General features: G+C 42.0%; 3 protein-coding genes and 1 long non-coding RNA gene across 12 annotated transcripts in view; 2 read left to right on the top strand and 2 right to left on the bottom strand.

Annotated features, from left to right (window-relative positions):
• Positions 1-18,422: 18,422 nt before the first annotated feature.
• On the bottom strand, positions 18,423-24,469 carry C2H7orf25 (chromosome 2 C7orf25 homolog). 9 transcript variants are annotated; one of them, XM_043508694.1, is made up of 3 exons: positions 24,318-24,469; positions 20,835-20,880; positions 18,423-20,069 (listed from the first exon to the last, which is right to left on the bottom strand). In XM_043508694.1, exons 2-3 carry the CDS (start codon positions 20,837-20,839, stop codon positions 18,785-18,787), a joined length of 1,290 nt encoding a protein of 429 aa, XP_043364629.1. In that variant the 5' UTR covers positions 20,840-20,880; positions 24,318-24,469; the 3' UTR covers positions 18,423-18,784. The 9 variants fall into 9 exon arrangements, with proteins under 9 accessions (XP_043364629.1, XP_038244972.1, XP_038244977.1 ...); XM_038389044.2 differs by having other exon boundaries at positions 20,835-20,877; positions 24,318-24,450; XM_038389049.1 differs by having other exon boundaries at positions 20,831-20,877; positions 24,318-24,449.
• Positions 24,470-33,444: 8,975 nt separating this feature from the next.
• PSMA2 (proteasome 20S subunit alpha 2) lies at positions 33,445-42,237 on the bottom strand. The gene is made up of 8 exons (XM_038388826.2): positions 42,082-42,237; positions 38,597-38,673; positions 37,808-37,940; positions 37,148-37,270; positions 36,353-36,434; positions 34,858-34,931; positions 33,934-33,991; positions 33,445-33,839 (listed from the first exon to the last, which is right to left on the bottom strand). Exons 1-8 carry the CDS (start codon positions 42,123-42,125, stop codon positions 33,723-33,725), a joined length of 708 nt encoding a protein of 235 aa, XP_038244754.1. The 5' UTR covers positions 42,126-42,237; the 3' UTR covers positions 33,445-33,722.
• A 1-nt stretch (position 42,238) lies between these two features.
• MRPL32 (mitochondrial ribosomal protein L32) lies at positions 42,239-45,972 on the top strand. The gene is made up of 3 exons (XM_038388825.2): positions 42,239-42,527; positions 44,082-44,266; positions 45,344-45,972. Exons 1-3 carry the CDS (start codon positions 42,254-42,256, stop codon positions 45,596-45,598), a joined length of 714 nt encoding a protein of 237 aa, XP_038244753.1. The 5' UTR covers positions 42,239-42,253; the 3' UTR covers positions 45,599-45,972.
• Positions 45,973-69,268: 23,296 nt separating this feature from the next.
• Positions 69,269-71,717, top strand: part of LOC119850581 — a 12,538-nt gene continuing 10,089 nt past the window's right edge. The window contains exon 1 of the long non-coding RNA XR_005290962.2: positions 69,269-69,542. This is a non-coding gene — a long non-coding RNA (uncharacterized LOC119850581). The remainder of the gene's footprint in view (positions 69,543-71,717) is intronic.

The following is a 71,717-nucleotide window of genomic DNA, read 5'->3' as shown; positions in this document are numbered from 1 at the left end:
AGCCATCAAACTAGCTCAAGCTCCTTAACTCCTAATCAAGAGGGAACAGTGTTTTTGTGAGGGAGATAAACATTCATCACAGATGGAGAGAAAACTTCCAAATTTGAACCCAAATGTCATGGGTTGATCCTTTCAGTTCATCATGTTGCCTAAACTATCTCTCTTGCTGATAGCTTCAGATTGTCTTTTATGTATATTTGACGGAGTGGAACACAGCTGTAGTGTATTAAATGCACATAGCATGTCTCTCGGTTAAAGCAATCATATACCCAGATGCAAAATCTAGAACTCAGAGACCTCATGTGAATCTGAGACATGCCTAGGGGGATTTTGGTTTTGAGGAATAAATATAAATATTATAATCAGTGACAGATATAATCTCACTCCAGTATTTTCTGCTTTATTTAAAAGGAAAGCTACCTATTTTACTCAGCCCTGCAGTCTGAAAATTCCAAAGATAATAGGTCCTCTCAGCATGAACAAACTGTGAAATGTAGTTGAAAATAAACTCTTAATATCAATTGGCATTAAAGAGTTTATTTTCAACTACATTTCACAGTCTGCTCATGCTGAGAAATGCTTTTATTTTTGGAACTTTCTGCTGCAGGGCTGAACAAAATTTGGGACACTTTCCTCTTAACTCTTTCAGTTTCCCTGGATGACAGAATCCAGCAGAATGGAAACTGCTTAGAAAATGTTGATATTCAGATCAGACAAGTATATTGTGCTACCTGAACTTTCTCCCTTGTCCTAAGAAAGGGGGGAAATATTATATGTTGTAAATCCTGTTCATGTATATGGAGCCTGCTGTTTAAACCAAAGATTATATATTCCTTCATACAGATCACAATTGATATACTAATAGTACATCACTATGCTATCCAAAAATCACAACTGTTATGCCAACATATAAATCACTAAGGGCCAAATTTTAATAGTCTCATTCATGTTGAATAGCACCTGGCAACATGAATAGTCTCATAAAGCACAAAGACAGCATTCAGTGACCTTCGCTTTCTCCATCCCCGAACCTGAGATCCTGTGCCAGGCACAGTTTGGCTAGACCAAAGGCTATCGGCCATGAAGTCAGTGGGAACTGTGGCTAATCAACATCTCTGAAAATCAGGCCTAGGGTCTCTCTTGGCAACCAAAAACTGAGACACCCTAAATTTAACTAGCATCTGGCCTGGAGTTCCATTCTCCACCCTACTGCTAACTGTGCAACCAAGGGCCAGTTACTAAACTTATCTAAGCCATTTATTCCATCTTCATATGATGCACAATGAGTTTGTGGAACTCATTGCCACTAAATATCACTGAGGCCAAGAGCTTAGCAGGATTCAAAAAAAGGTTGGACTTTTATATGGATAATGAGATCATACAGAGTAACAACAGTAAAGAACGAATAAGAACAAAGATCAGAAACAAAAAAAATGATATTTCAGGGCAGAAAGCAACATCTAGCTAATGAGCATTAGGAGGAAACTTTCCCTGTGGTCAGGCTATCTCATAACTGCCACACTGCAGGATTTCATATGAAACATCTGGAGCTGGCCACTGTTGGAGACAGGCTACTGGATAGGATGGTTTGATCCAGTATGGCAATTGCTAGATTATACTGAGCCCATTACCAAAGTGTGCAAGTGCCTTATAAAAAAAGATTACTGCTATAATGGATCTGCAAAGCATCAGTCTACAACTCCTATCAGTTCCCTTCCCACTGCGGGTCCCTTTCCCCTGGCCAGGTAAGGGAAAAGGTGCCGAAGCAGGAAGTGGATGGGTTCTGTCAGAAGGCAGTGGCCATATGGCAAAAGAGAAGCTGCAGGGAAGCAGGGAGCTGGAGAGAAACTGGAGTCAGAAATGGATGCAGAGCCCTTATGGAACAGGCTGTGACTGCCAGATATTATAGCTCTGTGTGAGAGCATTAGTGACTGGGCAGGGATCCAGTGCAGAGGAGCCCCAATGAGAGATACTAACTGAGCCTGGCTTGGAAACCTACAAGTTCCTATTTGCTTGAATAGAGACTGAACTGGAGCGGACATCCCAGGCACTGGGCCTGAAGAGCCCTGACTTTTGATTAGACTGCCCAGAGACCCAAACATTCACTGCTATTTCTCACTTGAACTGTACCTGTTTAAGCCACTGTACTTAGGGTATTTGCAAACTTTCCATTTCCTGCTAGCCCTGGTAAAATAACCTATCCCTTAGCCATGTGTCTGAGTGGTTACTGGGACCCAGGGCTGGTGCTTGCAAGATCCAGCTGACGAAGTGCCACTAGTGCATGCATCTGAGTGGTAGTACATTTGGCATGCCACTGGCATCCTAGGGGGTTAGGGTATGGAGTAGCCCCAATAATTACACAGCCAAAACAGACCAATTCCTCCTAACTTCCCCAGAGGCATTTGGTATCTGATCCCTGCACACACATCCTACTCTGTCAAGTCCTCCTCCTCGTTGTGGCTCTAGAAAAGCTGAAATGAAGAAGTTAGCTTTATATTTCTCTGAGGGGGCAGTGAGATGTGGTCATTCAAACCTGTCTGTGCCTCAGTATCCTTATCTGTTAAATGTGAATAATACTTACTCACCTTTGCAAAGTACTTTGAGATCCTTGGATGAATGTACCTGGTACTTGGCCACTGTTGGAGCCTCTGGCCTGAAACTGCACACAAAATATTCTTCAAAATGGACAATTACATATTATAACTCCCTAAATATAAACCAGCCTGCCCTTCATCCAAAAGCAATTAGCTCCTACTTCTAATTTACCTCAAATCTTCCAGAATGGACTAAACACAATGTCATTTATAAACCAAAAAAGAAATGAGCATAAGCTCCAGGGAGCTTACTTGCAACATGAAATATTAGGAACATTTACAACTATAATTTTATGTTCCTCATGGAGTTTAGATCTGGAGAAAACAAAAAACAAGCGTCCTTAAGATAGGCGGACAAAAGGTGAAGCGGTCATTTTGCTATAAAGTGCAAAGCTCTAAAGAGAATGGCATCACCTCCCTTGTCCATGGAGTCTTCTCTTTACTTCTTCTGTCCTCCTACTTCTCTAACATATACAAACCATCCAAGCTAGCCTTTTTGTGGAAACTAGCTAGTGCTGTTGATCTCTGAATTGCACCTCAAGAGCCAGAGTTAGGTCACAACTGGAGAATAATATTCATGTTCTAATAATCATGGATTTTGGAATAATCTAGTGTCCTACTCCCAGAATGCTTTAAATTTTACAGGGCCAGAAGCAGCGGGATTCATGTTACATGGAATGAACAGGGTCCTGGAACTCAGCATAAAATACATAGGTGCAAGGTGCTTAAAAAATTATAAATATCACAGGGTATTAATAGTCAAATAAAACAAATGTAATAAAGAAAAAATTAGCCACAAACCGTACACCAGAAGAACTTGTTTTCCCTAACTAAACCCTAGGTTCATTGAGTACTCTTCTCCAACAGAACTTTCACCTGAGTGAGTGCCTTCTAGTAATACTCTCTCTTATATGTTGGTTAGGGCCCCATCATACCATGCTGTTAAAGGGATACTCACACCTTCTTGACATTCCTGTCTTAAGGATGAGTGTAAAGGGAGCAAGTTAGATAAGAAGAAAAGAAAAGGTTAACAGCAAGGTCAGGAAAAATCTTCAAAAGGCTAGCACCCTACCACAGGCCAGTGGCACATTCTGGGAGCCTGCTGTTCTACATCTGGGGAGCAGCCAAGCCACGTACCATCCAGATGACATTAGCATAGGTAATTTGAGAGTGGACCAACCAGCTACCCTGAAAGATCCTAGAGAAGAGAAAGGCATCCCAGTCATTTATAAAGGATCCAGAAAGGGCAGAGCCTTCAAGCCACCACTCTGGAGATTCAGGAGGGCTCCATGTATCCTAACTAATGGAGAACAAGAGAAGAGAAATAGCTCTACAGACCTGAGTGGAGAAAGGCATGGGAAGTTGAAGAAAGTCATCAAGTAGGGGGTGTGGAGCCAAGGCTCTGCCCGTTTACTCTCTATTCCCTGCCCTTCCCCACAACTGCTCATAGGAGGGGATAAATGGGCAAGCAGCTTAATCCTAGGCAGCTAGACCTGAAGTCTAGTGAAGAGGGTATTAAATAAAAATGCAATCTTTCTGAGATTTTTTCAAGGCGACCTACAAGATCTGAATGTTCAATTCCCATTAATTTTCCCATAAGTATTTGATCACCCAAAGTTTTAAAATGCCAACCTTCACGCCTTGTAGTGGTGTGGATCACGGTAGACAGAAGTTGGAGAAAAAAAAAGTTTGCCATCCCATCCCCAAATGGTAAAAATGTACCTGCTTATTGTTTTCTATCACATTGGTCTGTAACAACCTGATTTAACTGAGGCTGGATAAAAAGCAAGTTGACATTTTCTTGCGTAAGTCAGACCACGTCAAAGTGCCTAGAGGCAGTATCATGAAATACTTCTCTCATTGGTCATGTGTATACGTTATATGTTATCAAACACATGTCGAAAGAAATATTTTTTAAAAGGACACAAACCCTAGGGAAAATGTTAAATCTATCAAAACCAGTGAGGGCCAGATTCTGCCACCCTTGCTCACATTAAGTAGTACCTTTCTCTGAAAACACTGGTGAACTCAATAGAGCTACTGTAAATATTGGGTTCTTTAGATTATTAATGCCTGGTCTCTGCTGAAGGCTAAGAACTCACTGGTTGTTATAGAAAAAAAAGAAAAGAAAACATTTTCTGACCAGCTGTAGGCACTACTCAACATGAGTAAGGGTGGCAAAATGTCTCTCTTTCTTGGTAAAATTTGGGACTGTGAAGTACTCATTCTAATGTTTGAAATCATAGAAAAGGTTATTTTAAAAGCTGCAAGATCTTTGGAGCAGGGACTGGCTTTTCACTCTATGTGTGTACAGTTCTTAGCATGCTGCGGTCTTAATTCCTGATGGGGGCCTCTAGGTATTATTTTAATAATAAATTATATGGAAAACAGTTGAGAGCTATCAGAAACTAATTATGAATAAAATTAAGGGAGAAAAGGTGGCTTCAGGTGTCTATATGTCAGGCAGATATTAAAAGTATCTTCAAGCTCCAATGTCAACATTACTCAAACAAAGGTACTGGGTCTGTCAATTGGGCTGCTTTCATGAGTAAGGACTACTTGAACGACACCAGTGGGTCCAAATTCAGTTTCCTTTGGATGTAACTAGATCACCTTCCTTTGCTGTGGCTAATCTTAAGGAAATGTAAGAATAAGAGGCCCACATTGTTCAACCTCTAATTTAAAAGGAAAGATGGTCTCATCTCCTTATTTATGGAGAAGACTGGGTTTTTTAAATACAGCATACATCTGGCCTGTATGTCCGAAGCTGGCATTGATAACGTAAGAAAATGATCACTTTCACATTTGTGTAGCACTTTGTATTTTCTCTGGATTAACAAATCCAAAAAGGATGAAATCTGACCTTAGCTAAAGCACCTGTGAGGCGATCAACACAAACCCCTTTCACAGTCTTAATAGTTACCTCTGCAGTAGATGCCTGGGGCAGACAAACTATCCTCATTTCACAAGAGAGGAATGAGATCTTCACATCCCATGTCTACCTTACCTTTCCAGAAAATCTGGTCCTTCCTACTGCGGTGGGTGGTTTAAAGACAGGTTTGCATTATATTTTGTGCAACCTAATGGATCTCAAACATGAATCTCCTGATTAACTAATTTCTCAAATGGCCTCCCAGGCAAGTTTCTAAACTAATACTGCCAGGACCAAAAGTCAGAACTGTTTCTCCTGGTCCTTAGAGAGTGACTTGCTGTCTGCTTCAGTAAACCATTTTTTGTAACTGTTCCTTGATACTGCTTGACTGAACTGCAATCAGCCTGAACATGTGGTGGCCATCAGCTCATTTCACTGGTCAACAACCATTATGGGATTCTCTGTTAGATATTTTGAAGTTTTCAGGAATAAAAGGCCATTTTGATATATTAAAGGCACAATGTCAGGTTAAAAATCATGTGTGTCCTATTAGAAACCTGGGAAACCAGGGCATAAAGCTACTTTTCTACCTCAGCAGAACCACAAGGTGGTAGACTGTAAAGCCAGCATCCTTTTATATATAAAAAAGGTGTCACTGGCCCAAGACTTAACCTTGCCTCCTGGACCTCAAGCAGAGATAATTAGGGTTTCCCGTTTCCAAAATGAAGTATTTTGGAATTGCAATTCGGCAAACATTTTCAAGTTTTTGGCTTTTTGTCCTAATCTAGGATGGAAAATTCTCTGAAAATTCTCAAATTATCACAGAACTGAAATGTGGTTTCCTGGCCAGCTCTAAGTCTGACCTCCTATATATCACATGCCATTAAATTTCACCCAGTTACCCCGTATTAAGCCCAATAACTTGTGTTCAACTAAAGGATATCCCCCAGAGAAGCAGCCAGTCTTTAATTCATAATTTATATCAATCAATGGAGAATCTACTACATCCTTTGGTAGTTTATTCCAATGGCTATTCACTCTCACTCTTAAAAAAATTGTGCTTTATTTCTAATTTGAATTTGTCTGGATTTAGCTTCCAGCCACTGGTTCTTATTATGCCTTTCTCCTCTAAGTTAACGAGCCCTTTAGAACCTGGTATCTTTTCCTCATGAAGGTACTTACACATTGTAATCAACTCACCCCTCAATCTTCTTGTTAATAAACTTCAACAGATCAAGCTCTTCAAGTCTCCCACTGTAAGTCTCCAGCTATTCACCTATTTCCGGGAAGACTGACCCAAGTCATGGTGAGAGCATTCTGGTTGACATAGCTGTTGGACAACAGCTAAATGAAATTCTGAGGTGCAGTCTGCACATGAAGGAACTCTATTCCATACTGCCACACTCACTCCTATATGCACTTACTGTAGATTATGACACTCAGAGACATCCTAGGACAGCAGGCAAGAGAACATCTCACTAGTACTGAATGTGTGATTCTGCTCAGTGTAGCCTGTGAATAACTGTCCCACATTCTGTTTCCTGAAGTGTTTCAATTAATAAATCCCATAAGAGAGAGACTCTACTCAGAATTGTAGAGAGATTGACCTTGGGATTCAAGAGGGAGTGGAATGACAGTGCCAGGCAGGGTGTACTAACATTTATAAGTCACTGTAGATGAATGGGTCTTTCTGTATCATATTCCATTTTAGGACTAAATACATTGTGTTCCCATCACCCCATTCTGAGAGAATATACTCATGTCCACTAGTATAATAATCTTTGTACAAAGTATGCCTTGTGAGCTACTATTTGAAAACTCAATTTGCTGGTCATTATTGTCCTGGTAAAATACGTGTGGCCACATTGTATGTGAAGTTATCAGATGCTACTGTATGGTGTTGTTAACACGTTCCAAACCACAGCCCAGCCCAAACAGAAGTTGGCAAACAGGTCTGTCTCAAACAAAACAATGTGTGTTCTGTTTAATTTGCATTTAAGCAATAAACAGAGTCATCAAGCAGGAAAGGAGACAAAGGGCAAGCTAATGCCTCAGCCAGGTATAAACAAGACCATTGCTTTCTAAGTGACCATTCTTTGACAGGAAAAGGGAGATGGGTAAAAAGAAGCTACATTTTAGCAAAGAAACTGCATGACATTCCCTTCCACACAGACCACTGTCGCCTTTACTCCCAGCTGGAAATGCTTCTCAAAGGGGAGACAGAGTATAAAAAGAAGGGGCAGACACCCCAAGACAGTCCTCCTCCTCCTCCTCCTCTCTCTCTCTCAATTCACTGCACAAGAAGGGACAAAGGAAGCAGCCATCATGCAGAGTAAGGGGTCCTGGACTAAGAAGTTTGGCCAGTAAGAGTATTGAGAGCATGTGGTGAAAAAAACTTTACTTTGAATTTAACATAGTTTGTTAAGTTAGGCATTAGTTCTGTTTTATCTTTATTTTTCTTGTAACCATTTCTGACTTTTATGCCTCAGTACTTGTATTCACTTAAAATCTCTCTTTGTAGTTAATAAACTTGTTTTATTGTTTTACCTAATCCAGTCGGTTTAAATTGAAGTGTTTGGAAAACTATCTGGGATAACAAGATGTGTACATATTATTTCCATTGATGAAACAACAGACCTATATAAATTTGTATTGTCCAGGATAGGGCTGGGTAGTATAGGACATACATTTCTGGGGAGAAAAAATCTTCAGGCTGGTAAGGGCCTGTGTGTGACTGGCAGACTGCAGTGTGCACACACACACACACACACACACACAAGTGACTTGCTGGAAGCTGTTTGTGAGCATCCAAGATGGAAGATACAGCAGCAAAGCATTGTAAAGAGTAGCCCAGGTTAGAAGGCAAGCAAGGGCGTGCACAAAAATTTAACTGATTGTGTCCCCTTCCCCCAGCAGGAGTTTGCTCTTCCTTCCCTCCACCTCACCCCGGCAAGAGTTTGCTCTCCTTCTGCCCCCAGCCCAATAGGGGCTCACTCGCTCTTCCTTCCCCTGTCCCACAGCCCCAAGGCTGGAGGAGTTCTGCGCCCCTGATGATTACGGGGGGGGGGGTCTGCCCCTTTCTTTATTGTGCATGCCCCTGCAACAGGGGGAGGGGGGGAAGGGGGCGTCACACAGCTACTCATTAGTCTGGATTGTAATTCTGGGTACATCACACCCGTAAAAACAGTTATGCATTGTGAATACATTTCTAAGGAAAAACAACAGCTAGGCTAAATTTTTTGAGGAGTCACATCCATGCTAATTAGAGTCAATTATCTATTTCTGACCTGTGTGTTATACTGATATTCCATACAGCCAGAATCTTCATCAGCCAATAAAATTCCTTCACAATTTTAAAGAGAGATATTAAACATCAAGGCTTAGGTTTCTAGGACTGTCAAGCGATAAAAAAAAAATCGCAATTAATCACACGATTAGTTGAACTGTAAAACAACAGAATACCATTTATTTAAATATTTTTGGATGTTTTCCACATTTTCAAATATATTCATTTCAATTTCAACCCAGAAAATAAAGTGCACAGTGCTCACTTTATATTTATATTTTATTTTATAAATATTTGCACTGTAAAAATAGTATTTTTCAACTCACTTAATACAATCTCTATCATAAAAGTTGAACTTACAAATGTAGAATTATGCACAAAAAATAACTGCATTCAAAAATAAAACAGTCAAACTTCAGAGCCTACAAGTCCACTCAGTCTTACTTCTTGTTCAGCCAACTGCTCAGACAAAAAAGTTTGTTTACATGTGCAGGAGATAATGCACTCTGTTCCTGTTTACAATGTTACCTGAAAGAGAGAACAGGCGTTCCCATGGCACTGTTATAGCTGGCGTTGCAAGATATTTACATGCCACATGCACTAAAGATCCATATGCCCCTTCATGCTTCAATCACTATTCCAGAGGACATGCGTCCATGCTGATGATGGGTTCTGCTCAATAACGATCGAAAGCAGTGAGGACTGACTCATGTTCATTTTCATCATCCAAGTCAGATAACACCAGCAAAAGGTTGATTTTCTTTTTTTTTTTTTTTGGTGCTTCGGGTTCTGTAGTTTCCGCATCAAAGTGTTGCTCTTTTAAGACTTCTGAAAGCATGCTCCACACCTTGTCCCTCTCAGATTTTGGAAGGCACTTCAGATTCTTAAACCTTGGGTCGAGTACTGTAGCTATCTTTAGAAATCTCACAGTGGTACCTTCTTTGCATTTTGTCAAATCTGCAGTGAAAGTGTTCTTAAAATAAACATGCTGGGTCATCATCCGAGACTGCTATAACATGAAATATATGGCAGAATGCAGTTAAAACAGAGAGCAGGAAACATACAACTCGAACTCCTTGGGGTAGGTCACAAATTTAATTAATGCATTATTTTTTAAAGAGTGTCATCAGCATGAAAGCATGTCTTGCGGAATGATAGCCAAAACATGAAGGGGCATACGAATGTTCAGCATATCTGGCATGTAAATAACTTGCAATGCTGACTACAAAAGTGCTATGGGAATGCCTGTTCTCACTTTTAGGTGATATTGTAAATAAGGGAATAGCATTATTTCCCCTAAATATAAATAAACTTGTTTGTCTTAGTGATTGGCTGAACAAAAAGGAGGACTGAGTGGACTTGTAGGCTCTAAAGTTTTACATTGTTTTATTTTTGATGGCAATTATGTAACAAAAAAAATCTACATTTATAAATTGCACTTTCACAATAAAGAGATTGCACTATAGTACATCGATGAGGTGAATAGCAAAATACTGTTTCTTTTGTTTATCATTTTTACAGAGCAAATATTTGTAATAAAAAATAATATAAAGTGAGCACCGTACACTTTATATTCTGTGCTGTAATTGAAATATTTGAAAAATGTAGAAAAACACCAAAAAGTATTTAATAAATTTCAATTGGTATTCTATTGTTTTAACAGTGTGATTAAAACTGATTAATTGAGATAAATTTTTTAATTGTAATTAGTTTTTGTTAGTTAATTGCATGAGTTAACTGCAATTATTGACAGCCCTAGTTTCTACATGTGGGATTTTAAAAATAGGTATGTGAATTCAATCAAACTGATGCTGACATTGAACCTAGTAAAGTCAGAGAAGCCTATAGCAGTAGCTTCATAGTTGTAGATGTTAATGGGCATCAGTTCTTTTTCATCTCAAGCTAAATACATATATCTGTGTTGCACCACAGAAACTCCCGATTAGAAGAACACTGCCTAAGGCAAACCCTAGAGGTGGCAGCAACTTGAAATAAAATCAGCGCAGAGAAACTAGGTTGATGCAATATTTAGGAATGGGATTCAGAAGTACAAAGATCAAAACATTCTTAAATGAAGAAGCATGATTCTGAACTGCCTTACACTGATTTTACAGATTAAGCTACCCATGATTTACACCACTGTACTGTCAGAATCAAGCCCACAGTAACATTATCTCAGAAACAGCTGACTATATAGGACCAGATTTTACACTATTCTAATTTACATTGGCAAAAGGGCCAATACTGAAGCTGAAGATTTGCCTCAGCACATAGGTAACGTAAACCTTTCCTCTGGTTATGTTCTCTATGTTGTAAGTAGGGATGGGGGAATGTCACAGAAGCCAAGCCAGCTCTGTGCCACCACAGGATTCCCCTTTGCATTAGGGATGGTCCTCTAAGAGTCAGTTACGCCAGCTTTATGGTCATATTCCACCAATGTGGAAGTGCAAAAGAGCAGCCTCACACCTGAGGATCTGGCTGATGTTTGTTCAAACTTTCCAAAAACATTTAGCTTTGGGCTGAGACAAAGTATAAGAAATTTCAGCCCAGAGGGATCCGTGTTTAAGTGATAAATAACTGACAAGAAGGATTTAGCATGAAATGCCCATCCCAGCCTTTACCAAAACATCACCACTCTTACACTATAATTGTCTTACAATACTGAAAAAAAAAAAAAAAAAAAAACGTACAACAGGTTTTAGTGACCCTTTGCACTTTTCACCTACCCCAAAGCAGTTTCTATTTGTCAAGAGTCATACCAGGATTTTAAAATGACCTCAACAGAAACCGCTTTATTTGTCTTGGGAAACTGACAATGCCAGAAGCAAAGTTTGCGAAATCATTATTGGTTTTGCTGCAGCTTGTTATGGCTTTTTCCATGACCATGCCACGCCCAACAGTCTGGAATTTTCTTCCACAGCTTGTGTTTAAGGTCATCTCTCTCCATGGCAGTGTCCGGGAACTGATTAATGAGAATGGTACAGCCCTTGACAACCCCAAATCCGAGCATGCTGTCTGGACATATTATTTTGCAATGTCCTGTTTCTGGGAAGATTTTAGAGTGGGCGGAGGCCAGGGGATTGTTTTAAATAGAACCTGAACTCCCTTTCCGCTGGCCACTGCAAGCTTCCTTCTTGCTTCCTGACACTTGCATTTCACATAAGGCACCAAGTCAACCATGCTGAGAAAGATGTTGATCCTTTCAGCTCTACTGGCTGTGTTTCTAGTTGATCTGATAAAACCACAAGGTAAATCAAACCCATTATAGACTCATAGCATAGGCTCCAAGGCCTGAAGGAAATACAATCTTAGGATTTTTGTTATGTTAGTGGCATAGAGCCAAATTAGTCTCTGGTAAAACTCTGTTAATTTCAATGCAAGGATTCAAATTCAAGGATGAATTTGGTCCATGATCTTTCCTCCTCCAACTGCCACAGTTGTCTTCTCTGAGCAAACTTGACCTGGAGCCTTTCAGCAAAGTTTTCAAATGTGGTTGCTTATAGGTTGGCATCTAAATCTATATTAGACAAGTAGCCTTATTTTCAAAGATGCTGAACACCCATGACACCCATTTATGTCAATTTTGTTTTTCCAGAGACATCAATTACCCCTGTGTCTGGAGACCCAAGCATGGAGCCGAGCATAAAGCCAAGCACGAAATCAAGCACGGAGACTACTGGAGAGCCCAAAGGGGAAGGAAGTGGAGAGCCCAGTGTGGAACCAAGCTCAGAACCCAACAGAGAGCCAAGCACAGAGTCCACCAAAGAGCCAAGCACGGAACCAACCAGAGAGCCATGCACAGAACCTCCCAGTAAGTTAATTCTGACTTTTACTCACCCTTTATCATCTCCTCTTCTTTTCCCCACAAAAGCCCCTCCATCTTTGCTGCACTGGTGGGGCCAGATGTCCACAGGGCCTTCAGTGGGGTCAGGAGGAAAGGAGGAGTATGCTGGGAAGCCACTGCTTCCCCTTCTGTGCCAATATATTTCTGCCAGATTTTGACCCCCTCCACATGTTGGCTCAGAAGATCGTGGATTTGCATTTCTCTATTCCTTTATTATTGGTCATGTTGCTCATTCTGTCTTACCCAATAAGAGCTACTGCCTTATTATTCCTACATCCTCTTCTCTAATTCACTGACAGATAGTCAGTGTCTTGTCTCAGCTAGGAAAGTAGAAACCACCACTAGTATAGTTCCAATAATGGGAGCAGAGCTGGAGGCTGTAGCAGAGACAGAAGTCAGCTGGTTTGACTAGTGAGCAATCTCATCTGGCTAGGTGACATTGGAGTAAAACCACCGGAGCTAAATTTACACTACTGCCTCCACCCCTGCTGCCACTGAGGAAGAATTATGGATCCCACATTCCATAGTAAATACATATCTTGCAGGCTGAAGACCCAAGGTGAAATACTACTGACAGCTTCCCCACACTTGCCCTTTTGGCACATGGAAGTTATTATCCATGATGTAATGCAAACTGCTGTGTCCTATATCCCCTTGCTCCCTGTGTCCATGGTGAACACCTCTTCTGTTTGCTCAGGGTGAGATTTATTGATATCAGAACTCCAGCTTCCTACTAGCAGCAGCAGCTCCAAGCCCTCTACCACCTGGCAGCTCTGGGTCGGTGAAAGAGAGCTGTTACCTCTTGCCCTAAGACAGGCCCCATAACACAGAGCAATAGTGAAACCACACATAGGAAGATGCTGAATCTTTCATTGGATACGATGATTTCTCTGACTTCTCTACCCTGAGAGGATGAAATACCTAGACTCACTGGACTCGTAGGTTCAAATCCCAGCAAGGTCAACTCAACCCTTCATCCTGCTGAGGCAGCTAAATTGATTACCAGTCATTTTACTGTGAAGAACAAGGCTATTAATTGTGAAATAGTGACTCCTACCAGGGAATGGCTAAGGGCTTGGTCTCTATACTCCATAATTCATCAGAACTTTTTCTCATTCATACCTTTGTTTTTGCCTTTAGAATAAATTGCAAAATTAATCCTGACAGAAGACATGACCAACCCCTGCTGCTGGCTTTGCCTTCAATGAAGAAAAGTTCCAGTTGATGTGATGACAAAATAAAACTTGCTATAGTTTTAGAAGGTACAATTTGTAGAAAATTAGCAACACTTGATTGGGTTTCAAGAATCCGCCAATCTATGCCTGTTTATAATTTATTTATCCGGGAAGGTTAGACGATCACAGCTGACATGCACCAGTTACACTGTAGCAACTTTCCCCCTTACCTTCTGCATTACTAGTGGCAGTCTCTCTGGAGTGTGCTATCCCCCTTGTTGTAATAATCTTAACTAAAAATATAGAATGGCATTACCATCATGTACAGTGTTATTGTTGCAAATGGCAGCCTGTTTTCTGCTAAAACTGCAGAAGGGGTGGGGGAGATTTTCTATCTACTATCACAATAGTATTTCATAACACGCCCCACTAACTGTTAATCTCTGCATAAACCTATGTGCACATCTTGGGATGCAGGTAGGGTGTGAATGTGAGTGAGAGACAAAGCCTTCATACAGGCTCCAGCAGTGACTCTGAATCCACTTTCCTGCACCACATTCTCACTCATGAAAAGTTTGGATTTTTTTTCTAATGTAACTGCATTTTTAGTGCAAGAACAGTGGCTTGGAGCCTTCTGTTTATCCACAGACTGGTTACTGTACAGCTGTAGCATAAACTTCCTCACACTGCTTTACCTTTCTGACCAATACAGGCTAAAGAAGATAGTTTACTCCTCTGGTCCCCTCATTCCTTAAGCACTCTATCTGCAAGAGTGCTTATTATTGCCAATTGCGATGGTAACGTGAAAAATTGTCTTTGGGGTTTTCATTGTTCTTGTATTGTCACACTTAAAGGTAAATAAACATCAGGAATTTTACCAGCCGATGTGCAAGTTAAGCAACAAAAAAAAATAGGAATAGAAATTAGGAGAAATTAGTCCTGGAAAGAAATTTCAGATGTTAAGTTATAAAAGGTTATTAGAAACAGGAAGAGTAAATATATAATCCAAATACCCTGCTGGTGTCCTCCTTAATACTTTGGGTATATTTTGTGAGCTGGAACTGATTCCCAAATTATTACTAGTTGATTACAGACAGCAGGTTTGGTGCTGTCTAGGACAAAGACACTAGCTCTCCCTTCAGGGACCTTACAGTCAAACAAAACAATATGCACCCATAGTGCTCCCAGAAAAAAGATCAAGGTTCCACAGGGCAGAATGGAATGTTTTAAGAATAACTAACACTTCTTAGCTGAGCAGATTAGGGGTTAATAGGCCTCATGAAAAATGGATTTGTAGTGAAGCAAATGAAAAGTTTTCATGCCGTTTTCTAGGTTCTGTTGAGTGCTCATAGTAGGTCAGACAGTTCAGACCTGTGGGGTAGGAGGTGGGAATCTATTCCCAGCTCTACCAATTCATTTGCTGAGTGACCTTCATTTAACCTCTCCATGCCTCCGAGACTCAGCTGTAAAATTGGATTATTACTTAGGTATCTCAGCCTGGATGTTGTGAGCCTTTATGCATACATGTAAATCACTTTGAGATGCTTGGATGGAAGATACAAAGGTAATACTTGGTGCTCTGTACTAACGTATTTCAGCTCCAAACACGGCTAATATCGGATTCCAGAGTCTGCCTTGGAATACCATGCTTTCACCCCATGACAAATGCATTTTTTGTTTTACCCGCAAACCAGAAAATTGCTCATGTTGAAATTGGGTGAGTCTCAAGTCACATTTTTTAAGGCACCACATCAACATGGATACATACTAAGTAATAAAAGGACTGGAAGGTGCAGGTAGCTCAATATCCTGGGGGCATTTCTAGAGCTCCTTTGGCACCTTCTTCATGTATCAGTCATAGGACTGATGGAAAATTGGTTGTTGGCAGGCAATGTGCAAGTAATTCAAACAAAATTATAATGTTTTAAAAAAAATTGGGAGAAGTGCTTTGGTTTGAAATGGATAAAACCACCCCATGATGGTACCATACACTAAGGCCTGGAAATAGAAGATTTACACATTACACAAGGTCGGCCAGACCAATCTACAACAAACTGCAAAGCACAGTCCAGACTGAACGATTATCCTATTGCATGGGGTGAATGGTCCCCCAAAATGAAGGAATTTGTGTTTCAGAGGTGACTAAATAGGTTGGGGAGAAAAAGTGGGGAAGTCCAGTTCTCAGGGAGAAAATAATGAAGGGCAGAAAGTTGTGCACTCAGGTTTACTAGGTCTCACAACATAAATCAATCAGGGGACAATCAAAGAAATTGAAAAGCAGCAAGTTTAAAACGAATAAAGGGATCTTATTTTTACACTCAGAATGAATAATTATGCTGCACAACTCACTGACATGACATACTTGAGGCCAAGAACTTAGTGAGACCGAATGAAGAATTACAGTTATATTAATATAGAACAACCATACCCATATCAGACAAGAAATTACAAAACAGAAAAGTGATAAACCTTCATACATCTGTACAAGCTAGCCTGTGTGTGATAGGCCAAGAAAAACTTCCCATATGGATTGCTTATTTCACACACTGCTCACTGTGAGGTGTCTTGCACATTCTGGTACTGGCTGGATAAAGGATGTTATGGTCCACTGGTCTGAACTGCTATGCTTATTCCTATGTTCTACTGAAAACTCAATGGGGTTTGAGCTGCCCTTTCTATAAACGGGGGGTGAAAGAAAAATTTCTCCTGTCTTCCAGAATGGGGACACCAACAATAGGAATGTAAAGGACCTCTTTCTAACTCCCTATTTATAGAACAGTAGCATTTCACAGAAGGCTGTAGGTTAGCTTTACCAAAACACAGCTACCATACTAAACCATCTTCTTCCCAAATCCATGTGTGAGGGAACCAGGATATTATACCAGAAAGGTATGCTGTCTTTATTCAGCATGTCCAAAATTCTGTACTCCTTTCTACTGAGTATATTTATCCTTATTTCTTCATTCCTTCTGAGCAAATGAACCTCAGTTGACAGATAACTACCTGTGCAACTGTTTTATCGTTTTGTGTTACATTGCTAAACCTCTGTGTGAATAATTTGGACATGTGTTCATAAACAGCTCAACGACACAGTCACATTAACTTACACAGTCAGTCATAAGCTTCTGCACATAGGGGAGAAGATATATAAGTAGCACAAACATAAGCAAATTTCACTGGCCTTGTCTGTACTACAAGAATTACCTCACTGATTAGAAGGAAAAGCAACAGGTATAGCTGAACACTGTTTAACTGCAAAGGTGCAGAAGGACCAGAAATCCATAGCTAATACCTATGTGTCACATGCTTTCCCATTTTTTTCACCCTCTATGTAGTCTGCATATATTTCTTTCTCTAAAGGTAAAGTGAGTGCTACAGATTCCCCCCCCCCCCAACAATGTATCAAACATTGCCCTTGGAGAGCCAAACATAAAGGAATGCCCTTCATACAAGTGGCATGGATAAAGATACCTTTTCAACAACTGTACAAAATATTCAGCAGATACTTTCTAGCCATCTTGATAACATGTATTGCTCAGTACTCCATTTTTCACTCTGGCATTCCTTCATTTTCCATGGTGAACAAAATACTGATCATAGACAGATAGTGATGTGCAGTGATGTGACAAACATCTAAACAATATTAACATGTGAAATGAGTTATATAAGTGTTCCCTTTTTGATATGACAGAAGAATAAATAAAATGGGTTTTTTAAATTCTCCACTTTACAGTGTCTGGACAGTGACAGCATCAGCCACCATTGAAATAGCCTCTGCTGTTATGGAATGAGTAATCAGCAGCAGCTACCTATTAACCCTATTTCTCCAAATCAGCATTATTCCCCTCCCACCCCCAACAGGGGACCCAAGGGTGATTTCTACTCCCTTTCGGCTGCTGAACAACAAAAGGGAATACAGCAGGATCCAAGAATCTGGCTCTGAACATTCAGCAATAGAGTGCTCCTTAGTACTCTGCTTGGTCATTGGTTCCAGGGTGGCTCAATACAAGAGAGCTCTGTCTGCTGGAACAGCAACATCACATTCCTTGGGACGTTGGAAGAGATTCTGCCCCCTGCTTCAGCAGCATATAGGAAATGTAAACAGTCCACAAGGAGAAGGGAGAGAATTTCCTCAGTGCAGCTAGTGTCAGGTTGCCAGAGGCACTCCCACGCAAGCCCTCGCACATTAATAAAAAGTGAAAATGCCAATGAAACTCCAATTTCAGTTTTTTCCTGGGAAGTTAAGCTATGGCCAAAACTCCTAAGTCAGTCTTCTGTACTACACTCCAGACAGATATACACTTTTTAAAACCAAAAGAAGTGAAAGACTTAGACCCAGGTGCTCAAAAGGTATTTAGGCACCTAACTCCTATTGAAATCAAATACCTTTGAGGATCTGGGCATTGGCATTTGTATACGTGATCAGTTGGTATATTACAATCATTCCTTGGTGTACTGCACGTTTAACATGGTGCATGTTTTTCTAGTAGTTCACTTCATCCAACAAAAGAAAGAAATCAAATTGCCCTTTTACTTACCCTATTTGTTTAAGTTTTGCAGAGGTGATTTAACAATCCTTTTTAAAAACTGTAGTCCCTCAAAAGGGGATGAGAACGTCACAGCACACAGATAGAATAGAAGCACGCTTGGCTTGAGTTTCTAATGGAACTTTTTAATAAGATAGAACACAGTTAACTACATTTCAGTGGAAAATGTTATCTCAATGAATAAATTACTGTATACTCTATTTGGTTGAGACCAAAAATTCCACATACAGAGGATGTACGTGTTTTCACTTATATTTCTTTATCCATTACAATTACTATTCTGAATGACGTACAGATTTTCTTCTTTTCTTGAATTTTTCATTTGAAGGTAAGTTACCACATGTATCTGGCTCTGGCACACAAAAAGAAAAAATGTATTGTTTTGAGAGTTCTCTTTCTTGAACCGTCTCCACTGCAGCACATTTAAACAGTTATTTTAATGACTGTAATTAATTAGATAGCTTAGTCAGAACCCACTATCGGCTGCGCAGTTCTTTGGTAAAGGTGTGGCAACAGACTCTTTGCTTTCGGTCAGTGCCCTTGGCTGATGGATAAGCACGCTAAACTTAACCCCTTGGTTAGCTGCTGCCCTAACAAAACCGCTGTTTGCGGTCATCGTGATGGCTTTTAAAGTGTCTCCTGTCCCAAAGATGGCTAGAGAGCGGCTATTGATTTTTGAACTAGCCACTAGTCTTAAGGCACGGTCAGAGGGCTGGTCTGGCACCACATTAATTCTCTTCATGAGAGAGATGGCTCGATCTTTCTCCCCAGCTCCTCCTAGAGTTTCTAAGATTGACTGAAAATCTTTGACTGCAGATTCACAAGCGAACAGCTCCTTGCCCTTCATGAAATCCTCCAACTGAGGCAGGACTCTCTCCTTCCTTTCCTGTGCTGCTTGCTCCGTTAACACTTTCTCCTTAAAGATGAAGTAGCAGCCACCATAGCTAAGGGAAGAGACGTATGTAATTAAAGTAGTGATGTCCAAGTTAACCCTATTGCACACATCTACTTTGATCTCTGTAGGAAAAGCAATGCTGGCTACTAAATTCTCCCGGTCTACTCTGGTCACCTGCAGGAGCTCAGGGCTTTCTTCATCAGATTCGCTAGCACTTAGGTGTCTCTCTTCAGTCAAGTACTCTGCCAAAGAGTTCACAGCAACTACATCTCCCCGCACGGATATGCCCATCTCTTTCAGCCTCTCTGCCATAGGACTGGACACACTATTATAAAAAGCAAAGATAATATGGGGGTTGCTGTATTGCACTGGTTGCTGACGGCTTGCTTGCAGGAAGTCCTCCGCCTGCTCAATGATGCTTTTGTCGCCATACTGGCCCCGGCCCAGCCAAATATTGTGAAGAGCTTCAGCTTTTCGACCAATTGCTTTCACCCAAGTGTGGCCACCATTTGCAACAACATCTACCACCAGCGTTTGCTTTTTTCCAAAGCAGTCTTCATAAGCAAAGACATGAAGGACACTGACGACCTCCTCCAGGTTCTCTGCTGACTCAATTATGGCTCGGAGGTGTGTGAGATTGGTACTCTGCAGATGGGACTCCTTAATAGCCACCTTCCCCGCCTCCACCCTGTGCAAGAATTTCAACTCGGCCTTCAATTTGCTGCATAGCTTTGCTCCACCTTCTATACCTCCTTTCTGTGATCTGGAAAGTGATTCTGCTCTCTTCATTAATTCCTTAGCCACAGCGATTCTCTCACAAAGCAATGACTGCACAGACATGTTGACAACATTATTTCTATCAGATGAAAGCAAGAGAGATGATCATTACTACAAGTTCAGTGAGAAAGACAATATAGAAAGAGGCTTTTCCAATACCATACATCAGAGCTTTGCACTGAATTTTGTGCAAGGACTACCATAGTTATGTAGCTTGGGCATTAGAAACACCTGGGCCAAGCTCTTCAGAAAAGTAACTAATGATTTGATGGAGCCTGATTTTCTGCAGATGAGAACTTAGCGTTTTTTCAGAAAAATCCAGGCCTTTAAAAAGGTATCTTCCACTATTTGGGGTTCTTCGACTGTCCAACATCCCCCACCAACCACTTCTGATAAACTCAGCCCTCACTTCTAAGCTTATTCACACAATCAGATTTATACAAGCTGCATTGTGCTCTTAAGGCTCCACCCTCTCCCTAAATTTACACACTGTAGTTCTAATGATTATTTTTAATTGCTTATACTGCACCCTGGGAGCTCATTGTGCTTTACCATTTTTAAAGACAGACAACCTCCTATCTCTAGTTGCATTGTAGAACTGCTGCCAATTAAGCGAGTAAACCTAGAAGACTGTTGCCTGGCTGACCTTTAATTACAGAGAGAGTTTCAGATTACAAGAAGGTGTGTAGTACAGTGGATTGACTATAAGCCTAGGATCCAGGAACTCCTGTATAGTAAACTGGCTCTATAACAGATAATTGGTGTGGCATTGGGCACGTCATTCCCCACCAACCCACGCTCTCCCCCCTCCCATCAGTATAATCGGTATAATATTATTACCTACTTCATCACGGTGTGGAAAGGATCAGTTACTTAATATGGGAAGACTTCTGGAAAAAAAAGCCAAACAAACAAACCAGAGCATCATATATTATTGCAAGTAGTTTTTGTATTTACCACAGGGTAATACACATACATACCCCTACCATTTTCAGACCAGGTTAGATGCACACTAGTTGAAGAGAACCAGGTGTTGATGACAGAGACAGCTGGAACCAGACGCAGGAACTAGGCACTCCCCCTGAATATGAATCTGCTAATGCAGGTTCTAAGCCCAGATTTGTGGAATCTTTAAGCCCATATGCAGTTGAAACCATACTTACAACTCTCTCTACCCAATATCACTAAAATCTTCCAAGCACAAAAATCCTTATTCAATCCATCATCATCATCTTCACAAGGAATCAATTTTGAAGCACTCTGAGGAGAGGAAAGTGATCAGGAATAGTCAGCATGGATTCACCAAGGGCCGGACTAACCTAACTGCCTTCTATGATGAGATAACTGGTTTTGTGGATGAGGGGAAAGCAGTGGACGTGTTATTCCTTGACTTTAGCAAAGCTTTTGATACGGTCTCCCGCAGTATTCTTGCCAGCAAGTTAAAAGAAGTATGGGCTGGATGAATGGACTAAAAGATGGATAGAAAGCTGGCTAGATCATCGGGCTCAACGGGTAGTGATCAATGGCTCCATGTCTAATTGGCAGCCGGTATCAAGCGGAGTGCCCCAAGGGTCGGTCCTGGGGCCGGTTTTGTTCAATATCTTCATTAACGATCTGGAGGATGGTGTGGATTGCACCTTCAGCAAGTTTGCAGATGACACTGAACTGGGAGGAGTGATAGTTTTACGCTGGAGGGTAGGGATAGGATACAGAGAGACCTAGGAAAATTAGAGGATTGGGCCAAAAGAAATCAGATGAGGTTCAACAAGGACAAGTGAAGAGTCCTGCATTTAGGATGGAAGAATCCCATGCACTGCCACAGGCTAGGGACCGAGTGGCTAGGCAGCAGTTCTGCAGAAAAGGACCTAGGGGTTACAGTGGATGAGAAGCTGGATATGAGTCAACAGCGTGCTCTTGTTGCCAAGAAGGCTAACAGCATTTTGGGCGGTATAAGTAGGAGCACTGCCACCAGATCGATGGACATGATCATTCCCCCTCTATTCAGCGTTGGTGAGGCCACATCTGGAGTATTGTGTCCAGTTTTGGGCCCCACAGTACAAGGAGGATGTGGAAAAATTGGAAAGAGTCCAACGGAGGGCAACAAAAAGGACTAGAGCACATGACTTATGAGGAGAGGCTGAGGGAACCAGGATTATTTAGTCTGCAGAAGAGAAGAATGAGGGGGGATTTGATAGCTGCTTTCAACTACCTGAAAGGGGGTTCCAAAGAGGATGGATCTAGGCTGTTCTCAATGGTAGCAGATGACAGAACAAGGAGTAATGGTCTCAAGTTGCAGTGGGGGAGGTTTAGGTTGGATATTAGGAAAACCTTTTTCACAAGGAGGATGGTGAAGCACTGGAATGGGTTACTTAGGGAGGTGGTGGAATCTCCTTCCTTAGAGGTTTTTGAAGTCAGGCTTGACAAAATCCTGGCTGGGATGATTTAGTTGGGGATTGGTTCTGCTTTGAGCAGGGGATTGGACTAGATGACCTCCTGAGGTCCCTTCCAACCTGATATTTTATGATACTATGATTCACATGACCAACTCAATCTCTTCAGGCAGTACGTCACAAAAAATAAAGAAAATAGCAAAACAATTTCTCTCTCTCACCACTAAGACGGCATTTAGAAAACTCCTGAAGTACCTTCATCGGCTCCCTATTGCCTATCAAATCAAATTTAATCTCACATCACTCTCAATGTTCTGTTTTATTTCTAAATGAGTCTTCTTTCCTGCTGCCTCTTTAGCCTGATGCTTCCTCCGGCCATATCTGAAAAAACAGTTCTTCAATGCTGCATATCACAAAACCCAGACACTTCAAAACAGCACTCCAGAGTTTACGTTAAAATAATCCTACTTTTTTATTGATTCCCAGTCTCTCAAGGCATCATTTGCATGAGTGAATACACTCAGTTTTGCAATAAATGTGTTGGCTATATGTTTTGATATCACCACACAATTCATAACAGGAAAAATTAAATGCACGCAAATAATCACATCGTCTTCAGTGGTAAGGTCGCACCAATGTGCAACATGGCAGAAATGAAGAACAACCAGAGCCGTATACTCCTGGGGGAATTCTGTGCCACCGCGTGTGTGCAGAATTTATGTCCTGCACAGATTTCTTTGTTTCCCCCACAGAAATATGACTTTCTGACTGGGAAACTGCAAGGGCAGTCACACGCCACTCCCTAGCTGCGCAGATACATTTTTTCAGACATCCAGAGCAGCCGGAGAGGTAAATCACCGCAGGGCTGGGGACACCCCAACCAGTGGCTCCTACCCTGAGCTGGGATCAGTTAGGCTGGAGGCTGGAACTTCCTCTTCCCCTGCAAGGAGTTGCTGGGGCTGGGGCAGACTCACCCCCACAAATCTTCCCCCAGCTGCAGAAAGCTCAGCATCCTCCCCCGTTTCCTGCCCTCATCGCTCCTCAGCTACAGGGGGAGGGGTCACTGTGTGGGGAGCTGCTCCCCCATTCGCCAAACCCCCGTGCATCGGACCTCCCATACCTAGATGCCCCCGCCAAGCCTCACCCCATACACTCAGAACCCCACTACCCGAACACCACCCCATTGAACCTCAACCCCCTGCCCCTGGAGCCCCAGGCAAAACGACCCCCTGCCCGCAGACCCTGCACCCAGACCATCCCCCACTGAGCTCCCTGCACTCAAGGCCCACCCCCTGCACCACCCTGAGCCCCCCATACCACTGACCCCCAATTAGCTGCCTCCAGCCCCCCCCCCCCCGCGGCTAGGGGGCCCTGCAAGAGCAGAAGCAGACACCACCGGGTTGGGGGAGGGGAGGGCTCGCCCCACCTATGGTCTGACCTCCGCCTCCTGGCTGCGGACACCGCCTGGGGAAGTCACGTGGGCGCCGGCCACCATCTGAAACCCGGGCAAAATGCGCCAACTACCCGGCTGCGGCCCGGCCCCCAGCGGCCGCTCCCCTTTCGCAGGCCCCTTGCTGCGGGTCACGAGCACCAGCCCCGGGCACTGGCGCTAAGCGGCGAGTCGCCGGGCTTCAAGTGATTCTTCCCTATCGTCTCCGCCACGGCGCAAAACCTCCACTAGTGCAGGCTCCCTCCATGAAGGGGCAGCTGAAGGCGGGGAGGAGCTGAGGCAGCGCAGCCCGCCAAAGCCAGCGCTCTGAACGTGCTCCTCCGCCGGCCCTTTGAGAAACGAGCCCAGAGCGCGGGGCCTCTGGATCCGTGGGCTCGTCTCTGAGCGCTCCGGGGAAGGAGGCTTCCCCCGCCCAAGGCCGCCACGCTGTTCTAGCCCTCGCCTTCCCTCAGCGTCTCCCCCTGCCCCAAGCGCCTGCGATACTCACACCTGAGAGGGGTCAGCCCCGCGGCACGGGCCAGGCTTCTTCCCCCGGTGCCCCAGCAGCTGCTTCCCCTAAAGCCGCCCGTGGAAAGCCAAGGCCGTGGCCCACTCCGGCCCTTCCCCTTCCGCCAGCTAAGCAGAAACCCGGCCTGGCTGCGGCAGCCTCTGAGCCGCCTGCAGCGCCGCCCTGCGATCCGGGCCAGGCCTTTACTCTAGGGCTAACCTGAAACCTCTTCACTCTTGCACTAAAAGAAGAGGAGGACTTGCGGCGCCTTAGCGACTAACAAATGTGTTAGAGCAGAAGCTTTCGTGAGCTACAGCTCGCTTCACCGGCTGCATTCAGTGGAAAATACAGGGGGGAAGCTGTAGCTCACGGAAGCTTCTGCTCAAATACATTTGTTAGTCGCTAAGGCGCCACAAGTCCTCCTCTTCTTTTTGCGAATACAGACTAACACGGCTGCTACTCTTGCACTGTGTTTTTTATTTATTTGGGGGGGGGTGCATTACAGAGCATTTATCCCGCTGCTACCGTTCATACCCATATTTGTTCCATAGCTCTAAAAACTAACCTCCCGAGAAGGGAATGGCTATATTTTTTCTCTTCCTCTGGTTAGCAAGAGTTGCTTTAGCATTTGCCAGAATAGGACATGTTAGGTACCTCAGGCTGCAACAGATTTCAGAGTAGCAGCCGTGTTAGTCTGTATCCGCAAAAAGAAAAGGAGGACTTGTGGCACCTTAGAGACTAACATCTATTTGAGCATAAGCTTTCCTAAGCTACAGCTCACTTCATCGGATGCGTGCAGTGAGACATTCCTCCTCCCTCCCCTGCTTCCCAAAGAATATCATAAATCACTGCCCCCCACACATCCTGCCGACCTTTCAAGTTAGTTCAGCTCATGCTTTCTCAGCCAGCCATTCTCCCCCACCTCTAAAAATAACATTCAAAAAGTAAGGGGAAAAACAGATCAGAATAAATGGAGCTCTTAAAATAGTTTTCTTAATTCAAAACAACTTTTTTTATTACCCTTTAAAGTAAAGGGCAGTATTATCTTTGGTAAAAGCGACAGCACAGAAGTTACCCTTTACAACAAGAAACGATTTTTCGATTTGTAAGGCCCCGAAACAAGAATGCAAGGCCTCTGCCTCCACTATGGGAGCTTCCTTATTTGAGACCCAATGAATCACAAGGACATCTCTGCTCCGCAGTGTTCCAAGGGGTGACATCTGGACCTTCCTGGAATAACTAGTAGAAATATACAAGCAAACATGCATGAGATTCCTTGTGAAATTCTTTAGAAAGTGGGAGGCTGTCTATGCTGTGCTGATACTAAACATCAGCTGTGATCCAGCCCCCAGGGGAGTTCCTGCATCTTTCAGACTGGTTTTAGATCATTTTTTTCCAACTCCGAACCACTCTTAATTGACTGTCAGCATGGCCTCCAGCCTCAGTTTAAATTTGCATCACATCTAGGGTTGCCAACTTTGTAATATTTAAATACAGACACTCCAGCAGGAGTCCTGGAACCTCCCCTGCCCTGCTTCTTCCCTCCCAGCTCCCACCTCTGCCCTGCCTATTCCCCCAAAGCCCCACCTCTTCCCCCAAGGCCCCACCCTGAGTCCCCACCCCAATTTCACTCCTCTTTCCACTCCCCCCCCCACCACCACCACTGCTCAGGTCTGGAGGGACTCGCCTGCAGAGCCGGGGCTGGGAGCTCTAGCCACCCAACAGGACAGATAGGAGGCAGCCCTGGCTGATAAGTAGGGGTGACGTGGGTGATGACTTGGCACCTCCACGGCTGCATTTACTGGACTTTGGGTGTCCGGTCAGTCTATCTGACCGGACACTGTCAGGTCCCCTTTTCAACTGGACTTTCTGCTTGAAAACCAGACACCTGGCCACCCTAACCACATCAAAATCTTTCAGTCAGCATAAACAATATTGCGACACTTGCAGGCCAAATGCCAGTTCTTCCCAGGCTGCAGGCATTAGCTAAGACCTGACAACCTGATGCCATCATGGCCTCCAGCCTAAGTTTAAATTTGCACCACGATTAACACCTATACGTTAGTTTTGCTCAAAATAGCTATTAGTCTTATAAGAATGAATAGGCGCTGACTTCCCCTTTATTGGGGGGGGGTGCTCGACTTTCCCCCCGCCCCCACACCATCCCTTCCCCAAGCCCCTGCCTCTTTCTGCCCCTGCCCTGTCCCCACTCCACCCCTTCCCCAAGCCCCTGCCTCTTCCTGCCCCGCCCCCACCCCACCTCTTTCCACCCCTGCTCTGCCCCCAACCTGCCTCTTCACCACCTCTTTCCGCCCCCTCCCCTGAGTGCACCCTGTCCCCACTCCTCCCCCTCCTTCTATAAGAAATAAAACAAAACCATAAGAAAACAGCTGTTTGCGACATGCAGGAGGTTCTGGGAGAGAGGGGGAGAAATGATCGGTGGGGCCGCCAGCAGGGGAGAGGCACTGGGGGCAGGGGGGAAGCTCAGCTGCTGGTGGGTGTTAAGCACCTGCTAATTTTTTTCCCTGGAGCACCCATGGAGTCAGTGCCTATGTAAGAATATATTTCAACTCTATGAAGTGCTTGTAAGTTGTTGCCATAGGCACTGACTCCATGGGTGCTCCGGGACTGGAGCACCCAGGGGAAAAATTAGTGGGTGCTCTGCACCCACTAGCAGCCAAGCTCCTTGCCCCGCCTCACCTCCTCCTCCCCCGCCAGCACTTGCCACCACCAAACAGCTGTAGCAAGCTCTGGGGAGCGGGGGGGGGGGGGGGAAGGAGGAGCAGCAACTTGGCATGCCCATGGCCAGGGCAGGGATTTGGGGAAGGAGTTGAATAGGGGCAGGGAGGGACTTTGGGGGAAGGGGTTGGAATGGGGGCAGAGTGGAGTCGGGGTGGGGGGGGGGGTGAGCACCCACTGGCACCAGAAGAAGTCGGCGCCCATGGTTGTTGCACACATTAATCTCACTTGCAATATTTGTATTCCATGCTATAAGAAAATACTTAAGCTTTCCTTTATAACTTTGAAAATGTTTATTCTGAACTTGTAAACTCAGGCCTGGGTCCCCTTCCCCCACCCATCCAGAATGACTGTCAAAATGGGTCAAGGACCACTGTAATCCAAAGGATTGGTTAATGACCCCTATCATACCTAGAAAATGCTATGAGCTAGGAATCTTATTCTGTGGGCGTGGAAGCTGAATGAAGGAAATAAAACAAAACCATATGAAAATTTCCTATCTTTCTAGCTGTTTGAACCCTAAAGGACCAGAGACTCTAAACTGAATCTGCCCTGAAGGACATTTTGAATGGACAGATCACTCCAAAAGTAACCTGTGTATGGTGTGATTTTTGGTGTAATTGATCATTTATCAGTAAGTCCACTTCGTCTGGGTGGCAAGATAGACTGAAGGGTTTAAGGGGACTGTCTGTGACTCCATGGTAGAACTGTTATAGTGATCCATGAGTTCACGTGTTACTGACTTGATGAAATCTAATTATAGAGCACATCATCAGTTTGCAGTATCTGCCTACCTCTGGACAGATTCTCAAAAACAGGGCACTTACACTCGTGAGCCACTCCAGACAACATGATAAATATAATGGATCATATGATTAATGGACCAAATTCACTGCTACTCTGTGCCTTGCATCATCATTTACATCACTGAAATGGTCACATAAGGTGCAAGGTAATAGTAAATCAACCCCAAAGCAAGTTGTGGCTCACTTACCTTCCCTGTACAGTAACTCCTCGCTTAACGTTGTGGTTGTGTTCCTGAAAAATAGTGAAAATGTGTTCCTGAAAAATAGACTTTAAGTGAAACAATGTTAAGCGAATCCAATTTCCCCATAAGAATTAGTGTAAATGGGGGGAATGGGGGCTTAGTTAGATTCCAGGGAAATTTTTTTCACCAGACAAAAGACATTATATATTATTCACACACATACACAATAAGTTTTAAACAATTTAATACTGTACACAGCAGTGATGATTGCGAAGCTTGGTTGAGGTGGTGAAGTCAGAGGGTGGGATATTTCCCAGGGAATGCCTTATTGCTAAATGATGAACTAGAACAGCTGAGCCTCCAAGGGTTAACACAGTGTTGTTAATGTAGCCTCACACTCTACAAGGCAGCACAAATGGAGAGAGGGGAGACAGCATGGCAGACAGAGACACACATACTCTGTGTGTGGTGTGAGAGAGAGATGTGCATTGTCCCTTTAAGTACGCTGACCCCACTCTAAGTACATTGTCTTTTTAAGTAGATCAGCAAGTGGAGACAGCAGCTGCTGCTAGCATACTCCCTCTCCTGAGCCCTGTCATGTCCTCCCCCCGCTCTATGGAAATGGGGTAAGCAAGGAGCAGGATCAAGGGGGAGGAGGACACCCTGACATTAGCCCCCCTCCTGTACAGCAAGCAGGAGCAGCTCCAAGGCAGAGGACAGGAGAATCACAGGGCAGTGAGGGGAGGGACAGCTGAACTGCTGGCAATTGACAGTGTGCTGGGTGGCTGTCTCACAGGGAACTTAAAGGAGCGGGAAGCTGATAGGGGGGCTGCCGATCCACCCTGGTTCCAAGCCCCCACCAGCTAGCTCCAAGGGGCTGCTCTTTCTGCAAGCAGTGGACAAAGCAGGCGGCTGCCAAACACCCCTATAAGGGAGCACTGTGCAACTTTAAACAAGCATGTTCCCTAACTGATCAGCAACATAACGTTAACCGGGACAACTAAGTGAGGAGTTACTGTATCTTCAATTTGCCACCTTCTTAAAATAACAGCCTCACACCTAGACCTGAAGAAGAGCTCTGTGTAAGCTCAAAAGCTTTCTTTCACCAGCAGAAGTTGGTCCAATAAAAGATATTTCCTCCCCTACCTTGACCTGCTCCCCCACAGCCTCACAAATAACCATAATAGGACTGCAGTTGTCCTTTATTCCAAATCTACCATTTACATGAAGTCTGAGTAATTTTCTTGCTCTTAATGGGTCTCTAAACTGGCACGAGAGGCTGGAGGAGCAGAGCAGCTTCCAGGATTGGGGCTTTACTGAAGAAAGAGCATCATGTAAGTCAATGCATGGAACTGGGAGTTAGAACATCTGTTTAACTGTTCTTGGGCTTTTGGGGGGCATTTACATTACAGCACAACTTTAGAAGTTTTGCAATGCAATTCTAGGCTCTGGTACGTCTGTTGATCCACACATGAAACCGTATCTGAAATCAAACTCAGAACAATTCTAACTTTTTCTTTCCCCTCCAATATTGTTTAATCTCTCTGCTACCAATATCTCACACATTAGCTACCATAAATTTCTGCTAGTGGTTAGAGGCTGCACTTTTAGAGAATGACATAGCAGTTGTTTCCAAGATTATTGTTTAGAGGATTATAAAACCAAGGACTTTGATATTCATGAAGATACAAGACAAACTGCACCAGCTGGAGGCTAGTACCACTGTCTACTTTCCACAAAATGTACTTCACTCTTGAAGTGCTCTTTATTTTTGCATTTGATAACATGCTCCAAAACTAAATAATCATTTAAAAACATTTTAAAAAGTTAAAAATACATCTTTAAAAATTTCTAGGCCAAATGGTAAACACATTTTAAAGACTCCACAAAGATTAGGCAATTATTTTAAATTGACTTATTTTCAGTACAGCTGTCTTGGTACAGTGGCGTAGTTTCCACAGTAGGAGTAAGCTACAGGTCAAGATGGAGGAAAAGGAGTGGTGACTCTGCCTCTGTGAATCATTAAAAATGAAATACTGCTCACAGTAGGCTGTGCAGATGCTCAAAATATGATTGTGCGCACTCATCTGGGCTTCACAGGGCTTTAAGCTTAGCCTCCCATTTAAATGCCCAAACGTGCTGCTGGGATCCTTGGACATGCCTCTTCCTTGACTGGGGGTCCAAGGAAAAAAATAGCATCTCTCCCACCTGAGACATCTCTCCAAGTAAACTCTGCAGATTCAAGATCTTCCCTCTCCTGCTTTATCTGAGGAATGGAATAGTTAACCATACTGATATTTAAATCTTCACTGGGTATTGAGTTCACATCCCTTAGAACTATTGTTCCATGTCTGCACCAATTACACACTGCTCAGAGACTTTCATAATACAGGGTTTCGGGCCTACTAGATGGGGGAAGCTGCAGACGTTATATCTTGATTTTAGTGAAGTATCTGACATAGTCCCACATTACATTTTCATAAGCAAACTAAAGAAATGCAGTCTAGATGGAATTACTACAAAATGTGTAGACAACTAGTAGGAAAAAAAAAAACACACTCGAAGAGTAGTGATCAATGGTTTGCCGTGAAACTTTGAGGACATATCTAGTAGAGTCCTACCCAGGTCTGTACTCAGTCCAGTACTAATCAATATTTTCATTGACAACTTGGAGAATATGCTTATAAAATTTGTAGATTACACCAAGATGGGAGGACAGGATTTGAATTCAAAAGGACCTTGATAAATTGGCAAATTTGTTTGAAATCAACAAGATGAAATTCAATATAGACAAGTGAAAAATACTACACTTACAAAGGAAAAATAAATGCCCAAATACAAAATGGGAAATAACTGGCTCAAACAGTAATATTGCAGCAAAAGATCTCAGGGTCATAGTGCATCAAAATTAAATATAAAACAATAAGATTCAGTTGCAAAAAAGGCCACTATTCTAGGGTGTATTAACAGGAATGTTGTATGTAAGCCACAGGAAGTAATTGTTCCATGCTACTATGCACTGGTGAGACCTTAGATGAAATACTTTGATGCCCAACACTGGATACACTTTAACAAAGATGGAGACAAAGAGGCCAGTAAAGAGCAACAAAAACAGGTTTAGAACACCTGGCCTATGAAGAAAGGTTAAAAAACTGGGTACGTTTAGTCTTAAGAAGAACACTGAAGGGGATACCTAATCATATTCTTCAAATATATTAAGGGCTGTTATAAAGAGGACTGATCAATTGTTCTGCATAACTACTTGTCTTACCTTTACTAATTGGCTTAATCTGCAGGAAGGTTTAGGTTAGATATTAGGAAAATCCTTTTAACTATACAGATAGTTAGGTACTGGAATCGATTACCAAGGGAATTTGTGGAATCTCCATCACTGAAGGTTTTTAAGATCAGGTTAGGCAAACACTTGTCAGGGACCATCTAAGTATACTATGTCGCACATCAGTGGAGGGGGACAGATTAGATGACTTTTTTAGGTCCTTTCTAGCCCAACATTTCTATAATTCTACAGAAAAGGTGAGATTCTAGAGAGCAAGATAACAGCGTGAGAGATGTGCTAGTATGCTGTTCTGCCACATAGTAGAGGAAGCCTTTGAATTAGCACATTATTCTCTTCCTTTCCAAGTGGGTTTTGAGGGAACTGAAAGCATGAATTTAAGATTCATAACAACTTGCAAGGCAATTCCATCACCCCATTTTGTTTTTTTTCTTCAAAAGACATTTGTGAGTGAAATTAGTGTTTCTGAGAGTAAAAGACTAAGTGAACTGCATTGGGCGAAACACAGTGCAGTCTTTGGGACACAACGTTATTGCTGTGACATTTGTGTCAAAGCTACCAGCTCCAGAGCTCCTACTTAAAGGACTCCTAATAAATTTAAAAAGAACAGGAGTACTTGTGGCACCCTAGAGACTAACAAATTTAATAATAATTTAAAACATGGTGTTAAGGAAGACCCAAGGAAGAACATCTGGAGCACTGCCACACGAGTTAAGTAGTTTACAAGCAAGTTTCTGCAGACTAGACGGTGTGTTCTTCACCAGGTTGTTGCTTTCACACGAGCAGCCTACCAAACTAACCCTCTGTCCACTCTTTTACATAAGGAAAATGGTCCTGTGTGCCTACCGCTCTTAGTCATTTTACATTTTGATGTCACTGAGAGGTATTAGTAACTTTAGGTAATCTAACAATCCCCAAATAGCACTCGCTTTGAGAATGACCATAGAACAGATTATTTTGTGTACTAAAAATATACTTGCTTCTATGTTTCTTGTGTAATGCAAATTTGGCATTCTACATAACTTTGAAATTATAGCAAAATTTATCTAAAAATAAAACACTTAAGCACCCAGTTACACACTTGTGAAGTTGTGATGCACAATTTCACTGTTGCTTCTAAAGAAGTTCTTGACACAAGTGTCCCCTTACTTCATGAAAGTCAAATTAACATTTCAAGGGTACTTCACATAGTTAAGCACAATTCAAGGATTAATTTAAGGCATCCGTTCTCCTTTCTACCTACTGTAGAATTTTATTGATAGTACTGGAAAAATACTGTGCGTTTGATAGCTAGTAGGATCTTTACTTTCCCATATCAATTCAAACAGTACTTCAATTCTGAAAAATGCAAGTTCCTGAGCTATGAAACACACTCCAACAACAGAACACCTGTATTAGCAGACATGCAAGTTCAGGGCTCAATCATTCTAGTGTTCCAAAAGCAGAACTCCTACTGAACTATATGGAAAAAGAAAAGGAGTACTTGTGGCACCTTAGAGACTAACACTTATTTGAGCATAAGCTTTCGTGAGCTTCATCCGATGAAGTGAGCTGTAGCTCACGAAAGCTTATGCTCAAATAAATGTGTTGTGGTAGCTTAGAGACTAACATTTATCTGAGCATAAGCTTTCGTGAGCTACAGCTCACTTCATCGGATGAAGCTCACGAAAGCTTATGCTCAAATAAATGTGTTAGTCTCTAAGATGCCACAAGTACTCCTTTTCTTTTTGTGAATACAGTCTAACGCAGCGGCTACTCTGAAATCTGAACTATATGGGAGATCCACACCACACCAGGAAGACTTGGCTCATTCTGCATTATATGTAGCAGAGATCTGATAATTCCATGTTTGGACAAACTTCACTGAACCCAATTGTTTGGGCTTTTTTATATTACACTGTAAATAAAATCCTAATGTTAAGTAATATTCATGTGCCCTCACACGTGTTTAAAAAAACTATGATCAATTTAGTTTGGCTGGCATAATACATATAGCTTCAGCCTTGGAGCTTATTACTAAAATGTATGCTTCCTTAATAAAAGAATTATACTGAAATTGAACTTTATATAGAAAATTAAAGACACAAACATTCTGCACAAAACTGTGCCATTTGTAAGTTTTATTCATTAGCTTTTATAAGCTTTCATTATAACTTTTATTTTTGTACAATTTCATGTACAAAGATTCCATGTATCAATGGGAATAATTCTTTGTATTAAGATTCCAAGTATCAGTATCAGGACCAGAACATTTGCACGGATAATATTTAAAATATCGGTCAGACAAACCATGTAGAAATAAGTATGCAAAAACTGCAAACAAAAACATTTAGTTAGCAAAAATTAAAAAGATCCATGTGAATCCACACAGTCTTGCTGACTACTAGGCTATAGCAGCCAAGTAATCCTTAACCTCCGTTGGAGTCAGCCTTCTAAATCCTGCTTCATTACAGATCCCAACTTCTATGTTATCTTCTGTCATTTGCCCTTCAAAGCTTTCCTGTTGAAGAGAAAAGAGAATTTCCTTAACTATATCAATAATTTCATACAATAAAAAAAAAAAAAAAAAAACCTATTTAAGGTATTTCTCTAACCTTTAGTGTTAAGATAGCTGTGTGAATGGCATCTTCAAGTTCCAAATCTTCATTGTATCTATAAAAAAAGGAGATCACAGTTCTGTATGAAGCCTAAAACATTCTCAAAGACCACTAGAATCCTCATGTATTTAGAGTCTCACAGAGAAGAAACCTGGATTAGAATTATTCCATTAACTTAACAGTGTAGAACAAAACCACTTCAAACTTGTAAGATGTTGAATATAACCAGTTTGTTACACTGGACCACTCCCCTCCTGCCCTCCAACAAACACCTCCTCATACCAGGCCGGTCAAGAAGTTTGTGCTAAGCAAGAAGAAACATTTTTCTTTCAGTTTTACTCAAACTTCTAGTATCTTCACTCGAACATTGTATTGCAAGTATCAGAATGTCTAAAATACTGTAAGTGATCAGAATTTCACAGCCAGATTACAATGTCTAAGTTTGGTTAATACAGATGTACATGTCAATATTTTAGGACAGTGGTTCTCAACTAGTGGTACATGTACCTGGGGATACGCAGAGGTCTTCCAGGGGGCACATCAAATCATCTAGATGTTGGCCTAGTTTTACAACAGACTACATAAAAAGCACTAGCAAAGTCAGTACAAACTAAAATTTCACACAGACAATAACTTGTTTATACTCTACTATATACTATACACTGTAATCCAAGTACAATATGTTCCAATTGATTTATTTTATAATTATATGGTAAAAAATGAGAAAGTAAGCAATTTTTCATTAATAGTATGCTGTGAAACTTTTGTATTTTTATGTCTGATTAGGTAAGCAAGTAGTTTTTACGTGAGGTGAAAGTTGTGGGTACACAAGACAAATCAGACTCCTGAAACGGGTACAATAGTCTGGAAAGACTGAGAGCCACTGTTTTAGGAGTTCGATTGGTAATGCAGAAGCGTTACCTTTTTTCAAGGAAAGTTTTTCCATTCACATAATTTTTTCCCATTGCTGTTGCTTTCCATGCAAAGTAAGCCCCCTGGATAGATGAAAAACACATTAAACAAATTACATGAAAACAATTAAATCTATCACTTAACTGATTTGTAAACTAAAATACAATAGTTTCTTATGAAAACTTTTTGGTTTGGATATTTAGGGCTTCTAATATCTATACAAGGCTCTGAAAGAAGAGGTTTTAAGGACTAGCTATTAAATGTCTGCTGCTAAGAAAGTATCTTAAATAAAGGAATATTTGTACTATGTACTTTCAGTTGACATTTTACCCCTTCCTTGAAAGGTTAATTTGATGAAAAAAATGATTAAAAACCAATTTCAATTTGTGGTTCTTTGAACAGAGGAAGTTTTTGCACTATTGGGAAAGATGGGAGACTAACTCACCGGGAAATAGTGCCTCCACTGTCTATTACAGTGCGTTTTAGATTATTTTTTATGATAAATGACAAATTGCATAGCTGTTTTGTAATGCATTATTTAAATGATATATAATTATATCTTGCCCTTAATCTGAGCAAGAACTCCTTTTAATGTCAGTGGAAGTTGCATGCATAAAAACAGGATAAAATATACTCATCTCACTTTTCCAACACAATAAAGCCTTTAGAATTTTACATTAATATGTTAGGTACATTTCAGTTTTTTATATTCCATCAAGAATCATTACAATGACTAATATCCTTCATTAAATACCATAGGTGTGTGAACAATATATTTCTTGGTTTTCTGCCAATTCTGGAAAGTCAATGGAGGTGGGGGGGAATTAGTTTTGTATCAAACCAGAAACAAAATTTCTGAAAATTCCAAAGTTAAAAATAAAAATAAAATAAATAAATAATACACTTCAGGTCACACTAAACGTTTTTTTTCTACACAAAATTAAATGTTTTGTTTTGATTTTGAGCTTTTTTAAAAACACTTGAATTTTTAAAAAATAAAATTGAAGAAAATTTCAAAATAAGTTGTTTCAAACGGAAAAAACAAAATTTTATGTTTAAAAAGTACTGAAATTAAACTTTTTGACTTTTTTGGGGGGCGAAGTGTCTTTTTCAAGTGAACTATTTGGCAAAATTAACATAAATTCATGAAACACTTCAGTGTTGTCAAGTCTGCATTTTTCACCCAAAAAAGTTTTGTTGAAAAAATTTCACCCAGTTTTATTAAATAGAAGTAGGTTTTTTTTGTTTTTTTTTTTTTTTAAAGTGCTTGGTCACAGAATGGTGGATTTGCAAAATGAGTTTACGGTCCTGCACTGCAAGTACGAATTAATAATTTTGATCATGTTCCACGTGAAATAGGTGAAATCTGATAGCCTCTTAAGGTGATCAACTTTTTCAGTCTTGAAAGTCTCCCTGCCCTGACGGTATCTCACAAGCACACAACACTTTGAACATCGCTCTAAAAGCCAAACACTCAGTTATTTTACAATTGCAAGGTACTTACAGATGGATCAGACTGAAATAGATATGGTCGCCCCTCATTCCAACCACATATCAACAATGATACTCCAAAAGGACGTACACCACTACAGAGAGAGAAAGAAAAAACCCAAAACCATTGCTTAAATCTAAAATTCTCTATTTTAAAAGTTCTTAAGAACTCCCTTAAATGTATCATTTGCTTTCCCAATATTCATTTTTATAACTAAATTAGCCATTATCAAACCCTGCCTCTTCACAATCTAATCAAGATGGATTATTTACTAGGGTTATCTTGTCCATTTTAGCATTGTAATACACAACTGAACTTCACTATTTTTTTATTTAAGAAAGAGGGGAGGCAATGAGAGAATGGGGGAAGTCCATAGTCCAGAAATGGAAAATAGATGGGCTTTGACCTTCACACTTTCAAGACACTTAACAGTACATTCCACCCACTGCCACATGGAGTTAGTAGTTTCCCTCTCACCCACACTACAACATTTCTTGACAAAGAAAGGTCCTCCCTCCCTTTTAGACATAAAATGTTTAATTGTCAACTAGCAGCAAACACTTCCACAGCATCTTCACCTCCACAGCAGAAAACACCTTACGAACACCATCATGAGTTAGATTAAGTATTTTACAGATAGGGAAACTTCAACGAGAAAGGGTAAGTAATTTCTTTCTATGTAATTTCGTAAGTATATGATAAGCAGCCCTGAGGCAGGAAAGCAGAAATCTAACTGAGTAAAAGAATGCAAAATAATATTTGATAAGAACAGACAACATTGCAGCTAGTTTAGTAAGAACTATTTACCCAGACTGTGTGTACTCCTGCATCACAGATGCAATCCTCTGTACTAGCTGAGCTGTTGGAATGGGCTCGTGGTAGACCAAGTAATATTGCTGTGCAAGCTTCCGAGCTCTGTGCACAAGTACTCTACAAAAAGAGCAAAACCAAAAATTTTAATTATAGGAAAAAGCTAAAACAACTATGACAGTTAAGCCAAAAGTTCTATTATATCAACATAATACTAAACAATTCTGCATTTTCAGTGCCACATTGATTTAAGGGAACGAATACATGTGTTCCATTGGGATATATTATGCCCTAACTTAGAAGTCACCTTGAGACATAAGGCATAGGAAACCTTTCTTGATTTGAAACAATTACTATCATAAAAGTTTGATTCTCTATTTTTTATTCAATTAAGTATACATGTTTTTATGTTTATGATTCAATTGTTAAGATATTGTTTGTGTTAAGAAAAAATGTATAACATTGTATTACACACCACCAGCCCAGCTAACCATTAAGAGACAACTGATGGCTTTAATATTCTTGGGGTAATGGATGAGAGAGAGCTGGGAGATCAGAAAGGACTATTTGCACCAGTGCCTTCAGTTTTTGTGAATTACAAGATCTAAATGAAGACCAATACAAACACCCTCTCGAACACACAGAATGTTTTCATACCTGTAATCAGGACCCATGCCACTATACACCAAGCCTATATGTTTAGTAATTGATTCTACTTTGTGTACACTCCTCTCATCATAGAGAATGGATTTCTGTTTCTTCTCAGTTGCCAGCACCACACCATTTGCAGCTGGAAAGATACATTTTTATGTTTATATATTCAATATAAAAAGGTTACCAAAAACAGCTGAAGCACAAAACAGTTTTGGTAGCATGTGAAAAAATTTCTGTTTCCCATAGCTTTAAGATTTACGTTAGCATATTAAGCAGTCATCCTTGAGAGCAGCATACATAGGTGCCGAGCATACCTCCTTCATCCCTCTTATTTTAAAATGTACATAAGGAAGTTGTAGCAATTGATACATTAGGTGTAACTGTTATGTAAATTAGTTCAAATCTGGAACTACCTACCCAAGGATTAGGAATCAGAGTAAAAATGTTTATTTCTATTAAACCTCCCTCTAAACTAGAATATTTACTCAAAATGTATGTTCTTCATAAATGTATACAGTATTTATATTCTCCTCATCTTCCCCTTTTTAAAATTGTGTCTCTGGAAATCAATGCTTGGAGATATTATTCCAACCAAAGGCAAAGAATGCAATTCCATGCTATTTTATAAAACACCTTTCCCTAGCTCACAGCAGAGTAACTAGGAAATATGCATTTTCAAATAGCCAAAAATCTACTGAGATTCTCCCTACAGACAATGCATCATACTAAAACCCAGAGCCTTGAATCTAGCACTGATAGTCACATCTTAATATCTTTGAAAATTTCTTATACCTTTAATTCCAACTGACGGGGCCCCTCCAGCGACCGCTGCCAAAGCATATTCAATCTGAACAAGTTTACCAGAAGGACTAAAAGGAAGAACACATACAATTCAGTCATAAGATACTTTATATGAAAGTAAGTTTGGAAGTCTCACTGTAGCTCAGGGGTTCTCAAGCTGGGGGTTGGGACGGCTCAGGGGGTCATGAGGTTATTACATGGGGGGTTGTGAGCTATCAGCCTCAACCCCAAACCCTGCTTTGCCTCCAGCATTTATAATGGTGTTAAATATATTTTAAAAAAGTGTTTTTAATTTATAAGCGGAAGTTCACACTCAGAGGCTTGCTGTGTGAAAGGGGTCCCCATAAAAAAGTTTGAGAATCACTGCTCTAGCTTGTAGAGGACCTGGACTGGTTTACCGTAGGTTTTGCTGTTGCAGAATTCTGTCATGAATCTTCTGTGCCACCTACTTGTACTATATCTGGTGAAATTTTTTTTCTAGAAACCAAGTAAAACATAAGGAAGCAGGTATCAAAAGCACAAGTTCCCTTCTTTTCAACTTTACTCTATTTTATTTTCAATTATTAAGTAGAGCCTTGCAAATGCACAGGTATCTGCTTTATATCCAGGGACCATTTTTGCAGATAGCAACTTGGATGCAGATAAAAATTTTGTATTCGCATAGGGCTCTGGAACAGATGGAGGGACTGAGGCTTCCCACAGCTGCCAATGTGGCTCTCCCCGACATGCGGGGGGAGCCCTTGGAGCCCCACTCCAGCCATGGTAAGAGCCGGGCAATCAGCTAGGGCAGAATCGTGGACCCTCCACCCGCCTTCAGCCGGGCGGGGACATGGCCACTTGCTGCTCTCTCAGCCCTCCTCCCTCCCCATGGCAGCCCGGGCTCCCCGGCTAGGCTCCACACTGGCCTGGCCAGGGGAAAGGAGAGTGCGGAAGAAGAGGGGGAGGGGTCCGCCACTGTGAAAAGTGGACTGGCAAGGCCCCCCTCCCACTCCAAGGTCACTGCTGCGTGGTGACCTGTGGAGCAGTTTAGAGCCCTGCATATCTGTGGATATCAAAGGATATTCACAGCCATTTTTTATGGATCGTGCATTGGATGTAGATACACATTTTTATATATGCGCAGGACTCTATTAATAAGGTATTTGCACTTAATTTAATGGTCTCACTTAGAAGCAGGGCATGGGTTCTTGGCAAACAGGAAGCAGAAGACTCAAGAAAGAGATCTTTTTTTTATTATTATGTTCATAGTCTGCTTTTACCATACAGATTTTTGAAGGAAGGTGTGGGCATCACCACATTATAGACAACTGAAAAATACCTATTCCTCCTCAGTCATAAACTAGGGAATTGCTTCGCGTGGGTTTACAAAACTGGCAGTTCAACACCAACCCTTACTGAATGGTGATGAAAAAAATTCTACAAAAGGGTGAACAAAACAAATCACTTGTTTCAAACTTAAAGTGAATTTGTTTATACAGGGTCAACTTAGCGCTTACCCATTAGGCTTAAAATAACTAGACTTTTTGGAACAACAACAGGTAGACCTTTATCTAACCAAGCGATTATGTAAACTGTGTGGCCATCCAATGTACTGTTTATCTGATCTTTTGAATTACACTTTAAAACTGGTGGTCTTGTCCTCTCTTTGTTTGTGGTCAAAGAGAGCACTGTACATTTTGTAGGAATAGAAGTCAGCCCTATGTACTTGGCGAAGTCTTCCCTTCACCCAACCACCCTTTTACAATGTGCAGCCTTCCAGCCCAGAAGTAGCTGCATTTAAATGGTGCTAAATGTATGTAGTTTGTGCAACTTTTTAGGGGACAATTATATAGATAAAATATTGATATGAGGTTTGTGATCCCACACCTATGGATTTTAGAAAAGTAACCCAGAGAACAAGAATCTACTCCTATGCTTTTGCCTATGAATTATAAGAGAAGTAAATACCGCAATATGTATTTTGAGTTCTCTACACCTTGTCCTTAACAAAACACACAAAAGGGCTATGACCACTGGCAAACGGATCTGTACATATAATACTGGACAATGCACAAGAACAGATTTGGTTTTGGACTGTGATAATTGGCATAAAGAACAGTCAATGTGATGTAAAGGACAGTGACCTGTGGTATTAGTTTTAGTATGTGTGTGTCTCTGTGTACGTGTGTTTTAGACAAACAAAAGCCAAGTAGATTTGAAGCAAGTTTCAGGAAATACAGTAGCTGTTGTGAGTTAAAAGGTTTGTAATTTCATTAAGAAATACGATTTCCAAACTATGGTGAAACATTCAGTACATTAACCTACAGCTCTTAATGCGTAGAGTTTAGGTCAACACTGTACAACTCTAGAGTCTCAGAGTAGCAGCCGTGTTAGTCTGTATTTGCAAAAAGAAAAGGAGTACTGGTGGCACCTTAGAGACTAAAATTTATTTGAGCATAAGCTTTCGTGAGCTACAGCTCACTTCGTCGGATGCATCCAATGTAGCTCACGAAAGCTTATGCTCAAATAAACTGTAGAGTGCCTCCCTCCCATAAGGCACTTTCTCAATCGCAGCAGATTCCTGCTTTCGGTTTCTGTTTTTGTGCTTCGGTGGAGTGTTTCTGGTTACTTTAAAGCAGCTTTCTTAAAAACAAAAGCCTGCTTCCTCTGTTGACTGATGTAAAGTGGGTATATCTGAGCAGAAATCAAGTTTTACAAAACACAAAGTGAGACAGGGAGGCAGTCTAGCGAGGCGGGATTGTCTTTACATTTGTGTTTAACGCGTCCGTCTTCCCTCCCCACTTCATACGCGTCCACGCACCCGGGGCAAGCTGCCAGACATGCCCGGGAACCCCACCGTGGAGAGCGCAGGCAGGGAGCGGGGGACGTGAGCTGCGCTTCAACCCCCTGCGAAGGGCTCGTGTCACGGTCCACCCCAGCGCTGCTTTCTCAACCGGTCCTCGGGAAAGCAGGGCCCGGCTTCCCCAGCTACTGCCCGGTCAGAGAAGCCCCTCGCTGCCTCGCATCCGCACCGCCGCGGGGCCAAACCCGTCCCTCGAGGGGAGGGGGGGGGGAAGGAAGCGAGGCCCCGCCAGGCTGGGTGGCGGCCTGGTTCCAACGGCGCTGAACTCCGCTCACTGCGGTGGCAGCGCCGGGGCAGGATCGGGACCCCGCGCCGGGGTGTCAGCGGCGGAACCCAGGCGTCCGGCTCCTACTTCCCGTTCAGACACGGCGTCCCGGCTGAAAAATAAAAACCGCCTCGCCCGCCGGCCCCCATCTACCTCCCGCGGCCAGACACCCCCCGCCCCAGAGGAGGGGCCCGGACCCGGGATGGAGATGGGGGAGGGCGGGGCTGGGGAAGGGCGATGACTTTGCAAATCCCACCCCACGCTGCCGCCCGGGCGGGGCCACGCCAGGCCCCGAGCCCCCCCGCCGCCGCCGCCGCCGCCGCCGCGCGGAGACCGGTGCCGCCGCCACTGCCACCTCCCCGCCGCTACCTGAACGTGGTGAGGGAGAAGCTGTAGCCGCGTTCCGCCGCCATCTTGGTCCGAGCGCCGCCGGGCTGCGTCACCTCCCCGCATACGCCGATTCCGGACCCTAATTGGCGGAGACTGGGAGGCTGCGCGGGAATGCCTCTTTTTCACGCGATAAATTGGTTCCCGGGGGGCGATGGCGAGGCATGCTGGGGCTTGTAGTCCGACGGCGGTGTGGAGGGGTGCACAGGGAATGCTGGGAGGGGCAGTCCTGCGCCCCGGGAGCCTGGCGGGCGGGAGAGGAGCAGCGGACTCGCTTTCCCAGGCTGCCCCGCGGCCTCTCTGTCTGCGCCGCGAAGGGAAGATGGCGGCGCTGGTGGTTTTCTGGTCGCCGGCTCGCGGGCTGATGCAGCGCTGCTGGGGGCAGCTGGAGCGGAGCCTCCGGCGGGGGCTGCCCGGCCCCCCCTGGGGTAGGTAGAGCCCGGCCCGTGTTTCAGCCCGTTGCGGCGGCGGCTCCCCCGCGCCAGGCTCCCGGTATCGGCGGCGAGAGAGCGAGGCATTGCTCCCTTCTGAGGCGCAGGCTCCTGAAGCGGCCCTGCCTGAGCTGGGCGCCTCCCGCCCGCAGTCCCGAGCTCCCCCTTTGCCGGCACTGACTAATCCCCCCGCCCCCCCTCCCCCAACCGGGCATTGTCGTCCCTGCCTCACCGACGGGGAGCGGAGGCACCGCCAGAGCCAGTGGCTTCCCTCAGGTCACACAGGAAGTCTGTGGCTGAGCCAGAACTGACCCATTTGCTCTGGGCCTCGGTCCAGGAGCTTAGCAAGACCGTTTTCCCCTCCCCAGTCCCTTTTCCCTTGCAGTGCGGGATGGATGCCTGTCTGATCAGAAAGACGGGATTTCTAACCAGCAACGGGGTGCAGTTCTGGAACAGCCTTCCAAGGGCAGCAGTGGGGACAAAAAACCTAACGGGGCTCAACGCTGAGCTTGATAAGTTCATGGAGGGGACGGTATGAGGAGACTGCCTACAAGGGCATGTAGCTGATCTGTGACTGCTAGCAGCAGCTGTGATGGGACACTAGATGGGGATGGTTCTGAATTACAACAGAGAAGTCTTAGGTGTCTGGCTGGTGGGTCTTGGCCACGTGCTCGGTCTAACTCATCACCATATTTGGGGGCAGGTAGGAATTTCCCCCGGGTCAGATTGCAGACACCTGCGGGTGGGTGAGTGTTGCCTTCCTCTGCAGTATGGGGCACGGGTCACTTGCAGGTTTCATGGTGGATTCTCTGTAATTTGGAGTCTTTAAATCATGAGTTGAGGAGTTCAATAACTTGGCCAGAGGTTAAAGGTCTATTACAGGAGTGACTGGGTGAGGTTCTGTGACCTGCAATGTGCAGGAGGTCAGACTAGAAGATCACGGTGTTCCCTTCTGACCTTAAAGTCTATGAGTCTATAAATCCAACCATGGAGACTATTGACATCTGAAAGACTGGATGAACTCAGTTTACAAGCATGTGTAACCCATTTTCGTCAACAGAATTGAACCTAGGGAAGAACTAGGTTGTATGGTGGTAGTTGTGTGTGAATAGGAATCTTAACAGTTCTTTTCATGAGTTTTGTAGGTTTGTGGCTTGTATTTTTTTGCAGTGCTACAGTTCTTTTCTGAGATAAATAGGGAGACTTAAAGTTAATGTTTCCTGGTTTTCTAATGTTAGAGTTTAGGGTTTTGAAGCCCAATCTTCCAATGGGAAATGAAGGGTATTGTTGCATAGCAGAAACCTGAACTGTATGTTAATGAAGCTTTTTGTAATTTAATTCAATCTTTATATAGTCCTGGCTATTCTCCCTCTTTTTATAACATTACAAGCTTAACTTTTATTAAGTTGAGGTCAGCAGAGCCATGCTCATGTAAATTGCACTATTTTAATTTGCCATTTAACATATTGCAAAAGCATTGGATTCGATTAACGGAACTCACTAGGTGTAGGCTATTTCTGATGCATTTTTTTTTTTTATTGTTTTCTGAAGCACCAGCATTAGCTGTTCAGGCTCCAGCTACTCTTCCTGATCCACTGGAAGATATTAGGGAAGAAAGTAACAAGGCTCCAAACTTTTTAGATAGCATCTTTTGGATGGCAGCTCCCAAGAAGAGACGTACCATTGAGGTGAACCGCTGCAGACGAAGAAACCCTAGTAAACTTATAAAACTCAAGGTAATTTGTCAGATTTCTATTGGCTTTCCCATCTCATTCATTGCGAATAACTGTTTTTAAATAATGCACAGCATGTTTATAAAACATTTACTTCATGCTCATCGTTTTCTAAAGCTCAAAAAAGATAATATTCCTTGATGGTGAGAACACCTTGGAAAAACCTCTCTGGAAATTCTCTATAAATATATTTAAAATATTTATGCCACTGAAAGTACATTCTAAATTAAATTATGCAATCAAAATATGCAACCTTAAACTACATTTTAAATACATTTTAAGTACAGTTGAGATCCAAACCAATAAAATATGAAATTTCTTTATACATCTCAGTTTGAGTGAAATGCCTAAATATCCTGCACATCAAGATGAGCTTGTGTGTTTTGGAGCCCAATCCTGGAAACATTACCAGGCATAATACTTTAGCCATTGACTTCAAAGGGACTTATTGTGATAGCAGGTTTCAGAGTAGCAGCCGTGTTAGTCTGTATTCGCAAAAAGAAAAGGAGTACTTGTGGCACTAAATTTGTTAGTCTCTAAGGTGCCACAAGTACTCCTTTTCTTATTGTGATAGCAAACACTTATCCCAGTGGTCATTTTGTAGGATCAAGCCCTTAACTTTTGAAATGAGTATCTAGAAATTTTGCAGATTAGTAAGAGAACAAAACACAAAGTGGATTCACTTATTTTGGTAAGTGGTTAGTTCTTAATTTTATACTTGATGCCATACAAATAAATGGAACCGTGGTATGTTTTAAAGCCTTTGTAATATGAAATTGCACTATTCTCTACCACTAAATCTTTTGCTTTTAAGTGGGGAGAGATGCCAGGTTCTTTTTTTTTTTTTATTGTGATGACTAGTAGGCCTGCATATCAGTAAAATTTGAATTTGTATGGAAGTATTACATGTGGTTGCTTGTGGGGAAAATCGTATATCTCTCAAATCGAAATGCGATTTAATGGAACAAATAGCAATTGCTCATTACTTTCACCCCAACATCTCTTAGCATTTTATGAAGTTCTTCCCTGTTTGTCCCAACTTTTTCTCTTCTAAACTTCCCTTGTTTTGTTATCTTTTAGACAAATATAGATGTTTGTCCTAAATGTGGCAATCTGAAACAGAAGCATGTCCTTTGTGGCTATTGTTACAAAAAAATTAAAATGGAAACTGGTCTCATAAGGATCCAAATAAAGGAAAAGGAAGCAGGGCCATTTAATGCTCCCACTGTAGAGACTGTAGTCTTGTATGAGGGAGAGAAGCCCACAGAACGAGATGAAGGCAAGCGGATCATTGAAAGAAACAGAAAACGTCCAAGCTGGTTCACACAGAATTGATTCCACGGAACTATAGAACTCCATGTTGTCAAACAGTTGATACTGCAGGAAAGAAGAAAATGTTTATCAAGAACATTCAGTTTTTTAGTTCATTTAATGCTAAGATGGGAAGCTGTCACCTTTTGGAAAACCTACTTCAAAAGCATTTCCTTTATGTGGGATTGAATGTGTGGCTGTGGGAAACATCTGAATGTAATAGCATCATAGTTGAAAAAAGAGAGAGAAAATCAGGAACAATTTTATGTTGAGGTATACACTTATTGCACATTAAGTGCAACATTGCTTTAATGCTATACTACTGTAAATGATTTTTTTGTAATGGAATAATGTGAAATATATTCACAGCTGTAAAATAAAGTATATTAAGTTCTGTAGGGAGAGCTATTTTTATTTTATTTAACTGCTACTCTGAAAAAGTTGTCTGGCTTTTCAAAATTCTTTTGATTAGATGCCAAGAATATTAATCGAGAAAAATCAACTTTAACAATGTATGAAGAGCATGGGGAGTAGGGGTAATTTTCAAGTTGGGCTTCTATGAAATGGAATTGTTTGAGCTGGGAATTACATTGAATGTTTAGAGCAAGTCATCTAACATCTCTGTTTATCAAGATGTGAAATAGAAACTTATCTTGGAGGAATATTATGTGGCTGTTAGTCATTGTAAAGTACTTTAGAATCCTTGGATGAAAGCACAAACATTAATATTAAGTATACTCACTGGAAACATATTTTGTAAGGACATTAGCAAATGGCAGGCCACAGCCATAAGACTTGATCAGGTAAGACGCAGCTGATTGATGTATAGTTGTCCCAGTTAACCAGGTCCCCACTGTTTTGAGGGCCAATCTGCATTCTCAATGCTGAACTTTTTTGGGGTGGGGAGAAGAGAGTACTTCTTTGTAGTGCATATGATGCATGTTTCAGGCTGTTGTTACTCTCTGCAAGGAGAATGCATAACCACCCTGCCCTGGCAACTGTTGCTGTAACTGAAGGCACTGGAAAGCAATCAACTGAATCCTCACTTTTCCCATTACAGTGGTGATTTCATATTAAGACTGAGACTGATTTACTGTTTAAATGTGGATTTTTTTTTCCCCGCTAGGTACTCTAAAATGCTGCACTTGCTTTGGATTATCTTGAAAATCCATGTGCTCCGTGATGGCTCAGGGAAGGGTTAGTGATCCAAATTTGAAGTCGTGTAAGCAAAGGATTCCTGAGATATCCATGTCCCCTCCCTGAAAAACGGTACATCTCAAGAGGGCAGAGTCAGGCTGATGTGTACCGTAACTCTTTATTTCTTTGCTTTCAGAGGTTTAAGTGTAGGTGTACTCAGAATTCTGGAAAGGCATGTGCCACTGCCACTTAACCTTAACTTTGTGTTAACTTACATTTTTTGGGCCAAGAATGGGCTTCCACCCTAGCTGATGACCTCCAAACCCAATGGACTGGGATGAGGACAGGTGTAAGGGTGGGATATCCTCAAGACAGATCATGCACCCTGACCTGCAACCCTCAGGCCAGAGAAGGAATGAGTAATGATGGAGGTGAGCCAGCAGTCACTTAGCATGGCCCTATTCAGGCCAGAAATTACTTGAATCCTTTCTTTTGTGTCCAGCCAAAAACCACTCCAAATCCCACCAGGTCTTTGTGACTCCCTAGCCACAGATGAAGCCAAAGAAGTGTGGAATTACGAGAGTGCAACAAAGAATGGAAGATTTTTTTGGTGCAAAAGATGGAAGGGACGAGAAAGTGGAAATGAGGGGACGGGGAGGAGGAAGAGGATAGGGTGGAGAAAGTGATTAGATTCCCCCCTCCCCCTTTTGAGGGGAGATACAGATTTATTTGGGGGAGGGATCAGAAGAGTGAGTTTGTTTTGCCTGTCAGTAGGATTTTTAGGCCACTCATGTACAGAGCCTAGAGTTACACTTTGCTATATTTTTGAGTGATGCAACGTAATGGACAGAGAGGTACTGCAATAACCTGCTGAACAGAAATGGGAGCTGTGATAATAAAGTTCAAAAATCTCTGATATAGATAATATATCACAATCTACAAGTTGTATTTGTGTAATCTGAAGTGTGTTGGCCACTTAGTAAAGTCCTGTAGGGGTATTTTATTGGGGGGGAATCTAAAATGCTTGTCGTTTGGTGCTTCTAAAGGCAAAAATAACAATAATTCAGGTGTATTTTTGAGTCACCGCAGTAGCTCATGTTTGGCAGAAGCGAATTACAATATGCAGAAAGGTGGTGCACTTTATGAGAAGTGGGATTCGCTTAGCAAGCGAATTCTAACAAAGGGCTCCTGCAAGATCCTTATGTATATTGTATGGCAAGAGCTGATGGTAGTTGAAATAAAATATACTTATTTAAAGCACTAGGTGGCAGAGGAGCTCTAGATTTATGGTACATGATAAATAGTAGCTGAAGATATTTCTGACTGATACAGACCTGAAAAAGAGCTCTGTGTAAACTCAAGTGTCTCTCTCACCAACAGAAGTTGGTCCAATAAAAGATTCTCTCCCGCCTTGTCTCTAATATCCTGGGATCACAACAACTCTACATAATATAGTCAAAGGCAGCTTTAAGAAATACGTGTCTGTAGAAGTGATAGATGTGTAGAAAAACACTTTGATAACTACAAAAGAAAAATAGGATAGTTGTCATTGAACGCAATATTATCTACAGTAATTCATTGTTTTGTGTCAATTCAATTAGGCCTATGCCAAGAAACTTTAATGCATGGGCCTCTGCATTTGTATATAATTCTGCTTACTACTGGATGGATTATGAAAACTGATCTTGTATTTCAGTTTCCCCTACTACTTTTTTTAAATCTCAAATATAGATGCCTGAATAAATTCTGCTGCCTGTATGCTGTACATGCTTGTCATTGTACTTATACAGGCAGAGAGACATATAAGTAACAGGTCACTACATGATAGCATTATTGCAAGGAATTTCCTTAGACAAATACAGGTTTAATGATCAAGGACCAAGTAGCCATCAAGAAAATAGAGGGAATGATGAAACAGCATGAAGTTCAGATGGATTGTTTCTCAGAAATGAATTCAGCAGGAGCAGCACTTCCTTATAGCCCCCCTTACCTCTAACCTATACTGAGTCACTGTCAGAATATGCCATCCTGCAGGCCCAAGAGAAAGTGAAATCTGGGAAAGGGACAGGCAGTGGGAGGGGCCAGAAGCAGAGTAGAGACAGGGTCAAGTTTTGCTATTGAAATCGGGTATTACTGAGACAGACTTTAATCCACTGCGTTATCTTATTTAAAGGACAAATGCAGAAGGCTTGACACCTTTACTTCTCTTGGACTTCAAACCTGTGTTCTGTTTTTCAGTATAAATCAGATAGACATGTACCTGTGATAATGCCCTGGAAGCTAATGGTGAATCAACAGACAGAGCTGGAACCTGATTAAAGGTGCCTGCAATGAATATTGTAAGTTTCAGTCTATGCTTAGGCTGACTAGGGTTTAGAACAAGAACAGCATTAGTATTTTGGGGGGGAATGGATTTAAGCGCTCCATGTGAAAACAGTGACCACGCATCCTACAGCTCTGGTGGGTATCATACTTAAAGCTCCTCTGAAGTTTGGTACTTGTGGGGGACGTTGCAATAAATCTTGTGGCTCCAGCATTCAGTGCGACATTCAAAAGTGTAAATCAAGCTTCTGTATGAATAGAGATAATGGGCAGAACGTCATTACAAATCTTGTATACAAAACACTGAAAAGGGCAAGAGTCTTGTGAAATGTGTTGTACAGCTGAGGGTCTATGATATTTTAAAAAATTATTCATCAATGACCAGAAACATTATTGTGAAGGGCTTATTTGGCGATGTGGCTTGCAACTATTTTCTATTATGACATAGTTCTAGACCATAATATTACATGAACTATTTCCACCACAGCTCAGGATTTTGAGCAGACTGTTGGATGGATTTCGTCATTCTATAATCCGGGATTAATATTAAATACAAAGAATAATGATTTTAAAGAGGCTTTAGCAAGTAGTTTAAGCCCCAAAACTGACCTGTTCTGTTCTTGTAGGAAATGTATAAATATTAATTCTAAATGGATCTAATCGTGAAGCCCTTACTCCATCTTCACTTATTCTCAATTCAGGCAAAACTTCTGGGTTTGGTCCAATCGTTTATTTATGTATTTATATATTTAATTGATTTAATATATTATTTCAGAGTCCATAAGCCTGGCCCAATGTTTTGCAAAGCTGTTTGAATGACCTTTTTTATGCATGATGAAAGTGAGCTATTTCTAGGATGGGACGGTAGTCTGAGACATCACCCACCCCTGAAATATTTTGGTGGTTCTGGCCCTATGGTGCTTTAGGGGTTCACTGAGACCAGTGAGGGGTTGTATCCCACCTGCCTTGTAACCCTGGGTGTTTCTGTGCTGTGCAGCTTTGTCTCAGAGCCCTGACAGCAGCAGCCTGCCGATAGCACAGTGACCTCCCTTGGCTTCCAGCCTGGTTACTCCAGGCAGGGTGATACCAACAGCCCTCCAGTCCTGAGTCTACCATAAACCATCTCCGCTGCAGTGCTTTATTTATTTTATAATTATACGGTAAAAATGAGAAAGTAAGCAATTGTTCAGTAATAGTGTGCTGTGACACTTGTATTTTTGTCTGATTTTGTAAACAAGTAGTTTTTAAGTTAGGTGAAACTGGGGGGTATGTAAGATCAATCAGACTCCTGAGAGGGGTACAGCAACAATCTAGAGCCTTTTGTTCAAAATAGACTACTCACCACTTCACATGAAGCAGAGCTTTGTGTGGCTTGAAAGCTTGACTCTCTAACCAACAGAAGTTGGTCCAATAAAAGATGTTTACCTCATCTATCTTGTCTCTCTAATATCCTGGCACTGACATAGCTACAACCTCACTGCATATTTTTCACCACAGTCGCTCTTCCAGCTTGGTTGGCCAGGCCATAGCCAGGATCCAATACAGAGCTTAAAATACTTGGTTTCTTTGTCTCCTTAGGTGAAGGATCACTAAAATGTCTCTATGCTCCCCTTATATTATATCCCCTAGTCCATGGCCTCGAGTCAGGATGAAGCCCGGCTGTTCAGACTCTTCCTGTTCTTCCCTTCTCCCTGTTAACTCTTATTTAAATGGAGCTTCCATTGTTTAGATTCCATCGTGCTTAATATATGTTGGATTCCATCATGCTTAATTTATGTCCATCCTGTCTGGGAGAAAACCTTTTTCTCCCTTTGTTTGGTCACAGACTTTAAAGCATACTATCAGTAAGTACCCATAACTCCTCGTATCTCCTCAGTCTTAATACATACATTTCACAATGATATTAATTACCAGTGTGTCACTGGCTTTCATAAAAGGCCTTACTTGATACTTTTATAGTACAGTAATATTGTATATAATAATTTGATTCAATTGCCTAATCTTTGTGGTTCAGACCCTCTATTCTCCCCCTGGGGTGCTTGGACCCTGATTGTCACAGGCCCCAAATTCCTCCTGCCTGTTTTTTTGGCCTGCACAAGTGAGAATGGCAGAAGGGAAGGCACCAGTGCTTGAGAGTGGAGAAGGGAAGGTGCAGTGGATGAATGGGTGGGGTGTAGAGATAAAAATCATAAGGCCATCTTGAATTCTAAAGGACAACTAGGCATCCATCTTGTAAGCCCTTCTTGTCCCAGCCTAGTTGAGTTTGGTGCCATTTTTGTTTTGGTGGGAAATGACAGTAGCTGTCAATCACCTAATCTGCCTAGTGACCAAAGCTCTATGTAAGGCTGTGTTCAGATCAGATCGGGGCTGCCCATCTGAGTGGTAGAGTCTGGTGAAGACAAACTTGGTAATTCAGAGTAGGCCATTCACCCCATAAGGGTTACTTGAAATAGGGAATACACGTACTCACATGCATCCGATCCATCTTTTATAGGATTCGCTTCCTACATGCACGGCGACGCAAAACAGAGAATGGGAGGGATTTAATTTAACAATTTACCTGAAGAAGCACTCGTGATCCTATTCCGGAATTCCTGCTTCCACCTAAGGGATCCAGCAGTCCTGGTGTGCGGTGTCAACCTAAGAAGGGAAAGACATCAAAAAATCAAGCTGCTAGAAATGGTATCGTAGTCATCATCTGTTTGTATTCATAGCCCTTTGTTTGTTACAGCCTGCCTTGTTTTGTTATATGCCTAATCGTTATACCTCTAAATTTTGGGAGTCCTTGCAATAAATCCAGTTATACCTTTATCTTGTTCGTGTTTATGTGGGAAATATATAAGCCCTCAGTGATAGATATGGGTGGGAGACGAATCTGAGACCAAGATTTGGGCCATCTTTTCATTTTAGCTCCTGTTTCGGTCAACAGGAGATGGGGGGGAGGAAGCACCTACAGATTGGAGATGAAGGAGGAAGATATGGCTGCTCAAAATGGAGTGCCAGGGAGGGAAGACACCCATCAACAAGAAGGAGAGAGGTCACTGAAGGAGTAACATCTGCATGGGCCAGTAAAGGAGATCTGGGGAGCTACCACACAGATGGCAAGGGGGAAGAAGAGGCTGCAGTAGAGAGTAAAATAAATGGAGCATAGGTCCCCGTTCCCATGTGAGTTTTCTTATATGGTGTCTAGAACACCCTTTTGCCTTAGGCCCTGCTGCTCACCAGATGCCAGCAGCCACAGCACACATTTCCCTCAGTGTTATGGTTTTGTATTAGATTTTAATGTATGGGAGGATGGAGGTACTGAGGGAAATTGCAGCTCCTTGCCACTTAGCGGGACTATCGTCCTTCATCAGTGCCAAAGACTACATGGAAAAAAGAGCAATTATTATATGGCCAGACTGAACTTGCCCAGACAGGAAAGATTTAAAATGAGCTCTGAAAAGAGCCACAAAGAGACTCTGGCAGATGTACTCAGGAAGGGAGTTCCATAGACAGGGCCCTTCCACTGGCCTGATCCAAAATAAACAAGAGCATACTTAGCACTAATCATCTGTAGATTTCAACAATTTACAAAGGCAGGTAAGTAGCATTATCCCCATTCTACAAACAGGCAAACTGAAGCACAGTGAGGTTATGTGATTGACCAAGGCTACACATGCAGTCAGTGGCTGAATCAGGGACAGAACCCGAACTTCCAGCAGGCCAGTCTGCTACTCTGTGCACTGTGTCTTAAGATGGCAACTGATATCCTGTGCCTCAGGATAGCGAAAACAAATTACATCACCATAGCTAAACAGCAGAGTAAAAGAGGAGACAAAAACCTCCTTTAAAAATTGGAAGTCAGATTCTACTGAGGAAAACAGAAAGGAGCATAAACTCTGGCAAGTAGGTGTGAAAGTATAATTAGGCAAGCCAAAAAAAGAATTTGATGAGCAACTAGTAAAACACACAAAAACAATTTTTTAAAAAATACATCAGAAGTAGGAAGCCTGCCAAACAATCCATAGGGCCACTGGATGATTGAGGTGCTAAAGGAAGACAAGGCCATCGAGGAGAAGCTAAATGAATTACTTGCATGGGTCTTCGCTGCAGAGGATGTGAGGGAATTTCTCGTGTCTGAGCCATTCTTTTTGGGTGACAAATCTGAGGAACTGTCTCAGATTGAGGTGTCATTAGAGGAGGTTTGGAACAAATTTATAAATTAAACAATAATAAGTCACCAGGACCAGATGGAATTCACCCAAGAGTTCTAAAGAAACTCAAACATTAAGCTGCAGAACTAGTAATTGTGGTATGTAACCTATCACTTAAATCAGCCTCTCTGCGAGATGACTGCAGGATAGCTACTGTAATGTCAATTTTTAAAAAAAGCTAAAGGGTGACCCAGTTGATAGTGTGTACTCGGACTTTCAGAAAACCTTTGACAAGGTCCCTCAACAAAGGCTATTGAGCAGTCCTGGGATAAGAGGTAAGGTCATCCCCGGATCAGTAACTGATTAGAAGACAGAAAACAAAGGGTAGGATAAAATGGTCAGTTTTCAGAATGGAGAGAGGTAAATAGTGATGTCCCCAGAGGTTTATACTTGGCCTAGTACTGTTCAACATATTCATCAATGATCTGGAAAAAGGGGTAAACAGTGATATGGCAAAGTTTGCAGATTATGCAAAATTACTCCATTTAAATCCAATGCTGACTGTAAAGAGTTGCAAAGGAATGTCACAAAACCGGGTGGCTGGACAACAGCGTGGTTGGTGAAATACAATGTTGATAAGGCCAAAGTAATGCCCATTAGAAAACATAATCCCAACTATACATATAAAGCAATAGGGTCTAAACTGGCTGTTACTACTCAAGAAAAATTGTGGAGACATAGTTCTCTGAAAACATCTGCTCAGTGTGCAGTGACAGGGTACTGGAATGTTAGGAACGAAAGGAAAGGTATAGATTATAAGACAGAAAATATCATAATGCCACTATATAAAGCCATGGTACACTCACACCTTGAATATTGTGTGTAGTTCTGACTATCCTATCTCAAAAAAGCTATATTAGGATTAGAAAAGGTTGAGAATGGCAACAAAAATGATTAGGGGTATGGAACAGCTTTCATACAAGAAGAGATTAAAAAGACGGGGACTGCTCAGTTTAGAAAAGAGACAACTAAGAGAGGGATATGATAGAGGTCTGTAAAGTCATGAATGGGATGGAAAAAGTGAATAGGGAAGTGTTATTTACCCCTTTATATAATACAATAACCAGGGGTCACTTAATGAAATTAATAGGCAGCCGGTTTAAAATAAACATAAGAAAATATTTCTTCAGACAATGCACAGTCAGCCTATGGAACTCATTTCCAGGACATATTGTGAAGGCCAAAAGTATAACTGGGTTCAAAAAGGAATTAGATAAGTTCATGAAGGATAGATCCATCAATAGCTACTAGCCAAGATGGTCAGGGATGCAACCCCATGCTCTTTGTGTCCCTAAACCTTTGACTGCCAGAAGCTGGGAATGGATGACAGGGGATGGGTCTCTTGAAATTGCCCTATTCTGTTCATTCCCTCTGAAGCATCCTACATTGGCCGCTGTCTGACAACAGCATACTGTATAGATGGACCATTGCTCTGACCCAGCATAGCCATTCTTATGTTCTTAATTACAACCCACCTTGGATATTTTTTAAAAAATCATATTTTGCCACTGAAGCATTTTTCAAAAACCACAGTAGACATTCCTTCATATAGGTATGATTTGTGATTTGCTGCTCTAGATGAAACATAAATCAAGTAACAAATCCTAGTCCTAGAGCTATGGTGACGTCAATTGTGGTACTGGCAAGCAAAGGAGGAAATAAATAAAAGGGTATCATGTTGATCAGTGCTCCATAAGAAATACAGGGAGAAGGAGGAGAGAGAGAGAAATTTGTTGTCAATCAAATGAAGGAGGGACAAAATTATCATTGCAGAGACAATCATGAGGATTTAAGTATGTGCAATTGGAAGTGAGAAAGATGATAAATAGTCTCTGTCCTGGGAATAGTGCTGAGTCACGCTGCACTTCTTGCTCTGACAATTTCCAGATTTAGCTGACCAGATCAGCCATTAATCTATCCTGGTTATTCTCCCTAGGTTTAATTAAGCAAGACAGTGCAGAGCTATTATAGGAGAATATCTGAGTATCAGTCCCCTGAAGGATTTGTGGCCAGGGTTCTCCAGACCATGTAATGCCCTAGTTTGTTATTACTGAGTAATACCTCCTTTTCTTGAGCAAAGGAGATACTCCAGACACATTTTGAGGGAAATCTATCTAAGGGCTGGAGTGCCACCTATGTTCATACTGAGTAGCACCTTACTTTGTGAGAAGTCCCATTTTCCTGAGGGGAATGATTCACAGAGTAAGGCACTTCTCAACATGAGTAGGGGTGGATTCTGCCATCCTAAATTTTTCTTAAATAAGCAAATCCAAGAATAAATGGCATTCTAGAAAAAGAAGTTTTTCCCTCCAGCTCTTTAGATTCCATTACCAGGGAATAATGTGCCTTAATTTCCTGATGAATAAAAGGCATGATATCCACGAGAAAATTAAATATATAAGTAGTTAAACTATTTGAAAAAATTACTTTAAAAAGCACATATCATTTGCCTCTAAAATATCAGTTATGGACATGCAAAGAATCCATTCATATCACTTATCAAGGGTGGCTTAGACCTCTCACTATCAGACTTTCCATTAAAATAGCCCTTTAAAGCTGGAAGAAAGAAAAAAAACCTCTCGGAAGGGAACTCTCCATAGCTCATTTTCAGCCTTTCTGATCAAAAAGATGGTTATTGGTTTCAAGCCAACAGAGTGTATCTTCCTCCTTTTGCTGATTTGACAGATGCTGCGATCCCTGAATCTGTCATACATGCTTTAGGATGGTTTATCAGTTTCATCTGATGACTGATTTAGATAGGGTAATCTTTACTCCAAATAATTTAATTCAACCCAATTTATTGATGATTTAATTATAACTATGATGTCTTCCAGAGAGGATAGTAGTCAGCTTTTCTAGTATCCTTTTTCAGAACAGTCTCTTTTAGAAGCATAGGTGAATTAAGTAAAAAAAAAATTGTTCTCCTTCTCCAGAACTGCCTTCAACTGGATTCTGAACCTTGCAGCTACATATTTCTTTTATATTGGGATCTAGAAATGTAAAGGAGAATCACAACTTCATTTAAAAAAAAAGAAGCTTTTAGCCCTCTTCCTTCCAAATGTAAATGTGGCTTGAAAATGTAATGTGATTGCCAGTGTTCAAAGTTTTTCTCTGAGTTTTCTTAAAGATCACACATTCAGCTGTGGGACTGTCTCTTTGGAATCCAGAAAAAACATAAGAACATAAGAATGGCCCTACTGGATCAGACCAAAGATCCATCTAGCCCAGTATCCTGTCTACCGACAGTGGCCAGTGCCAGGTGCCCCAGAGGGAATGAACAGAACAGGTAATCATCAAGTGATCCATCCCCTGTTGCTCATTCCCAGCTTCTGGCAAACAGAGAGTAGTGACACCATTCCTTACCCACCCTGGCTAATAGCCATTGATGGATCTATTCTCCATTAATTTATCTAGTTCTTTTTTGAACCCTCTTATGGTCTTCGCCTTCACAACATCGTCTAGCCAGGAGTTCCACAGGTTGACTGTGTGTTGTGTGAAGAAATACTTCCTTTTATTTGTTTTAAACGTGCTGCCTATTAATTTCATTTTGTGACCCCTAGTTCTTGTGTTATGAGAAGTAGTAAACAACACTTCCTTATCTACTTTCTCTACACCAGTCATGATTTTACAGACCTCAATCATATCTCCCCTTAGCCATTTCTTTTCCAACCTGAAAAGTCCCAGTCTTATTAATCTCTCCTCATACTGAAGCCATTCCATACCCCTAATCATTTTTGTTGCCCTTTTCTGAACTTTTTCCAATTCCAATATATCTTTTTTGAGATGGGATGAGCACATCTGCACACAGTATTCAAGATGTGGGCCTATCATGGATTTATATAGAGGCAACATGATATTTTCTATCCTATTATCTATCCCATTCTTAATTATTCCCAGCATTCTGTTTGCTTTTTTGACTGCCGCAGCACATTGAATGGATGTTTTCAGAGAACTATCCACAATGACTCCAAGATCTCTTTCTTGAGTGTTAACAGCTAATTTAGACCCCATCATTTTATATGTATAGTTGGGAGTATGCTTTCCAATGTGCATTACTTTGCATTTATCAACATTAAATTTCATCTGCCATTTTGTTGACCAGTCACCCAGTTTTGAGAGATCCTTTTGTAGCTCTTTGCAGTCTGCCTAGGTCTTAACTATCTTTAGTAATTTTGTATCATTTGCAAATTTTGCCACCTTTCTATTTACCCCATTTTCCCAGTCATTTATGAATGTGTTGAATAGGACTGGTCCCAGAACAGACCTCTGGGGGACACCACTATTTACCTCTCTCCATTCTGAAAACTGATTGTTTATACCTACCCTTTGTTTCCTATCTTTTAACCAGTTACCAATCCATTAGAGCATCTTCCCTCTTATCCCATGGCAGCTTACTTTGCATAAGAGCCTTTGGTGAGGGACCTTGTCAAAGGCTTTCTGAAAATCTAAGTACCTTATATCCAGTGGATCCCCTTGGTCCACATGCTTGTTAACCCCCTTAAAGAATTCTAGTAGATTTGTAAGGCATGATTTCCCTTTACTAAAACCATTTTGACTCTTCCTCAACAAATTACGTTCCTCTATACGTCTGACAATATTGTTCTTTATTATAGTTTCAACCAGTTTGCCTGGTACTGAAGTCAGGCTTACAGGCTTGTAGTTGCCGGGATCACCTCTGGAGCCCTTTTTAATTATTGACGTCACATTAGCTATCCTCCAGTCATTTGGTACAGAAGCTGATTTAAATGATAGGTTACAGACTACAGTTAGGAGTTCTGCAATTTCACATTTGAGTTCCTTCAGAACTCTTGGGTGATACCATCTGGTCCTGGTGACTTATTGCTGTTTAATTTATCAATTTGTTCCAAAACCTCCTCTAAAGATACCTCAATCTGGGACAGTTCCTCAGATCTGTCACCTAAAAAGAATGGCTCAGGTTTGGGAATTTCCCTCACAACCTCAGCTGTGAAGGCCGATGCAAAAAATTAATGTGGTTTCTCCACAATGGCCTTATCGTCCTTGAGTGCTCCTTTAGCACCTCGATCGTCCAGTAGCCCCACTGTTTAGCAGGCTTCCTGCTTCTGATGCACTTTAAAAAAAATTGCTATTACTTTTTGAGTCTTCTGCTAACTGTTCCTCATATTCTTTTTTGGCCTTCCTAATTGTATTTTTACACTTCATTTGCTAGTGTTTATGCTCCTTTCTATTTTTGTAACTAGAATTTAACTTCCACTTTTTAAAGGATGCCTTTTTGCCTCTCACTGCTTTTTTTACTTCATTGTTTAGCCATGGTGGCTCTTTTTTGGTTCTCTTACTATGTTTTTTAATTTGGGGTATACATTTAAGTTGAGCCTCTATTATGGTGTCTTTAAAAAGTTTCCATGCAGCTTGCAGGGATTTCACTTTTGGCACTGTACCCTTTAATTTCTGTTTAACTAACCTCCTAATTTTTGTGTAGTTCCCCTTTCTGAAATTAAATGCTAGTGTTGGGCCACTGTGGTGTTTTTCCTGCCACAGGGATATTAAATTTAATTATATTATGGTCACTATTACCAAGCGGTCCAGCTATAGGTTCTTTGATGGGTTCACAGTGGTAGGTAGTAGTGCCACTCAAGCTACTATGGATAGCTCTAAGGTCCCCACAAGTCTTCCCCTGCAGGACATAGGTGCCAACTCCATGGGTGATCTGGGGCTGGAGCACCCACCAAAACAAAAAAATAGTGGGTGCTCAGCACACACCAGCCACAGCTGTTCTGCACGACTGCCAAACAGCTAATCGGGGAGGGGCTTGGAGGAGGGCAGAGAGCAGTGAGCAGCAGATGGGAGCAGACCTTGGGGAGGGGGTGGAGCGAGGGCAGGGTTTTGGGGGAGGAGGGCAGAGAGAGGCCGGGGCCTTGGGGGAGGTAGCAGAGTGGGGTCAGGAAGAGGAAGAGAGAGGGAGGGGCCTTGGGGGAAGGGGCAGGGCCTCAGGGAGGAGTAGGGATGGAATACCCCCAGGGAAAACTAAAAGTCGGCACCTATGCCGCAGGCAGCTGGCTAAGGCTCAGCAGCTCCTTTTTGTGTGACTTGTGGCCACAAACAGGAGCAGCTCAGTAGTGTAGAAACAGCTTGGTTTAGTGGACTAAGAAAGGGACTGAGAGCAAATAATTTGAAGGTGACACCCTCAGCGGTCTTAGTCAAGACACTGAAGCTAACATTTTCAAACTTAGATGTGTAACTTCAGGAAGTTAATTCAGGCCACATTATTTAAGTGGTGTAATATGGTTTTTAGATGCCTAGATTTATAGTCACAAGTTTGAAAATATTGGTCTCACTGCTCTGTGCCTTAGTTCCACATCTGTAAAAGGGGAATCATAATTACATTACTCACTGTGGGGTGGTGATAATTATTTTCATGTTCTACATTCATCCTTAAACTAACCAGAAGGCACACAAAACCCTCAATGACTGAGAGATGGTGGCATCTAGAAAGCCGGGACTACTGTTACTTGCAAAATTTATTTTAAAATGTTGGCAACGGTGCACAGACTCCAAGTAGCTGGTCTCCACTTCTCCTGTGGGGGACTGGCAGGATGGAAACAAATAATTCCCCTAGACTCTCCGTTTATACAGAATTAGTCAAGTTTTGGATGCAAGCCAAAGAATCATCATGCTACCCTTGCTCAGAATCCTCAGGCCAGCAATTTGCATAGTGATGGGATCATTGTGGATAGGAATACTTTACAGTTGGGCAGGGTGCAAACATTGTTTCACAGGCCTACCCAGAAGTGCAAAAAGTAGCTCTGGGTTGAAGCGCTCAGAGAAATATTAATGAACAAAGCAAATAATCATTCTGACTGATTATTAGGAAATTACAAACATGGTACAAAGTGGATGAATTTGGCTCCACGTTTCCAGCTGATTCACAGCTGCATTCAGCTCCCAAGGACTCTGCCTTAATCCACTCCTGGTGAGAAATAAAAGACTCAGATAGAGCAAAGGATGATGAAGCTAATCCACATTCTCACAGTCCCCCCTAAATATTAGGGATGAAATCCTGACCCATTGGCAAAATTCCCATTGACTTCCAGAGACCCAGCATTTCACCTAAGTCTTCTTCCCGTGAATTAATATACTAATTAAGAGCTCAGCTCTGTGAATTGCTGAACTCTGGCTGCAAAGTACTTTGTGTTTTTAGTTCCCATCAAAATCACTGGGAGTTAAAGGCGCTTAGTACGGTGGTTCAGTCCCTTACACCGTAGTCATGTATAATTTTTTTCTATTTGCAATTATTTATGGACTATTTTATCTCCTACCTTCTCAGCCAGTTCCCTGAATACTGTTAGTAGAACTCTCCTAAAGCCAGTACAGCTTGCTCATTCCAGGATCCCAATATTGGGAAAATAATTTAAATAAGACCTTTCATCATGTGCTTTTTGAATCCCTTATAGATCCTTTCTTTACAATTTGCATTTTCCTTTAAAGCAAGAATCTTTGTGCCTTAGTGCAATTCAAATGCTACAAAAGAATGCTTTCTAACTACACAGCTCCAGTGGGGCAGAGTGCATCATACTCATAAAAAGTCGAAGACCTAGTTATAAGGGCATCTTGTGTTTGCACAAGGGTGTAACTAGGAAACACCAGAGAATATTTGTAGCTGAATTTTGCTGTTACTGACCAGCTACAAAAGACAGTGGCAATGTATTGAAATAGAGCTATAATGCACCACTCATTATGCTGTGACTAATATGGCTTTATATCTTCTTTTAGCTACAGAGGAAGCCCCGAGGCAGTGGGGATTATCAGAAAAGCAGCAGTGTGGGAATGGGAATAGAAGAAAAAGCAGGAGAGTGGCCAGTGCTAGTTCTCTTCAGGGAAAATGTAGATCCCTTTATAGATGCATAGATCCATTATGTGCGTGTAAATGGAAGCATGGATTGTTTGTTATCCTATACAACCTCGCAATTAACCATGGAACAGGCTACAAATTAATTTCATATCCTATAAAAAAAGAACCAGCTCTGTTTTGTTTCTTTTCTGTTTAGTGTATCTGGCTGTAGTAACTTGCAATTAGTTTCTGCCTCAATTTTTTTACACCTAGCAGAAAGCAACATTTTGTGATTAATTAATTTTTAATACTGTACCAATGCATGAAAAGTCCTTTAATTGGCCAACCACATTCTTTGGTGGTGTAAGATATTTAAAGTCACACACTCTTCATATAGTCTTCTAAACAAGTTTAACAGAGAAATTAATTATCCCATCATTTGGTTCAGAACTTCTTTTCAAGTAGATGACTTCATCACAGATAAAAAACCAGAAATATGGATCAACAAATCAAACGCGTACAAAATAATCAGTGGCGACTGTTCCCCAAAAAACATTTTATAATGAAAAGCTTTCAAGTTTTTCTACCTTTTCTCCCTGTGTCTGACCTACAGTTAACATGTGTTGCTGAATGACAATATGCTCTATGACAAATATCTCTTTGAATTGCATTTTCCTCCCAGTTTCCCCTTTTTTGAGAGATAGGGGTAGTAATTTACTGCTGGTATAACCTTCCCTGCATTGGGCATTGAGTAGGAGGAATGGAGTAAGGCTCTGTCTATTCCCTGTCCACTTGCTTCAGTTGACAAGTAGCCGTGTTTACTCCTGTGTGCTTGGACCCAGGGTGCAGGTAGCCTGCACGGAGGTGTAAATGGGGGTAGTCCAAGTCACAATCTAACCTTTACTTTTTTAACTGTAAAATAAAACTAACCAATCTGTTTAGGGAGGAAGTCCACAGGGAAATCTGCAGCCACATCTTTGTGAGTGAGGATGGGCCCAGTGAGGTTGAAATGGACCAAAAAAATATCAGAAGGGGCACAAGCACCGACTCCATGGGTGCTCCAGGGCTGGAGCACCCATGGCAAAAAAATGGAGGATGCTGAGCACCCACTGGCAGCCCCCCAATCAATGTCTCTCCCTCCCCCCAGCATCTCCTGCCTGCTGATGGGCCTCACCGATCAGTACCTCCCCCTCCCTCCGAGCGCCTACTGCCTGACACGGATCAGCTGTTTTGTGGCGTCAGGAGGCACTGTGGGAGGAGGGGGCAGGAGCTATGGGGCAGCGTGTTCGGGGGAAGGGGTGGAACTGGGAGGGAAGAGCTGGGAAGAGACAGGGGTGGGAAGAGGCAGGACGGGCGGGGGCAGAGCAGGGGTGGGATGAAGCAGGATGGAGGCATGGCATTGGGGTAAAGGGTGGAGTGGAGGTGTGGCCTGGGCAGAGCCAGGGAGGGAGCACCCCCACGGCAGATTAGAAACTCAGCGTCTATTGAAGGGGGAGAAATCTAACTGAAATGTATTTAAAATATTTTAGTGTAGTTTTACTGCTTTTATTTGATTGTAGTTACTCAGACAGGGCGCATCTCTAGGTTGTTTGGTTCAAAGGGTGGGTAGGAGTTCAGGCCAGTAATATCAAAACTGGTTCACCCATCGCTGTGTCAACTAAACTATAGATTTCTTTGAGTTGCTATTATTCAACCCAACGTTTATGTGAAATATCCATAGAAATGTGCTCATTGGTTTTTTGGTTGTTATTGCTCAGAGATTATGTAAAGATGACTGGAAAAACTGTTTTAATGACCAAGATAAAGAGTAAATCATTGAAATGTCTCTTTTTCAAGATAGAAATATTTCTGGACAGCCGTAGGATCTACTGAAAAGGAGTGTTCCAATTTCTTCTTTAATCTGTGCCAGATTAAAGTTGAGGACCTACAAAGTAACATTCTCTGAAATGCTTTCAGTTCCCAGCACAGGGCCAGTGAGACAGTCAAAACTGCAAGATCTCAATGTGTGGATGAGATGATGGTGTTGGGAGGAGGGATTTAGGTTTATGAGGAAGTGGGGGACATTTTGGAAAAGAAGGAGCTTACACCTAACATGAAGGAACTGTTCAAAAGACAAAGACATAAGTAGGGCTGTCGATTAATCGCAGTTAACTCATGCTATTCATTCAAAACAATTAATCACAATTTAAAACATTAATTGTGATTAATCGCAGTTTTAATCACACTGTTAAACAATAGAATACCAATTGAAATTTATTAAATATTTGTGGATGTTCTTCTACATTTTTAAATATATGGATTTCAATTACAACATAGAATATAAAGTATACAGTACTCACTTTATATTATTTTTATTACAAATATTTGAACTGTAAAAAACCCCAAAAGAAATAGTATTTTTCAATTCACCTCATACAAGTACTGTAGTGCAATCTCTTTATCATGAAAGTGCAATTTACAAATGTAGATTTTTTTGTCACATAAATGTACTCAAAAACTAAACAATGTACAACTTTAGAGCCTACAAGTCCACTCAGTCCTACGCAAGGTATTTACGTGCCCATCACAAGGTATTTACATGCCAGATATGCTAAACATTTGTATGTCCCTTTATGCTTCGGCCACCATTCCAGAGGACTTGCTTCCATGCTGGTGATGCTCATTAAAAAAATAATGTGTTAATTAAATTAGTGGCTGAACTCTTTGGGGGAGAATTATATGTCTCCTACTCTGTTTTACCCACATTCTGCCATATATTTCATGTTATAGCAGTCTTGGATGATAACCCAGCACATGTTGTTCGTTTTAAGAACACTTTCACTGCAGATTTGACAAAATGCAAAGAAGGTACCAATGTGAGATTTCTAAAGATAGCTACAGCACTTGAACCAAGGTTTAAGAATCTCAAACGCTGTACAAAATCTGAGATGGATGAGGTGTGGAGAATGCTTTCAAAAGTCTTAAAAGAGCAACACTCTGATGCAGAAACAATAGCGCCTGAACCACCAAAAAAGAAAATCAACCTTCTGCTGGTGGCATCTGACTCAGATGATGAAAATGAACATGCGTAAGTCCGCATTGCTTTGGATCGTTATCAAGAAGAACCCATCATCAGCATGGATGCATGTCTTCTAGAATGGTGGTTGAAGCATGAAAGGACATATGAATCTTTAGAGCATCTGGCACGTAAATATCTTGCGACACCAGCTACAACAGTGCCATGTGAACGCCTGTTCTAACTTTCAGGTGACGTAAACAAGAAAAGGGCAGCATTATCTCCTGCAAATGTAAACAAACTTGTTTGAGCGATTGGCTGAACAAGAAGTAGGACTGAGTGGAATTGTAAGCTCTAAAGATTTACGTTGTTTTGTTTTTGAATGCAATTTGCTGGTACATAATTCTACGTTTGTAAGTTCAACTTTCATTATAAAGAGATTGCACAACATTACTATTAATAGGTGAATTGAAAAATACTATTTCTTTTGTTTTTTACAGTGCAAATATTTGTAATCAAAAATATAAAGTGAGCACTTTGAATCCTGCGTTGTAATTGAAATCAATATATTTGAAAATGTAGAAAACATTAAATATTTAAATAAATGGTATTCATTATTGTTTAACAGTGTGATTAATCGTGCAATTAATCATGATTAATTTTCTTAATTGTTCAACAGCCCTCAACATAAGCTGTAAAATTAACATGGTACACATTAAATGGATTAAAAGCTGGCTAACTGAGCAGCGTCAAAATGTAATTGTAAATGGGGAATCATCATCAAGTGGGTGTGTTTCTAGTGGGATTCTGCAGGGATCAGTTCTTGGCCCTACATTATTTAATATTTTTATCAATGACCTTGGAGAAAACATAAAATCATCACTGATAAAGTTTGCAGAGGACACAAAAATTGAAGGAGGGATAAATAATGAAGAGGGCCGGTTACTGATACAGAGCAATCTGGATTGCTTGGTAAACTGCGTGCAAGCAAACAATATGCATTTTAATATGGCTAAATGTAAATGTATATATCTAGGAACAAAGAATGTCAGCCATATTTACAGGATGAGAAATTCTATTCTGGAAAGCAGTGACACTGAGAAAGATTTGGGGTCATGGTGGATAATCAGCTGAGCACAAACTCCCAGTGCGATGATGTGGCAAAAAAGGGCTAATGCTATCCTGGGATGTATAAACAGGGGAATCTTGAATGGAAGTAGAGAGGTTATTTTAGCTCTGTATTTGGCACTAGTGCAACTTCTGCTGGAATACTGTGTCCTCTTCTGGTATCCACAATTCAAAAGGATGCTGATAAATAGGAGAGGGTTCAGAAAAGAGCCACAAGAATTATTAAAATATTAAAAAACATGCCATATAGCGATAGACTCAAAGAGCTCAATCCAATTTAACTTAACAAAGAGAAGGTTAAAGGGTAACCTGATCACAGTTTATAAGTACCGACTTGGGGAACAAATATTTAATAATGGTCTCTTCAGTCTAGCAGAGAAAGGTAGAACATGATCCAATGACTGGAGGTTGAAGCTAGACAAATTCATACTAGAAATAAGATGTAACTTTTTAAAAAGTGAGGATAATTAACTAGTGGAACAACTTATCAAGTGTTGTGATAGATTTTCAATTTTTAAATCAGGATTGGAGGTTTTTCTTAAAGAGATGCTCTAGGAATTATTTTGGGAAAGTTCTAAGGCCTGTGTTATGTAGGAGGACAGACTAGATCATCACAATGGTCCCTTCTGGCCTTGTAATCTATGAAAGCTGTGTGGGACCTACCTGAAGATACCAAAGCAGTTTCTTATTGAGTCAAGCAACTAAACAGGGAAATCACTGTGAGGCTGTCAGAGGCCTTAACATTCAAATGGGTGAATCCTCAGCTAAGCCAAGTTCACATTTGACAGTGTGGGATGGCATAAAAACATAAGAATGGCCATATTGGGTCAGACCAAAGGTCCATCTAGCCCAGTATTCTGTCTTCCGACAGTGGCTAATGCCAGGCGCCCCAGAGGGAATGAACAGATGATAGGTAATTATCAAGTGCTCCATTCCTTGTCGCCCATTCCCAGCTTCTGGCAAACAGAGACGACGGACACTATCCCTGCCCATCCTGGTTAATAGCCATTGATGGACCTATCCTCCATGAAATTATCTAGTTCTTTTTTGAACCCTGTTATGGTCTTGGCCTTCACAACATCTTCTGTCAAGGAGTTCCACAGGTTGACTGTGCGTTGTGTGAAAAAATACTTCCTTTTGTTTGTTTTGTTTTGGCAAAGGTGACTAAGCTACCTTTCAACCTCTACCCATCCATGGGTTGGCTGGCTGGCTGGCTGCCCCTTGCATAAGATAGAGAAGCCTTTGGCCTGCTATAACTTACACTGGATGGAACAATCCCATAGGCCAATTCCACCAGCTCCCGATCACATTGTTTTGCCTCCTCCTATGTTGACTCATTTTCTTCTCTATATTGGAGCACTTGGCCTACTACACTCCTAAGCCTCACTCCTAAGCCTCCAGCAGCTTTCTTCTATTGTGGATGCTAACCGTGTGAGGCTGTCAACTCACATTGTCCTTTGTTTCCTAGGTCAGTTTTCTGATGGGCGGGGCAAACTCATTTTTAGTAACAGTGTGTAGTTGTGTAGGTACTAATACTCAATACTAATACTTTGACTTTATTGGACAGATACTTGTCCCCTGCTAATGTTTCTTTGCACTGCCTGAGTAATCCCAAGGAACCTTAAACCTACCCTAAATGGGCAGCTGAGGAGTCCCCCATTGTAACAGAATCCTCAGCTAGCCCTATGCTACCTGGGAATGCATCTATGATGGGGCGACCTCCAGTGGCTCACTTAGGTCAGCTTTAGAAGCTGCTATGAATTCCCAGAGTGGTTCAAAGCAAACTTAATGAGTGCTAGGATCTGGCTCACAGAGAACTTCTGTCTCTGCTGTAGAAATTATACCTCTAGGTCAGAGATGAGGTGCTGTAAAAGGAACCAAGCCACTGGAAAGATCAAATCAGTGACTGAGAAGTGCAATATGCCAACCCCAAGAATTTTATTCTTGGACATGTGAATATAGATAAAGTAGCAAGCAAATAACCATCCAAGAGAACCCCAGATCCCCTGAAAACAGTAATTCTGCTCCAGCTGCCCTGTCTGAACATCTTAAAGTCTGCCCTCATAAAGGTGCCTTTACCATATTTGTTTTGAGAAAACAAACTGTCTCTCTTCGGTATATCCCCATAGGCCTTACTTCTTTAAAGACATAGTATTGCATTCCCAGCCTGAGCCTATGGCTCCTGCATAGACTACAGTGAGAATTCCCTGTGTTGGTATCACAGGGCTTTCTCCACCCACCTTCTGGAAATGAATTAGAAGAAAGAAACTATGGGCAAGCAATAGAGAAAGAGACCCTTAACTACAAGGAAGTGGCCCAGCACTTGAGAGGGCCAAATTCTCACATTGACAGACCTGCCAACTCCATGGCTTTACCACAGACTGGCTTTTCAGACCCTTCTAGAGTCTACAAGAAGTTGTCCCTTGACTAGCTGTCATTCACCACTCCCACATCTCCTGGGAAATAATCTCCAGTCAGAGTTCCTGCACCTGCTGAGGGACAGCCAGTACTGCAGCAAGCATGGGACTGGGTGCTCAGAGTTGGTTGAGGAGCAGCAGCTGTAAAAATCTTCCTCCTCCTTCTCCTGTTGCTGCTACTCTTCCTCCATATCCCAAGCTGGGAGTGAGAGAGGGAAGAAAAGGCCCTACTGCTAGTCTCCTTCCCCACCTTCCTCCAGGGTTAAGAACTGGGTGGAAGAAGAGGGCCAGTGCTGCTGCCCGCCCCAGGGATGCGAGGAGGCCCCCACTAGGCTGGGAGCAGGCTGGTGAAGAATTCCTGGCATTGGTCCATGAGAGAGAGAGGAGGATGACCAGCAGCAGAATTGGCCTTTCACAGGGGTATGCTGGGGCCATTAAGAATTCATGTGCTGGAGGGCAGGGGACTATTTTAATTCATATGCTGGGGAGAAAATAATGGTACTAATTTGTGTGTTGGGGGCAGTATTTATATGTTAGGGAGCAATGGGCAGCCCCTAATTTATGTGTGTGGGGGATTGTTAAGGGTCAGCATTAATTGAGATGCTGGGAGTGATAGATATACCTGGTGTCTGTGATTTTTGGGACCTCCACTCATCCCATAGGAGAGAGGCTAGAAGCCCTTACACAATCAGGCAGCACTTTAGGCAAAGTAAGTAAATATAGGTACATTTAAATTCAATTTGTTGCTGCAAGATGTTGACAGGTCTGCATGCAATATTGCCTTATTCTGCCAGTAGTCCCATGTCTACTAATGGATCAGGATGCTTTTCAGCATGAGGAAGGAGAACCAACCTAGAATGACTTCCACACCTGCCAGGAGTGTGTTGGTGCTCAGACCACAGGTTAATGTCTCATCCCTGAAAGTTACACTTTTCCCTGCCTAACTAACTAGAAAAGGAGAACATAGCCCATTCACAGGCTCATTGATATCCTGTGTGTCTCTGTTCTGCTGCTGGCACTATTATGGTGGGCATTTTTCACAAATATTCACTGCAAATTAAAAAAACAACTTTATCTTCCATAATCAAACTGGCCAAAACAAACTGTCTCATTTCCACCCTGAATGAAGAATAGGCCCTTAGAGATAAAGGATGTGTAATGTTGGAGTTAGTTTCCTTATTCCTGCAATAATATTTTCAAGTTTTAGGTCTCTGTAGTGGGGCTGCAGCCCCACTCCAGGAGAAAATGGGTTAAAGTAGGCCAGAGAAGCTGTGCAGATGGGCAGCCAATCAGGGCCAGGCTGAGCCCTATATAAAGGCTGCAGCACAGTGTAGAGGTAGTTTTCCCCTGACCAGCAAAGGAGGAGGATGATGACTGGCTTCTGGGAGAAGAAATAGTACCCTGGACAGAGCAGTTCTGGGCAGAGTAGCAGCGCAGTGGGAGCTCTGGCTGACCCTGCCAGACTGCAGGCCTTGAAACAAAGGCTGAGTGGGTGCTAGAGCTATGGGGAAGTGGCCCAGGGAAGGCAGGCAGTGATGGGGAGTGGAGGAAGGCAGCAAGCGGCTGCCCCTCAACGGTCCCTGGGCTGGAGCCCAGAGTAGTGGGAGGGCCTGGGTTCTTTCCCCCCCTTGCACCACACCGTGCCACAAGGGAGTATGGACCATGGACCGCACCTTGTCCCTAAGGTAAGGGACTAGACACTGGGGCAGCAGGTGGCCATGAAAGCAGGTGTGCACTGCTGATATACCCCTGGAAGGGGGGAGAATGGAGTAATGGGCACTGCTGGAGAGGACACTGCGGTCTAGAGAGCGACGATGTCCTGGTGGTGGAGACAACACAGCCGAGCAGACAATGTGCAAGACACCACCTGCAGAAGGTGTTCCACAGCTGAATGAGCAAATTCCCAGAGCAAGCCAGCAGGAGGCATAGCAGTGGTGAATCTGTGCCGCATTAATCTCCATAAAGGGTTTGTTCTGTTTTTAACTGTAAAAAGGGGTGGGGAATAATATAGCTTCTAGCCAGCCCTCCTTCAATTCACTAAGGTGTTAACTTGTTTCTGATCAGATACAGCAAAGCTCTTCTAGAGGTGCCAGCATCAAAAATGCAAAATCCAAACACCTGAGCTAGCTATGGTACAACTTTCACACAAAAAAAGACCTTGTATGTGGGAGATGGATGGGAGGAAGTTGGGGGCTGGAGAAGGAAAGGCAATCTTACCTGGTTAAAAATCTTTGTCCAGCTTCAGATGTGAGAACGAGTAGAAATAAAATTGACCGTCCAAAGCTCTTGTTTAATAATTTAAGATGTTTTGTGGCAGTGGAGAAAGAGTTAAAAAACTTAGCCTGTCTAGAATAGTTGTTCTCCAGCAGGTCGCCAGGGCTGGCTTAGACTTACTGAAGCCCTTGGGCTTTGGACCTGCCTGGGGCAGCAGGGCTTGGGCCGCGCTCAGGCTTCAGTTTCCCCTCCTGGTGTCATGTAGTAGTTTTTGTTGTCAGAAGGGGGTTGTGATGCAATGAAGTTTGAGAACCCCTGGTCTCAAAGAAACCACCAGGGTATGATTTTATTTGCTAATTGTGCAATTTTAAAAGGCCCTTAAATAATGAAGTTTTCTATATATCCCCAGAAAGTATACAGCAGGAGTGCAGGCTTCTCCATAGCCTCTGCTAATGTTTCTCGACCATGGCTCGGAGGTACAACCTTTGGAGGAAGAGAGAATAAATCACTTCCTGCAAGAGGGGATGGTCCCAGAGCGTGGGCTGTGCCCAAATGTTTATACAACCATTAAACAGCCCTTTACCCTGAGCCCCGCAAGCCTGAGTCAGCTGGTACTGGCCAGCCACAGGTGTCTAATTGCAGTGTAGACATACCTTCTGATGAACATGCCAACAGCAGTGTCAATTGTAGTAGTTTTGTGATGTAAGCATTTGTCTGCTGGGAGCAGGACAGACTATTAACTCACTTCAACTCAGCTGCCAAACAAGTGGCCAGTTTCTCTTTTTTTTTTTTTTTCTTTTAAGTTTCATGTAGTTAGGTTTGAGTTTGTTTCTTGATTCGACTTGACTTTATAACATGTTGTTGTGTAACTTAATTCTTACAATGTCAAGTCAAAAAGGAAGAACAAAAAATTTGGGTGTCTTGATCAATTTTTTGGGCCCACCACTGACCTGGTAGGTGACTATGGGCAAGTCATGTCACTGCTCTGTGTCCCCACCTGTAAAATTGGAACAATGATATTGGCTCCCATGTGTAAAGCGCTTTGAGATCTGACTAAAAAAATACTGTTTAAGAGCTAAGTATTGGGCTGGCGAACCAGCAGAACAGTCATTCAATGCTTGTTACTTTAGGATGAAGAAGCCAGAAAGATGGTCAAATCACTATCTTTCTCTGCCTCATCCCTGAACTGTGAATCAGAGAGAGACCGATTTTTATGTGCTTTACAAAAAAACTAACTAGATTAACTTTATGGAATGATGGAGCAGAAAGATGGCAACACATTTCAATGCATGTAGTATGCTGAATGACTACTCCTGGCTCAGAGCCTGAACCTCTGAGTGGACAACTGTCCTCAAATCCCATTGTCTTTAATAGGAGAGGAGGGCACTCAGCACCTCTCAAAAGGTACTCAATGTCTTGCAGGATTGAGCTCTTCGTTGTCAATACCTGTTATCCCACTATTCCATATGCTGACTCTACTTAAAGATGCCTTAAAGACTTGGCATGAAGCCATTGCATTATTGTAACTTCCTTTCTGGGACACTGTCTCCTTCTGTTTTGTTTATGGATCTCATTACCAAAACCTTAAGCTACATTGAACAAGTGAATTATAAATTAAGGATTTTGTGCAGGAAAAAATAGAGATTTGAACTTTTGTAATGTTCAGGGGTCTGTGCAAACTCAACAGTCTTGGGCTAGCTTTCTATTTATTTATTTAAATATAGTTTAAAAAAATCTTAAACTACAGATGTGAAATTTGGTGGGTATAATTTTCAGGAGCTTCTGCAGCCCATACTCATGTTGTCCCACTGGATTTTAATAGGGACGACTGTACTTGTGGGAGTAAATATTGCTTATGACAAATAAGTGTTGCAGAGTTGAGACCTGGATTATCGGCATGAGTTGTCTCAGTTTAGTGAAGCTTTCA

Source organism: Dermochelys coriacea, chromosome 2, assembly GCF_009764565.3.
Source record: "Dermochelys coriacea isolate rDerCor1 chromosome 2, rDerCor1.pri.v4, whole genome shotgun sequence".
NCBI lineage: Eukaryota > Metazoa > Chordata > Testudines > Dermochelyidae > Dermochelys > Dermochelys coriacea.
This window is presented reverse-complemented; position numbering and strand designations above follow the sequence as displayed.

Coding starts and splice junctions, on each gene's coding strand:
- PSMA2 (XM_038388826.2), bottom strand. CDS start 42,125: ATGGCGGCGGAACGCGGCTACAGCTTCTCCCTCACCACGTTCAG. Junction 37,941..38,596: donor CCCGTCAGTTGGAATTAAAG/GTATAAGAAATT, acceptor GTATCTTTCCAG/CTGCAAATGGTGTGGTGCTG. Junction 37,271..37,807: donor GGCATGGGTCCTGATTACAG/GTATGAAAACAT, acceptor CTCTTTTTGTAG/AGTACTTGTGCACAGAGCTC.
- MRPL32 (XM_038388825.2), top strand. CDS start 42,254: ATGGCGAGGCATGCTGGGGCTTGTAGTCCGACGGCGGTGTGGAGGGGT. Junction 42,528..44,081: donor GCTGCCCGGCCCCCCCTGGG/GTAGGTAGAGCC, acceptor TGTTTTCTGAAG/CACCAGCATTAGCTGTTCAG. Junction 44,267..45,343: donor GTAAACTTATAAAACTCAAG/GTAATTTGTCAG, acceptor GTTATCTTTTAG/ACAAATATAGATGTTTGTCC.